Source organism: Amblyomma americanum, chromosome 1 (assembly GCF_052857255.1).
Source record: "Amblyomma americanum isolate KBUSLIRL-KWMA chromosome 1, ASM5285725v1, whole genome shotgun sequence".
In the NCBI taxonomy this organism is placed as follows: Eukaryota; Metazoa; Arthropoda; class Arachnida; order Ixodida; family Ixodidae; genus Amblyomma; species Amblyomma americanum.
The window spans coordinates 301,425,464-301,496,953 of record NC_135497.1 but is presented as its reverse complement, the minus strand read 5'-3'; the positions used below and the strand labels follow the sequence as shown (position 1 = coordinate 301,496,953).

At 49.0% G+C, this 71,490-nt stretch overlaps 2 protein-coding genes across 2 annotated transcripts; both read left to right on the top strand.

The window, feature by feature from the left end:
- Positions 1–30,532: 30,532 nt before the first annotated feature.
- Positions 30,533–33,093, top strand: LOC144119602 (uncharacterized). Its single transcript, XM_077652180.1, has 4 exons — positions 30,533–30,723; positions 31,505–31,563; positions 31,917–32,134; positions 32,408–33,093. The coding sequence occupies exons 1-4, from the start codon at positions 30,533–30,535 to the stop codon at positions 32,528–32,530; spliced, it is 591 nt and encodes a 196-aa protein (XP_077508306.1). The 3' UTR covers positions 32,531–33,093.
- A 6,251-nt stretch (positions 33,094–39,344) lies between these two features.
- LOC144098303 (sodium-dependent multivitamin transporter-like) lies at positions 39,345–70,477 on the top strand. Its single transcript, XM_077630848.1, has 8 exons — positions 39,345–39,453; positions 41,747–41,856; positions 43,374–43,441; positions 51,406–51,492; positions 52,493–52,650; positions 66,276–66,376; positions 67,781–67,875; positions 69,821–70,477. The coding sequence occupies exons 1-8, from the start codon at positions 39,410–39,412 to the stop codon at positions 69,905–69,907; spliced, it is 750 nt and encodes a 249-aa protein (XP_077486974.1). The 5' UTR covers positions 39,345–39,409; the 3' UTR covers positions 69,908–70,477.
- The last annotated feature ends 1,013 nt before the right edge of the window (positions 70,478–71,490 follow it).

Below are 71,490 nucleotides of genomic sequence, written 5' to 3'. Positions count from 1 at the left end.
CTCCATAGGCTATGGGAAGCATGAAAGGGGCTCATCAAGCGATGGAAAAGCAAAGATACAATAGGAAGCCAAAACTGAAAATTGCGGAAGTAACAAAGAGAGCAGAGGAGTACACAGAACAACTAACGAGAACGAATTGGCAGCAATTCAGCAACTTGCTATGCGGCACTCTAAATATATCCAGAACGTGGCAAATAGTCAGAGCTCTCCTCGATCCAACTAAAATTAAAAACGAAAGCAATCAGGCGATCCACAGACTGGTCCATCAATTCCAAGGACCAGATTCGGAATTAATAGAGAAAGTTAGGCAGAAAAGCTTTGGCAACAGCGACCCAGCAGTGTACACCGAGCACTTTCGAGAACAGAAAAACCAAGAATTACATAAACCCATAACTAGGGAGGAATTCTACGCAGCAATTAAAAGCACAACAAGAAATACAGCCGCAGGGCGGGACAAAATTACAAACGCACTCATCCGTAACCTAAGCGACGGAATGATTGAAAACCTAGCCGAATACTTTAATAAGCTATGGGAATCAGAGACTATTCAAAAAAGAGTGGAAGCATGCGGAAATAGTAATGATTCCCAAACGAGGTAAACCACTGCAGTTAGAAAACCTCGGGCCGATATTTTAACCTCGTGCCTAGAGAAATTATACGAAATAATTATAACCAGACGGGTGCAAGATTACATGAAGGAAAGCGAGCTATACCCCATAGTATGTCTGGCTTTCGGGCAAAACTGTCTACGCAAGACGTCCTGCTGCAGATAAAGGACGAAATATTAACCAACGTACCCAGACACTGGTAACGCATAATTAATGCCCTGGACATAAAGGGATCTTTTTATAACGTTAGATACGAAGTCGTACTAATAGGCCTTAGCGATTTTAACTGCCGGAAAAGATTCTACGGATACGTAAGAGCTTTTCTCACAATTAGAACGGCTACAATAGGGTTCGGCGAAATCAGGTCCAATAGCTTTCAAAAACCCAATATGGGAACGCCGCAAGGGTCAGTGATTTCACCCATTCTCTTTAACATAGCAATGGTTAAGCTGGCTAGACAGCTAGAAACCATACAAGGCATGTAATGTACGCGGACATCACTGTGTGGGTCACGGAGGGATCACTCAGCGAAAAGGAAGCGAAACTGCAGACTGCCTTAACGTGCGTAGAGAGAAAGACAAACTGAAAAGCAGGGAGGCTAGTACACAGCGCCCGGTATGCTACCCTACACGGGGGAAGAGGAACGGAGGGAGAGATAGAAAGGGGAGAGAACAAAGGGAGATGATCACTTTTCCACATTTCCGTTCGCCATTACTTGCAGGGTACACAGGGCACACACTGATAGTTCACAACCTTGCACTCAGTCCTGAGTCCTTCAAGAACTTGAAAAGTGCCTTAAAAGCTGTCCTCTGCGATGAAGGCTTACTCCATGGACCCAGAGTCTGGGCTTCAGTAAGGGGCCGAGGATCTAAACGGCGGAGTGTTGCAGCGAGGAGTGCACGCTCACATTGAAACCGAGGACAGTTACAAAAAAGGTGTTCTGTAGTTTCGTCGCACCCACAGATCTCACACGCAGGAGTGTCTGCCAATGCGATTAAATGGGAGTAGGCATTTGTGAACGCCACTCCCAACCAAAAGCGACACAACAGCGTAGCATTGCAGCGGGAGAGGACGGATGGAGGACTGAGTTGGAGTAAGGGGTCTAGGCGGGGCAGACGGCATGTGGAGTTGCTAGTAGAAGACCATGACGCTAAAAGCTCTCTTCGGCCAAGCATTCTCAGATGTCTTGCTTGCTTGAATTCCGATTTATAACAATTCCTAAAAAACGATGAGATGCACGATATGCAATGGCATGGCCGTCAATAGTTAGGGGATAACGAGTCAAACTTTTGCGTGTAAATGTCACTATAGCGCACTTCTCGGCTGGCACGCTGAGACCTTGCTCACGGAGATAGGAGGAAGTTATGTTGTTGCCCTCTGAAGTCTTGCTCGCACGTGGAGACGCGTCACAGAGGAGGCCCAGATGCAGATGTCATGAGCATACACAGAGATATGGACGGTATTAGGCATGTACTCCTGGAGTCTCATAAGTGTTAAAAAAATAGGACTGTACACTCCGCCCTGTGGAACGCCCCGGTAGGTGTAATGAACGGGTGTGGAGCCATCTTCACACATAATAAAGATGTCTTTTTGGTCAGATAGCTTTTGGTCCACCTATACATCCGTCCAGCGATTCCAACAGCCTCTAGCGCATTAAGGATGGCCTCATGTGTCACGTTATCATATGCACCTTTGATATCAAGAAAAAGTGCCGCGCACATGCGCTTCTGGCGTTTCTGTTGCTGTACTGTGGACACGAGATCAATGACGTTGTCTATAGAGGAGCAGACCTCGTCGGAAACCCGCCATGGCATTAGGATACACGTTTTTGTGCTCAAGGTGCCACTCAAGACGCGCCAGAAGCATTCTTTCCATGACTTTTCCCACACAACTGGCCAAAGCTATTGGCCTGTATGATGACAGGTCAAGTGAGGATTTTCCTGGTTTTAGTAATGGTATCATGCGACATGATTTCCACTGGGGAGGAACAACTCCGTTTTGCCACGAGTGGTTGTAAAGGCTGACTAGCTCTCTACACACGTCGTGGCCAAGGTGGTTCAGCGCAGCATATGAAATGCCGTCTGGTTCTGGTGCAGACGAAAGCTTACATTCTGCAAGGGCAGCATCAGGTTCCTCACGTGCAAAGACAACACCTATCGCTGAACCGCGTGATTCAGGAGGAACACGGTGGGAACTCGAGGAAGTCACTGCACTCGCGATTTTCCTGCAGAAGTCAGTTGTAACTTCAATCTGATGATGATTTTGATGTAGAGCCAATGCATAGAAAGGCTGTCTTTGCTGTGGAAGGGTTCGAAGCACCGGTACTGTCCGCCTTATGAGGGACGTGGGATTTTGAGGAAATAAGAGATTGACAGAAGGACATCCCGCGCTGTTCTGCCAGCGTGTTCATCGTCGCTTGATTTTCCTCTGCACACGACGCGCCTCTCAGAGGTCCCCTACGCATTCGGTCCGTCTGTGACGTCTTTCTGCACGCCGACGAATAGCACGTAGGTGGTCTATAATTCGACATCAAATTCGATGCGCATTCTAGTTGACGTGAGGAAGCCTCTAGCAGCCTTCATTGCTGTTGCTATAATGACCTCCAAACTGGAAGTGAGGGCCTGTTTGCACGCCTCTTTCATTTGAGTTTTAAATGCCATCCAATCGATGTGCGCGTGTTTAGCTGGGCCGCACACCCCAAGACCTGGAATCTTGTGGTAGGTGGGTATGTGGTCAATCCCGGGGGTCTCCATACTACAAAACCACTGGACACGGCGGCGCAGAGACCTCGAAACTAGCGTCAGGTCTAGGCAAGTGTTGTATGAACTGCATCGCAGGTATGTCGGGCGGCCGTCATTAATTACGCAAAGTTCATTTTCTGAAGCAAATAAGGCCAGATTCCTCCCCCTGGCGTGGACTATAGGACTTACCCACAATTGGTGGTGGGCGTTTAAATCTCCGCTAAGAATTCAGGGAGCCCGGGATTCCTTCATAATTGTCTTCAACCTCTCGCAGTCCAATTGAGAGGAGGGGGAGACATACGCCGCAATCAGGGTCAACACACGTACTGATTGTCATTGTGGAGTTGAACTGGGCAGCAAACGTACGTTATGTCGGTGCAGATGTAGACCGGAACTTTTCTGCGCTCGCCTCAGGTCGGAGCAAAGAAGAGCTCGTACCAGGAAAGCCTGATTGCTTGGGATAAGTTAAGTTCAGAGATGACTAATATCGGGAAGTAGTTGTTGAAAACATATTGCCGAAAACTCGCGATTCGTGACTTTAGGCTTCTTGAGTTCCACTGTAAGACCGCAGCGCCTCTGACTTGCTCACAAAACGTGGGAAGCTGGCCAGCCGTTCTGTTTTAAATGTCTTGTAGTGCTGTAACCAGAGAGTCCAGCACCAGTAAGACGCTTCGGGCGGTTGACGATTGCAGGGCCTGTATAAGAGGGAGAATGGCGTTGACAACCGTCCGGAGGATCACGACGGCTTGACGATCTTGCTCTGGGAGCCCTTCTCTCACGACAGGTGAGCTCGCGCGATGGGAGCTTGCGCTGAGGAGGCTCAGCAGGACTTAACGGCGGAAGCGCTAACACGAAGACATCTGATTATCCTTGGCGATATTTCGCGGACTGGACACACTTGTACGCGACGGCACGGGAGGAGGTTAAGAAGGAGGTGCCGTGGGCGCGTCGATGTGGTTGCTTTTTGCAATAGAGTTTCTTGAGTTCTTCTTGCGGCGTGAACGCCTTTTCCGTACAGTCGCGGCAGCTTCACTGTGCGTAAAATTGTCCTGAACCATTTGCTTTAGAACGGCACGCTCGCTTTTTAAGCGCGGACAATTCTTAGAGGAGGCGTCTTGGGGCCCGTTGCAGTTGGAACACTTAAGGACTTGTGCATTACAAGACTCAGTGCTGTGAGCTCCAGCACAACGAGAGCACACTCTCGTGTTGCCGCAGATTCCGCTCACATGACCTACTTTCAAACATTTGTGGTTTTGCAGGGGTTTCGGAATAAATGGCCGCACGGCGTGACGGAAATGGTCCACCTTCACGTGTGATGGAAGGCCGTAGCCTTGGAACAAAATCTTTACACAACGGGAATTGGCCAGAGCGAAGGCACTCCATCGAGTGTACGGCTTCGAGCCGGATGCCGTATGGGTGGACGCCGCCTGCACGGGTGACGAATCAACCGCAGCCCCTCACGGAAGCCCAGTAGATTTTAACAGACTCTAAAACTGCAATTCTAAATTTTGCGCGAGGCCGAGTCAACGTCCCTGCTTTTGGCACACTGGGCTCGCCCGATGCACCCCCACCCCGCCACGTATAGCTTATATGGGTGCCTGCGCACTCCGGGAATCCCGGAAACGAGGCCGCCAACCTTTTAGCCCGAGGTTCTTTGAACCGGGTTCAGGTGGCCTCGGATCGGGGATTCGAGAGGGAGCGAATGCACTCGTTCAGTGAGATGACGCAGGCCTACAGAGCCTCGCGCCAGCTCTACCGCCCACCCCACCCCTTCCTAGAAAACAAACATGCAACACTTTGGCGCAAACTACAGACACACACCTCCCCTCACCCCTGACCCTAGCCAATTATCATCCCTCCTTCCCCACTCCTGCCTGCACCTTGTGCCCAGAACCATTCGCCTCTTCCCTCCACACCCTCTTCCTTTGCCCAGCTGACCCTCCCTCGCGCGGCCTAGAGGACCTCAAGACCTTGAAGGACTGGGAGACCCTGCTGCGCTTCGGAGGACCCGGCCGTGCAGCAATCGCCACCGGCCGGGCTGCCAGTGTTATGGACCTTAGGGACATAAACACTTGAGCGCAGTGGGGTTGTGTGGAGACCCAGGGGCGTGTCGCGACTTCCTCTCCAACAATAAAGTTTCTCTCTCTCTCTCTCCCAGACGTGGCACCCGTAGAACTACGGTGCCTTCATTTGCCGTCTTCACGAGTATGGGCAAACCATCTGGCGTGATAGCCTCGTCGACACCATAGATTACGCCGGAAGAGGACTCATCCCGCCGAGCGGGATAACAGTACGTACTGATAAACCGCCGATCTCAGTTATGGCCCGCATAGGTTCCAGCGTAGCCGCATGGTAGACATCAACGGCTACAGTGTTCTTCCGCGCATTCACTCGAACTTCTTTGATTTTGTTAGGCACGAGGGATTCGAGTTCTACAGAGACCACCTGCCTGTTAAGCCGCCTCATGTTGTCGGTTGGCTGCACAGGAAGGACGAGGATGGTGTGTGCAGGTGTGTAGCCACTTTTTTTAGAGTGGACTCACTGGATGACGATCTGGCTCTTAGAAGACTTCTCTTGGTCTTCCGGCTGAGGTAAGTCTCAAAGCCACCCTCACTGCTGGCCTCGCTGAGGTACTCGATGGTGTCATCGCTGTCGGGGTCGCTCGGACGGCTTTACCGCTTCCTCGACAAGCTCGAGGTTGAGGCCGCAAGGCGTCCCCGCAGTATGCACGCGAAAACAGTTAAAAAGCTAGAGGCTGACTGAAAGCGTTCCACAAGGATGCACTTTGTCGTCTTATACGTGCGTACAAAATTTTGGTAGAGACAGGGAATGAGTTTGCTGGACAGAAAAATCAAAACTACTAAGGATCTGGCGAGGTAAACTCAACCGATCAGTACCGGAACAGAAGAACTAAAACTAAATATTCATCTAGAAGGGAAATCTATACCGGAAAGAACTACCATCAGAATATTAGGTATGTGGATTCAATCCGACCAAAGGTGGTCGCAGGCGCTCAGATTAATACATAACTCGGCGATACAGGTCGCCCGCATGATAACCAGCGTCTCTAGGAAAACACACAGCATGCGGGTGAGCGACACGAGTAAGCTCGTAAAGAGCCTAGTTGTTTGCTGAATTACATACAGCATACCATACTCCGACATAGGCCGGCACCCAGGTCAGCCTGATGAGGGTTCCCCTGGAGCTAATTACGCGAAGCTGCCAAGGCAGCCTGCGGACGACGGGGGGTGGGGGGGCATCTAGGGCCTCTGGAGGAGCTGGAGGGCTGCCTCCATGACTCCAGGACGCTCGCTCAAGATGTCAGCAGCCAAATGAATGGCGGCCAGCTCGGTGGTCGTCCACAACCACCGAGCTGGCCGCCGTTCATGTGGCTGCTGACATATTGAGCGATGGACAGCCAGCCCACCGGGCGTCCACCCGGTGCCAGCTCGTCGGTCGTCCCGGCGCCAGCTCGTCGGACGACCGTCGAGCTGGCACCGTGTGTACGCCCGACGAGCGGGCTGCCCACCGTGCAATCCCCTTAAGCCACTAGCAAATGCCTTCCTATCGAACGCTAAGGGTTGTAAAGGGCGAATTTTTAAGTATATAGAATCTGCATTTGTAAAAGCAAAACGAAGAGCTTTGGCCACTGATATATATGCTGCGCTCTTTATACTGCATCAAACTTTCAGTTGACTTGCGATACTGGTTAGTCGTCACAGGCCATTACAGCTTTGCACTTGAAGTTCAGCCACTGCCATGACAACATCAATTTTCGCCTAGTTATCGAGATCACTCATAGAGGGCGCAAAGCGATAAACGCGGTCAGAGTCGCGAATAAAGTCTCCGGATCCCTGAATGTACTGCAGCTGTTTTCTCTTTGCCGCCGCGCCGCCTCTCTGCGAGTGGCGATCACGTCATTTTTAGGCGCCGCCATGGATGGTCCACTCACTCTCATAGCCGACGGGGCGCTGTGCTTTCGAGGTGGTTGGCTGGCGTGTTTTACGAAGTAGATCGTTCAGTATCTCGTTTATGTGAGTTTATGCTTGCGCGTGCGAGTGCGCGTGTGTCTGTGCGTGTGTATGTCTGTGCACGGGCGCTTGTGTGTCTGTGTGTGTTTGTGACAGCTGTATGTTTTCGGAGAGGTTGCTTTACGAGGTTTTTTTTTCTCTGCTGCTCATCGATATTGTGTAATGAGGCTTAAATAAAAGAAATGTGGAATTTTGACATCCCGAAGCGACACGTTAGCAATGAGAGGCGCCGATGTGGAGACCATTGGGCGAATTTATACCGCCTGGGGTTATTTAACGCGCACTTACGTCGCACTGCACATGGGCGTTTTTGTACTTCGCCTGCATCGAAATACGACCTCAATGCGTCCGCACTCTAAGACGCAAGCTGCGCCCGACCGCAGGGCGCCGACAACCTGTTTTTACAGGAAACTAACCTACGTTACCCACGCGAGGTCTCCGATTTTAAGTCCAGGTTTTGTGTTCATGCTTTTTTTTCGTTAACTACTTCTGTTTCGGGCGGTGTTGGTGTGGTTTTTGTTAACAGCCCTTTTCGCTCTGGCGCGCACTGCATTTACGGCATAGACGGTCGCACACTTGCGGTGGATTTTTATTTGAGTAGCAGGCGTGTCAGGGCGGTAGTGGTCTACGCACCAGCCCGCCGTTCTGATTCGTCTAGTTTCTTTAAATTGTTAGATTCTTTTTTCTTGGACTGTTATCCTTGTTTTCTAGTCGGCGATTTCAATTGTGTTTAGGATCCCGTTCGTGATGTTCGCGGTCCAGGCCAGGGGCTACCCTACGCCGGGGCACGATCACTGCGGGATATTTGTATTCAATTTTCTTTCACTGACGCGTGGGTAAAACTACATGGTGACAGTTTTGGTGCTACTTGGGAGAGGGGCAGGTCGGCTAATCGTCTCGACAAATTGCTGTTTCCACGCCAGTTGGATTGTTGTGTGGTATCGTGTGACGTGCTCGCGTTTCCCCCGGGCACCCCACGTATTAGCGACCATCGACCTCTGTCAGCAGTACTGGACATGGGCGGTGACGCCCCCCGTGTCGGCGCGTGGCGCATGGATCCATGTCTGCTGACAGATTGGCGGAGCGTGACTTCTATTGAACAGGCGTTGGAAGGCCCGGTTGGAGGCGTTGCAAGTGCCAACACTTGGGATGACCTCAAATCGACATGGCGGGCGCTTTACTTAGCGAAGGGCGCCAGCGCAGGAGGCGTATCTCGGAGGACATAAACACCACCCTTGCCCGTATTCGCATCGTGCAGCGCGGCGCGCCGCTTACCTTTGCCATGCGCGATTACCTCGCTCTTTTAAAAGCGCGCTACCACATGCTACTACGCCAGTCCTCGCGAGCCGCAAGTCAGGCACTAGTGCAGGGTAGACCTGTGTCTGATCCAACAGTGCTGCGGCAGGTGCGCGCAGGTAGTCTTGATGAGACACGACAGGTTCGCGTGGAGGAGGTCGTTTTGCCGGACGGTTCCAGGAGCAGCAGCGCGGCTGTCATCTCTGTCATTTTTAAGCGTCACTTCTCACAGCTGTTTGTTTCTGAGGCCGGACGGTGGGACGCTGCCTCCTTCGCGGACGCTATACGCAGTTTTTTTCGGCCAGCTGCCGCAAGTGCCGAGCGATGTCTGCACACAGCTCAGCGCTCCGGTGAGCTCAGAGGAACTCTTTGCCACAGTTAAAGGCATGAACGCTGCCTCAGCTCCAGTCCCTGACGGCATTCCCATTAGCTTTTATGCGCTGTTTTACACCGTTCTGGAGAAACACCTTCTCCAGATAGTGAACGCCTTCGTCAGGGACGGTGAGAGGCCGGAGTCCTTCAGAAAGAGCCGATTGTGCTCATCCTTAAGCCTGGCGGGAGCCTATCTGACCCGCAGGCGTGGCGCCCGATCACACTGCTTAATGCAGATTACAAGATTGGGGCGTCACTGCTGGCTAAAAGGTTGAGTACGGTTTTAGCGGAGCTCATAAGCCCTGCACAGACATGCAGTGTGCCCGGACGATCGGTGTTCTCGTCTCTCGCACTAACGCGTGACTTGTTCACGATCACCTCGAGAACAGGAATACCGGGTTGTTTCGTCTCACTTGATCAGGCTAAAGCCTTCGACCGAGTCGAGCACCGCTACCTTTTTGGAGTTCTCGGGGCTTTCGGCTTTCCGCCCGAGTTCGTGGCGCCGTTAGCACGGCTGTATTCCGGCCTTACAGCTCGGTTGCTTTTTAACGGCTCGTTGAGCGACCGCATCAATATCGAGCGCGGCATACGACAGGGTTGTCCCATGTCGCCTTTGCTATTCGTGTTGTCTTTAGACCCCCTCCAGCGCCGCGTAGCGGAGTGTCCATAGGTGCGTGGGTTCCCTTTGCCTGGCCAAGGTCAGGTGAAGTTGTCCGCATAGGCTGACGACGTGTCTCTGTTTTTTCGGGACGAGGACAACTACGCAGCGTTCTTACGGCTTTTTGCGTGTTACAGCGAGCTGTCCGGCGCCCTGCTTAACAGGGGAAAGAGTAAAGCTCTGCGCTTTGGCGCTTTTACGTCAGACCTGCTGGGCAACGTAGAGTGGGTCTCGGCGGTTAAGGTTCTTGGCGTCGTGTTCCTCTCCTCAGGAGAGGTAGCTCGCGAGTCGTGGTCGCAGTTAAGAACGGCCGCAGAGCGACGTCTCGCAGTGGCAGCGCGTTTTCGCTTGTCGCTGTCTGAGCGCGCTTTTATTATTAGATCATCTGTGTGCGCGCCACTCTTCTACGCAGCTCGCGTCGCCTGTCCGCCGCGCACATTCACGCGTCGTTTGGCCACACTTTGTGGCGCTTTTTTCTGGGCGGGAAAGACGGAGACCGTCGCTCGCGCACTCCTCCCCTGCCCACGCGCATGGGCGGGTTCAGCTTGCCCGATTTATGCACAATGTGCAGTGTTCTAGCTGTCCGAGGCGTCCGCGACCTGGTCAACGTCACCGACTACCCGGGGAGGGGACTTCTCGCCTACCTTCTTGGGACGTCGCGGCGCCTCTTTTTTGGTTAAGTAACAGGTCCTTCAGCCGAACAGCAGCCGAAGTTCTTTAGGTATGTCTGTCGCACGGCCGAGTCTCTCACAGCCGCTCTGCCCGAGGTCGACGTCACTAAGACGCAGGCCTCCCGTGTTTGCGAGCTCCTCGCTATCCAGGAGGCTACACCAGAACAGCTCGAACGGAGCAGGCGGGTGCGGTGGCGAGATTTGACGTCTAGCACTCATCCACCAGACGTTCGTGACTTCGGCTAGCTGCGAGGCTGGAGGGTCTTGCCCACGGGAGTCCGTGTCGCAGCGTGGGCATCGCCCCTTCTTCGCGGTGTCCTCAGAGTGGCAACACTGAAACCCTACAGCATGCCATGGTTGAGTGCGTGGTTGCTAGAACGTTTTGGCGGCTCATGTCGCGTATGTTTTTTGTCTCCATGAACTACCGCACCAGGCCACGCGAGTCGTTTGTGCGGCTTCTGCTCTGCGTGGATGCGTTTGTTTTGTGGCGGCAGAGAGGTGTGGCTTCAAGCAGGGTCGACCTCAGCGGGCCATGTTCCCATTGTTGCCGTGGGTGAGAACGCGCCTGTTCGAACAGGCGTGCTTAGACTGGGTCACCCTCGATGAGGAAGAATTCCTGCGCCGGTGGAGCACCCGGTTCATCAACACAAGCAGGCGCCGCGTCACCGTGCAGCTCCTGCCATACTGAGTGTGCCGTGCGCTCTTTGTGTGCGGCGATTGTGAGCGGTGTGTTGTGCGTGCATGCCCCGCGTGCTTCCCCCCGCGCGTATGGACCCTCTTTTGAACTCTTTTCGACTTTTATGGCTTATGTATTTGTTCTTTTTATGCCAACGTGCATTTTTGCATAAGTAGGTTGACGCTAGTCGCCAAAGCATGTCATTACTTTAGGTTGGGAGACATAAGTCGCCGTTCTGTGCCTTTGCTTTTGCGAGGGATACCAGTCCCTTTCAGGCCCGTGGTAAACAAACTTCTCTTCAACGCTCTTCTCTACTTTGCGTTTCTTTTGCGGACAGGCTGCATCCCTCACCATCTCCTCCACCGCCTGTAAGCGCTAGCGAAAGGATCTCATAGGGGGGCCATTCTGGCCGCAGAGTTAGAGCGTTGGCCCGCCCGACGACATTGGGGTCGCTCAACTACCTTCCACAAACATCCGACAGGCGACTTCATTCTTCATTCATACATTCCCGTGGCAGGAGGGGGGGAGGGGGCAAGAACCCGCCTTGACGACCGGGCTTCCCTCAAGTACCCCCCTCCTCCCCTGCGTAGACCGCGTAGCCCGGTTCTCCCTGCCCGACTCGGGAGAGAAACGGTGGTCGATGGTACGTGGGGGGAGGCACAGGATTTGAGTGGGCGGCCCGCGTATGGGCCCTCCAGATTGCGGACCGTGCAGATTTGACCTTCAGCTGAGTTCTAGGTCAAATCATGAAAAAGAGAAAAAAAAATGGATCAGTATTCATGACTGGGAGTCGAGCACGCGAAAATGCATCCAGATCTCCTTTTAGGGCCTCTCAGCGAGACCACTATGCTATCGCCGCAACTTTTTTTTCTTTATTGCATCGAAATAGTACCGAAAAGAAAAGTCTAAGCATTCTTACGCCACAAAATACCAGGCCACCATACCCCTGCATGAGCCCTCCTTTAAAAGCATCAAAAGTCTGGGGGGAGCACACATGCACCCAGACCGTAGAGGGCAGCATACACTCTCCGCACCAAAGCGCATTTTTCACGAAACAAAGATTTCGACTACCGTGGTGATTCGGCGTGGTGGTCCATCATGCCGCTCTTCCAGAGAGTAAATAGTGTCAGCAACGTAAATAGATCATATGGCACAGCACAGTTTTTCTCCACAGGCAAAAAACGGATACTGTAGGTTGTGATGTCAATGTCTTTCTTAATTGTTCGTTTTAATATATTTCATAAGAACACAGCATCAATGCACAGAATGAAACAGCGGTCAATTGTCTGTGGTGTACTGCACAGGCGGCATTTCAGCGACTATGGCGCAAGCATCTCCTTAGCATGAAGCCATGCCTTCACAGGCAGCGTGGAAGTGTGCATTTGAAAGAAGAATGTTTTTGCGGCAGAACAAATGCACATTGGTCTAACACGTTTTAAAACACTGGTGCCAAGGGACTCCAGCCATGCCAGTTACTGTGTTGAGCGGTGAAGAGGCGTTGAAACAAAACGCAACTTTTGGGGCGAGAGCTCAATTTAAAAAATACTTTTCTCGCTTTTAACAAAAAGTACCTCGAAAAAATTCTACAATGAAAGGCATTAAATTTTTCTGCATAACCCGCTTCTTTTTGTATTTTCACTTGGAACACTTCAAGGTGAAATTAACAAGCGTTTTTGGCTGAAAACGCGCTTTTGCAAAATTTTTATTTTTTTACTTCCTTGTAACCAGTTTCATCACCTATAACTTTTTTATAGGCACTAGACATCTAGAGAAAGAAAAGAGTTTTTTCAAAATTTCTGAGAGCAAGCTGATATTTGAAACAAAAAACGACAAAAATGGCGCGTTTTCGTTCTTTTCTGCGATATAAAAAATACTTATACTATGCATTGTATCGAAAGCCAGAATCTGCGAAAATGGCAATGAAAAAATTGTGAAATGTTTTCAGAACATTTTAAATTGTTATTAATAACTGAGCAGTGCCTGTTTTCTAGTCTTTTCTAAATTTTCAAACTGCGCTCACCTAACGAATAATTCTTTTTCGGCAAAAATCTTTAATGCTTTAATTGCGCACATTAGGATAAGTTTCCAGGTATTTTTTTGAACAAATTGGAGACGGTCGTGCGCGATGTCTGGGACGTTTGGCGTGAAATGCCCCTGAAATGACGCCGGTCTCACATATCTCTTTGAACGCCCGAACCGCGCCGTAAGAGAAAATTCGTTTTGGGGAAGGAAATTGCGCAATATCTGTCTGACATATCGGCGGACACCTGAACCGCGCCGTAAGGGAAGGGATAAAGAGGGGTTAAGAGAAGAAAGCAAGAAAGTGGTGCCGTAGTGGAGGCCTCTGGAAGAAAAAAAAATTGGTTTCGGGGGAAAGGAAATGGCGCAGTATCTGTCTCACTTCTCGGCGGTCACCTGAACGGCGCCGTAACGGAAGGCATCAAGGAGGGAGTGAAAGAATAGAGAAAGAAAGAGGTGCCGTAGTGGAGGGCTCCGGAATAATTTCGACCACTTGGGCATCTTTAACGTGCACTGACATCTCACAGCACACGGGTGCGTTTGTGTTTCGCCTTCATCAAAACGTGGCCGCCGCGGTCGGGTTTCAACCCGGATAGTCCGGATCAGTAGCCAAACGCGCTAACCACTGAGCCAGCGCGGCGTATAAGGGAAGAAAAATGAAATGACAATTTGTTTTAAAGAAAGAAAATTTCGCCTGTCTCACATATATCGTTGGACACCCGAATCGCGCCCTAAGCGAAGGAAAATGAAAGTTGGTTTTTTGAAAAGGAAATGACGCCTGTCTCACATTGCGCCATTTCCTTTCCTAAAAAAATCTTTTTTTGTTAAATTCGATTTCCTGATATTACCTGCAAGGTTTGCAGGTCGTTTGCAAGCGGATTCGGTTCCATATCTCCGAATACAACGACCAATAACACTTTTGTAAATATCACCAAAGCAATCTTAAATATTAGCTTTCGGGTGTGAGCGCCTTTAATGTCTCGAAGAAAGCAAAATGTATAACTAATAAAAAAAATGCCTACTACTGTGTGTGTGTGTGTGTGTGTGTGTGTGTGCGTGCGTGCGTGCGTGCGCGTGCGCGCGTGTGTGTGTGTGTGCGTGCGTGCGTGCGCGTGCGCGCGTGTGTGTGTGTGTGTGTGCGTTCGTGCGTGCGTGCGTGCGTGTGTGTGTGTGTGTGTGTGTGTGTGTGTGTGTGTGTGTGTGTGTGTGTGTGTGTGTGTGTGTGTGTGTGTGTGTGTGTGTGTGTGTGTGTGTGTGTGTGTGTGTGTGTGTGTGTGTGTGTGTGTGTGTGTGTGTGTGTGTGTGTGTGTGTGTGTGTGTGTGTGTGTGTGTGTGTGTGTGTGTGTGTGTGTGTGTGTGTGTGTGTGTGTGTGTGTGTGTGTGTGTGTGTGTGTGTGTGTGTGTGTGTGTGTGTGAATATATATATATGGAAACCGCCAGCAGCTCGGCCAAAAACGTAGCCACGGAGATGCAGCCTTTCGCTGCCGACCTGCGTTAACCAGAGCTAAACCACCAGCAAATCTTTTCTAAGCGCCCATGCGGCCGGGCGCGGTTCGCATGCATAGGGTACAAGTTTTGACGAATGCCATTCGTTTGCAGTTGTTGACTTTGTTGTAAAAATATTGTGTTGTATAATTTGTGAAAATATTGCAAATAGCCGCAACTTTTCATACAAGCGTTTTTTTTTTGGGGGGGGGAGAAATTAAATGTTCTTTACGAATATAATCCTCAGAGTTCTGTGTGCGCTGGAATTTTTACCTAGATATTACAGTGAGGGAAACAACCCTTAGGCTTTATGAAAGCAGAACAATGACTAAGGTATTGTTTGGGCGCCATTGATCACACTCAATACGAAATATAACTCATCAGGTGTGACAACACATTATCGCTTGGCAGAGAGCCATAGTACATATTAATGCCACATAAATAGACGGAGGGACGTGCTATTGCACTCAATACAGCTTGCAACGCGTCCAATGGGAACCAAATGAGCTTTCCACTTTACGTTATTAATGCTCGATGCCAAACCACTTCACTTAACCTAACATTCAGTGTGCTTTGTTGTTTGCATCGACAGCTAACTCTCACGATTTCTAACCCCATTGTGCTTGCACTGTTTCACGGACTCACCCCAAACCTCACCCCAACTACAGACCCTACCGAGGGGGTCCCCCTTTTTCCCATCCTCCGCTCCAACCTCAACGTACCCCTCGTTCCCAAGAACATGCACCCTGAGCGGGACAGGGACCACAGAGTAGCAAGGCTCAAGCCCTCCACAAACAGTATGGCGATGACCATGACGTGGTCTACGTGGACGCTGTGGAGTACACGTCAGGCTCCCGTATGGCCCTGGCGGTAGCCGACAATCAAGCAAAGCTTCTGACCTCCAGCTCAATCATCACAAATTCTACCACATACGCAGAAGAGGCAGCCATCGCGCTTGCTTTCATTTCTACATCTGCCACAAAAATTATCTCTGACTCTAAATCTGCCATTCTCAACTATGTCAATGACTGCATATCCCGCACTGCTGCTCGTTTACTACGCTTCTGGCAGCCCCGGCGCCCTATAACTCTCATCTGGACGGCAGCACATGCCGGCCTCCCTGCCAACGAGGAGACTCATTCATTAGCACGAGGTCTCACATTCCGGGCGGGAGTCGAGCCCCATGTGCGTGCCAAGGAGCGCCTGGTCTCCTGTGATATTCTCTCTTACTACCGGGAACAACGAAGGGAGTACGCACACCCAGCCACATCGCTCACCATAGCGCAGGCCGCACACTGACGACTACACGGACTGCTGCATACCCCATACTACTACATGCCCGATACCCAGACCAATCCCCTTCGTCATGCATACTTTTCGGCAAACCAGGAGACTTTCTACACACCCTGCTCACATGCCCCACCTTCCCTCATCCCCCATCACCGACCATGGCTTAGTCTTACTGGGCGACTCTTATGACCGAAAATTCTCCTCAAGATCAGCGCCGGAACATCTCCAGCGTTCGGAGAAGAATTGCTTTCCAAGGGCTGTCCTTTGTTTTGTAGGGGTGCCTCCTCACAGTGAGAGAGCAGCCAAGTGCCGTGAAGAGGCCTTTGCCCCCACTATTACATTGTTGGCAATGAAGTTTTCCACCACCGCCACCTGATCTACAGTGCAGACAGTTAGGCAATATTTACCGATCGATGAGGCTGACTGCGGACTCCAACTTCCTTTTTCTCGCGTCAAACTAAATTTACTCGAATGAAAATTTCTATAGATTGCAAGCATCGAAGTTCGTGTGTACAATGATACCTCTCACGTAGTTTTATCTAGAGGGCCTTGATTCTTCATTCAGGCGTGAATCTGAAGAAAAAGTGACTTTTTGAGAAATTGTCAAGTGACTATTTTAAAAAGTACCTTGGGTATCAATTTAGATTTATTTTTAGCATAATATGCAGGAATTGGTGAAATCAGCAAGGACTTAAATTAAAATTCCCCCAAGTTTTAATTCACTGGGGGGGGTAAATATTTTTAAAACAATTTTTTTCCCTTTCTTCTACGAACTGCTTGCTCGTCTGACAACTTCTGATCGCTGATGTCAGAGGGGCATACCCGCCCCGCGTCGTCTGCTGCGCGCTGTTGAGGTGCTCGCATGCACACCGTAAACGGCGGTCGCTCGAAAAGTTTTCTTTTTTTAGGAATGCGACGATCACGACAACTGCAGCCCCACACTGGGGTTGTTTACATAGTTGTGCGCAAACAGTACTGCTCGTTTGCTTGGCATAAAACGCAAGGTGGGCTCTTCTTATGTTAAATATTGCGTACTCTTGCTCACAAATTGTAGTTTTACTCATTCACACTATGGTAACACTGCAAACAGCGCCGCTGATGCTATATCGCCTGCTTGGGAAACGATTCGTGTAGGACCGGAGCTTCCCGCTAATTGCATCTGCTTCCTCTTATGTCATCAGTGTTTCATTTTAAAGCGCTCTAGCTAAAAATACGTTCGGACGTTACTTGAATTAATGAAAACAACCTGATTTGTTGTCCACAGTCGACGCCGACGGCTGCTACCGGCTGCCTTCATCACATGCTCTGCAGACCGGGTCACATATCGGCACTTCCCCCTTATAGTACTCTATAGCTCGCGCCCTGCGACGTACGCAGTCGTCGCTTTGAGGTAACTGTGGCCAAAACTACGCTCGACAGCTGTTTTCACGCGCTAACGCTTGAGAATTCGCTCTCCGCAATCGCCGAAATCGCACACACGAATCCTGCGTACTCGGAAGTCCTCGTCACGAAAGGGGCTGGCGGTCCACCAACGGCCAAAATTCAAGCAGGAGTTTTCCGCTGATTAGTAAGAGAGTGTGAAGATATTAAATGCAGCAACTCGTTTCGTTTTATGGTAGCTATAAGGTTCACAAGGGCATATTTTCGGGCCCTCTATTCACCGGACGTGAAGCTTTCGTTCGGCTGCACAAGCCCAGGCGACGGCGGCGAGCGACGAGCGGCACCGTCGTGCGGCGTTTTATGCCCGTATTGCTCAATCGCCTCGCCGATAGGTTCTATGGGCAGGCACCGAATGAAAGCATCTTCGCTGGCGCACGCACATCGCGTATGTCGCCATGGCTAGCATGGTCAAGTCCAATGAGTTTAGAGTTCTTAAGTTTATATAATGTCACACGAGCTAGTCTCCTACCACACTATGCCAGTTCCCACTAAGTTCCCTCTTTACACTATACTGCGATACGGGGTTGTTGGTCGTGCTGGCGTCGTCGTCGGTCTAGCTTGATAGACCACAGCGTCAGCGATGGCATTTGCATGCCGACCAGCCAACCGACCGCCGATCGCCGTCCCGTCGGCCTAGTGTAGCCGGACCCTATACCTATGCCGAAGAATAACTGTGCAAATATTATTAAAGCTTTTGCGGCACCAGTCACTCATATATTGGGAACCACTGCTACTTCGGTCGCCCGCGGAAGTACAGGGGACAAAAGACCTCGTTGCGCACATTGCAGCAACGAGTGCAGACGACGCTGCTCCCTGTATGCCCTGGTGACGTCACGATAACATTCAATATGGCGGTCGCTGCCGATTGGAGTTCATCGTTCTGAATTTCGATGGCATTTTTTGGAACATAAAGCGCGTCCAGGGCTGCCAAATTTCGAAATTTGAATCATAAGCTCTTGTATTAGTTACTGAGGCTCAAAACTGCAATATGAAGAACGACCATATCATGGCCCCTTTAAGGCGGATCTCGTGTTCCCTCCAATTATTCTTGGCAAGGAATGCATAAAATCCGCGATTATTTAAACTTCCAAAAAGTGGCCCCAGGCTAATCTGATCATATACATAACAGGAGAATGTCTTTCGATGTAGTTGTGCGCAGCCTACGTGTGCATGCCTGATGTTATTCGGGTGTTCGCCCTAATATTTTGTTACCGCTTTAGTTGGCGATGTTCCCGGCGCGGCAAGCTGTGTTCTAAGCACGCAAGCTGGCAATTTGAATCAGTGGCATAACTCTATGCTTGCACGTTTTGTTTCAGGTCTTCAGCAGCAGGGCAGACCGGTCGCACCCTTTTTTTCTTTTTTGTGCGCAGTGACATTCAGGGGTATTTTATGCATTTTCTTGTTTTTCTTGTACTTTGAAATAAAGGAACTTGTGCTTATTGCATCATTGCGTTGTTTTTTTTTACAATTGGCGCACAGTAAATGAAATGACTCCATTTCCTGTGAGCAATAGGGGCAGGGAGTAACAGTAAGTAAATATGGGAGTAATTATTCAGCCTATATGGCTGCTCTTGTGTGGATACAAATAGGCAAACTGTCTAGTCAGTTCCTGTGCTGATCTTTTTGTTTAACATTACTTCTATGATATAATGGTCATTCCCGTAGACTTCCCTAGTACATCTCCATTTGGCATCTTCTACCGAGTCGGATAGGGTTAGATCAGTTAGTGCCCGCCTGATTACTTCCTTCTTTTCTTGTTTTAATGCCTTCTGGGTTCAGCAACTTTGATTCCAGTTCTTCTCTGTCATTTAACATTTTTCTTTTGGCGTCAATCTTTTCATACCCGCCTCTGGTGTGGCTGGCGTTGAAAACTCTAATGACAATTAGGGGTTTCCTGTTTGCTATTCTCATGGCTATATTTAAGCAAGTCGCAAATATTGTCTTTGTTTGCTGAGGCTTGCTGTATATATTTAGGATGAAGACGCTCCCTCTGTTCTTTTTCCAGCTGATGCACTCGACCGGAACTGCGATTACTTCCTTGTTTTTAACCTCAGGCTGTATGGCCGCTGTATTACTTTTGACCAGTATGACAACTCTGCTTTTCCTTCCCAGACCGTCATCGAAGGTCTTGTACCAGGAGAGTTTTGCAGATCCACTTGTTTCTTGCAGAGCTATTGCCATCGGTGCCTGATTTCTGTTTCTCATGAATTGCTGTACTATTTATGGCCTTCTTATTCTCAAAGCTTCTACAGTTTACTGCCATATCACGGATTCCTTACTGCTCCTGTCCATGATTATCTACAGGGGGTCCTAGCCTTGCTCTGATATACTCCTCGAAAGCTTGGAGTTTGGCCGTGTGCTTTGTTAGTCTGAAGTCCACGATCTTTGCGAACTTCTGCTCCATCTTGGAGAACATTTCTGTGATCTTTTCCATAAATCTTTCTTGATCATCTATGGTTACGTTTCCAGCTTCTCCCTCCTCTTTCGTTGCCTTTCTCTTTGGAGGCCTGGCTTGTTCCACCACCATGCCATCCTCCCTGGGGGTCAAAGGTACTTGAACAGTGGGTGGTTTCACTTTTCTTTCTCCACCTTCTTTCAAGGTCTTCGCCTCGATTCTCAGCTTGTTGTTTTCCTCTCTGAGGGTCCTTAGGTCTTGTTTCAATATCCTCATTTCTTCCTTCATTACGCTGACCACGTCTTGCACGGCAGCGGTGGTGCCTCCCGGCTTGCTTGCGTTCTGGTTTTTTACGATAAAAGCGAAGGTCACGCCATTGTTTCCATGAAGCATGCTTTCATATGCTATCCACCTCATGAAATCGTTTTAGTTTTTCATGCTGGTGTTATATGTGCTACATTTCACTACACACAGCATCTTTTTTTTTCTGTTATATAATAAACATTGATCTGCGCTTTTTGAATGACCCCTCGTTTATTCAAGGAATATCACCAAGTGATGTTGACCCTACCGACGAACAAATGCACTGAGAATAAGACAGAGCACTCATGTATCAAGGAATAAGAAATGCAAACTACCTGCTGGGAATAGGAAGTTATATCGTGGGGACGCAAATTTTCTGGCGCTTTTATTTTTTGTTCACTGATTTCAAGTACTGAAATTCACGAAGCTCATTCGAAGCTTTCGTCCCTGGATTAAAACTAGCAGAGATTTCCGGGCGCATAAGAATGCACGCCCGCAACTGGTTCTCGTCGCCGTAATTCGTGGTACGACATAGTATGCAATAGGCATTCCTCGCTACTTTCTGCACGTTTCTCTGAGTGGAAATCGGCCGTATTTCGAAGGAGGCGAAATGCAAAGAAGTCCGGGTAGTGTGCGATGTCAGTGCGCGTTGTAGAACCCCATGTGGCCTAAATTAATCCGGCGCACTACTCTACGGCGCCTCTAGTAATTCACGTATCGCTTCTGTAGTAAACACCACAATTTACATCTTTCTTTACTGCCCTCCCCACCGTCACCACCTGAGGGACTCTGCTTCAAATATTCCTGTACACTGTTATTTTACGCTCGTGATCTGCACATTATATTATCATTTAGAACGCGGCTTTATGATTTTTTTATTTCGAACATCAAAGCTATGTTTAGGGATATAACATAAACGTTAAAAATATCCCGAATGCTTTGCATCTGGACATTGTAGCGTGGCTCATTTTGAAATGTCAGCGTTTCAGATCTCTCGTAGGCGAGAGGAACTCTCGTCTTCATCCCTCTGAAGATCTGGGCCCAAAGGGGTGCTAGAGAGCCCCACTACACAATCCAGAAGCAAGCCCCTCAGCCTGCATATTTTCGACAAAGGCTGTATGCACACCTTCGATATTAAATAAGACTGCGGGCGCACTTTAGTTTGCGGCGCCGGCGTGTTCGCTGTAAAACTGAGAGGGAGAGAAATACTTCATTACAGGTAAAATAAAGGCGCTGTATGCACTTTGCCGCCAAGTGGAAAAGAGCTTACTGCTCGGCGTGAGCCACCGCAGCCCCGCCCACCAGTGGGAAAAGGGACGATTGGGGGCAGGCACATGCCCCAACCGTCCCATCGCAAGCCTACCTTCATTAGGAAGTGTCGTCTCGCGGAGGCTGTAGCTGGCCATGTCCAGAGCAAGCGTTTTGCGTCACACAGCTCAGGCGCAGCACCACAATGGGGACAGTCGTAAGTTAGTTTTAAGCGTTTGTCACGCCACCGATGACGCACAGAGGGAGTCAGGGGCGCTCCTTCCCGAATCTTGCGCACGGGTACCTCCTCCTCCTCCCGACTGAGACTACTGGGGAGAGGGTACGAACACGGAGGAATTAGAGCGCGTGTTCACTGACGCAAAGCTTGTTTCTCGGAAACATGGGACAGGAACGGATCTGGGGGAAGAGGGGAAAGTGCCAGATGTCTGATGTGTCAAGGTGTGTGTTTGTATCCGCATGAATATTATGCGCATCGTGATTATGGCCGCGAATCCAGTGTATACGCACAGGACAGGAGTATTATTTGTAGAGTTGTTGTATGGATTGTATAATTTGGAATGTGCGCCGGACAGCTTTGAGCGGCTATACGCGGGCAAGGGAATCAGTGTAAATGTGGACAATATCGAAAGTGGGTACGAGCGGAAGGGAAGCCATTGCACTGTGTATCGCTTGAAGCTCTAAGGCAAGGCGAGCGCAAGTATCCGCTCTATATGTAGCGCGGGAGTTCAGATGAGGATGGGAGGGACTGTAAAGCTGCGGTAACTCCCTGCAGTGCTATATGTTTTGCATCGGTGTATATTGCACCCTGGAAATATATGCGCGGCTAATATCGGCGGCGAAGCAGAGAGGCGATTGTCTGTGAGTTGACAGGTTGACCAACGAGGAAGAGTCTGTAAACGATGAAGCTGAAGCGACATCTTGTGCGCTCTATTCGCCTCACGCTGGTCGATGGTTCCGCTTAATGTAAATTGTGTTAAATTGAGCGTAGTCTTGCACAATGGTTATGGGTGTAATACGATGGAGATAAGTTAAGGAGCGCATAGCCTCCCGATTGATTGCTTCAAGGGAACCTTGCTGTCGACGTATGAGGCGATGAAATTTGGCCTGGTACACTATTTGCAGCTTGAGAATAGAGCGCACAAGCTGACGAGCAGTAATAGAACGTGTTCCGCCAAAGCGTATAGCTATGCATCCAATCTGACCGAGAGTAGCGGGAGGCGATTTACGTGTCGTGTTTAGCCACGGATCCCCAGTCCCGGATGTATAAAGTATAAGACCTAGAACACACACACTTTCTACTTAGCGGTTCATACAGGGAGGACGTTAAGGTTTCTCCCAACCGATTGTCCATCTGAAGGAAGTGTATAAACCGACCGACTTTCAATCGCAGTGGCACTCCCTCTCGGTGATGTGCTCAGCCTTACCTTTCGTCTATAGTGTTCTGTCGCTCTGTCTTTTTGCGATTTGTTTCGTGGCGTTTCCTAAAAGCTTTGTAAATATTTAGTTCATCTAAACAGAATATATTTTCAACGTAATAAACACCATGAAAATATGTGGCGATGGCGTAGTGGTCTGAAGCAGCGGCCAGCGGAACTGAGTTTAGTGCCGCCGCTCGTTAGGATCCCTTTCCCCCAGACATGAAGTTTTCCTTCGCTAGTGTCTTACAAATGTTCGATGCCGGCTTTCCGCGGCAGTAAGGCTCTTATGCTGTCTCTTAAGATAAAAAAAATATTAAGGTTACTTGAAGACTAAACGGTTCACAAAATACCGCATTTGGACTGAATAATGCACGGTTACGTCACTAACTCCTTGACTCTGGACTGAACGACTCCCATGGATTTGTGAATGTAGAGAATTGACCAAATCTACCGCAGTAGAAGTCTAATATGATGCATTGGTACCCAAACTTACATCACATGATATATCAACCGAAGTAAGCTAGTTCAGGTCAAGGAAAAGCAATGAAAGTCAAGATACACCATGCAAAATCAGGACTAATGGGGCTAGCGCACGATAATTCGTGGTTAACCCCAAGGTAAACCACCCGTAACTTTTTGCTCGCATGTATACGCATTACCCGAACGCAGAATGTCAATTCCCTACTATGACTGCAAGTAATTTGGTTCATAAAATAGGCGCGCGATTAGCTGGTCACACGTCTATCCTCAAAAATTAAACCAAGAGATGTTCCCGTTCAGGTGTCCAACGATATACGAGAGAGATACTGCGCCATTTCGCTTCCCCAAAAAGCAATTATTATTATTATTATTATTATTATTATTATTATTATTATTATTATTATTATTATTATTATTATTATTATTATTATTATTATTATTATTATTATTATCTTCCCGTTATTTGCAGAGCAGCTCAACTTTTCCTTTTGTAGCACCTTGTACAAGGCCGAGCCAGAGATTATTCAGACCAAGGTGGTTAAGCTGCTGCATTATTTCCATAGTAAAACTACAATGTTTGGCTTTTCCCACCCCATTACGGCACCACCTTCCTATACCGCAATCCAGCGAAAATAGAAAGATACGACTCTACTGAACTCTTCAACGTATGAATGGAAAAATCCAACACTGGTGCCGCCAAAAGGCTTTGATTGGACAGTGGAAATTCGCAGAAGCATTTTTTTGCGCTGCAGCCAGTTCTTTGAAACCTCAATGAGCTGAAATCGAACTTCAGTTCGGGAAGCAATGCTTAGAATTTGGCAGTTCAGCAGCCTTAAATGTATAATTTCTACATGTTTTACTATACACTCTGATGTTCAGGCAGTCTCGGAGCTGATAATGCAAATTCTGACCGTGATACCACGGTTCCCGTTGGACCGGCGGCCACCCGCACGGCCCGACCAGACCAGCGCCTCAATGTTAGCACATTATACAGGTCTCCGGGCCGGAGCTCTGTAGTAAGGCCTCCCATTGGTCTTTGGTAGTAAGGCCTCCCATGTGTCGTCCCTCCAGGGGCCATGAAGACATTCCCCTAGTATATGGTCCAAGGTGGCCCAAAGTTCGAAGTTTGCGCATTTTTCTGAAAATTGACCTCGGCACATAAGACTCAATAGGGCCGGGTTTGGAGATGTGCAAGTTTGTAACTGGAGGCAGCGATGGCTTGGTATCTGATTAAGGATCTATCCGCTGGAGGAAGTTTAGCTAATGGCCTACCACCACACCCACTTCCATCTGTTGGCCTGGACTGCAAGGAGCGCAGCCTCCTCCTGAGAGACAGGGTGCCAGGGTTGGCTTTCAACAACACCGGCTCCCGCCTCTTTCACCTTGGTTTCACCGCCTCCCTTTGGTGCACACTCTGCAGTGACCCAGCGGAGACAGCCCAGCATTTCCTATGTGAGTGCCCTGCCTTCGTGCCTGCCAGCACCATCATGGAGGCGGGTTATCGCTCCTTGGTCCTCCCCAGCTGTTCAGTGGAACAAGTTCTGTTCCCCAGCGGCCACGATCCCGCCAAGGCCTTCCGGCACCTCCTGTCCTTCGAGAAGGCCACAGGCCTCTCTGGACGCCTCTAGGCCTGAGGGGGAAGCACATGCCAACTGGCTTAATAATTGCGGCTGCGCGCCTACCTTCTCCTTTCAATTTTCTCCCCCTCCCACACCTCCTTCTATGACACGCTGGCAGCGGGCATGGAGGCTAGCCCTCCAGTACACATGCCCGTATCCTCGCACTTTTCATCCCTCCATCATCCACAGAAGAAGGGATTGAATGTTCCAACACTGAAGCTGTATGTCGCCATTGTATCGAATAATTGTGCCCCCGATGCTTCTTGCAAGTGCAGCAGTTTCCCATGAATTAGAATAAAACGAATTGAGGTCATTTGGTCGATTTCCTTATTCCCGCTGGGGATGACCTGTTTTGCGCGGCCATATATCAAGGCAACCTAGTTTTGAGCAGTTGCTGCGGTGACCTCGAGTAACTGCACTCACGGGGCAGTCCGCGTGGCACCAACGAAAGAAAATTTATTTAAAAAACTGTGGCTCATCCACGCTGTGAAGGTGATTAGACTGCGAGGCTATGCTGTTTTCATTCAATTTTTAGCCTGACGTTTTTTGCTTACGACCAGCAAGGGAAAACGCAACCATAATCCTATCCGGGAAACACATGCGGAGAGAAGAAACTTGCTTCCTGTGGTTTGCAAGCGCCGTTATGGTACATTTTGCGGTGTGCACTTCATACAAGGGCTTTTAATTACGTCAACCCCTTTCGAAGCAGCCGCCAACCTAATGTTTACCGGAATGCATAGTTGTAATTGTCGACACCGCCTGCCGGAATTATTCGTTGAATTACGGGGCGGTTTCGGTGTCCACTGAGTTATGTGAGTCATAAAGGGGTGACTTCCCCTCCTTAAAACTGATTTTCATTCAAGATCCCCAGGTAGTCGAAATTATTCCGGAGTGCTCCGCAACGGCACCTCTCTCTTGCTTTCTTCTTTCACTCCCTCCTTTATACCTTCCCTTACTGCGCGATTCAGGAGCCTAACGATATGAGACAGATACGGCGTCATTTACATTCCGCAAAAACCAATTATTAATAATAATTCATTTTCCTTGCCTTACGGCGCGGTTTGGGTGTCTACCAAGATATGTGCGTAGGGGTCACTTCCTTTCCTTAAATTTTCCTACGCGTCTGGCATCGCGCCGAACGGACGATTGCATTCCGTTCGTGGACCCCTTGACAACGCTGCAACGCGCTGTCGCGTCGCGCTCTCAAAACCGGAGCTGTTCTTTTAAGTTTTTTGGCTGTTTTAGTTACTCGATTTTGTTTATTTGCTTTTTACTTTATTTATTTGTATTTTTACATTTTTCATGATTATACAAAGCAATGGGTATAACGGTGATGGGATAGCTAAGATGGAACTGCGCACAACAAACGATTGGCCTCATACAGCGAATTGTGTACAGAGTACACGGCATGAGAGGGCCGTGTGAAAGAACCCAGAGACTGCAAACGAAGCTTCCATAGCACTGGTTTTTGTACGCAGAAAAGCATGGTGTATCATCAGTGATTCCAAAGTTGCCATACTAAATTTCAGCAGGAATCGGGTCTCGCCCCAGACGAATACAATTCTAACCCGTCACGTAACAGACCGATCTGGACACCTGCAGCACATGCATCCCTACCTGGTAATGAGACGGCCCATGGCTTCGCCTGAGTCTTTCACTTTCGGGCGGACCCGAGCGAGGTGGTCTTCACCGACAGGGATCGCATGCTGGAATGCAGAGAAATTGCACAGCACTATCTTTTGTAACTACCGACACACACACTCCCCTCACCCCTGACAATAGCCCACTATCATCCCTCCTTCCCCACTCCTGCCTGCACCTTGTGCCCAGAACCATTCGCCTCTTCTCTCCACAAACTTTCCCTCTGCCCGGCTGACCCTCCCCAGCGCGGCCTAGAGGACCTCAAGACCTGGGAGGATTGCGATACCCTGCTTCGCTCGGAGTGCTCGGCCGTGCAGACAATCGCGACCGGCCGGGCTGCCAGTGTTATAGACCTTAGGGACATAAACAATTGAGTGAAGTGCGGTCGTGCGGAGACCAAGGGGCGTGCCCCGACTTCCTCTCCAACAATAAAGTTTTCTCTCTCTCTCTCTCTTGGCCATTAGCCACCCTGCGATCGTGGTGGTCAAGACAGAGAGAGAGAGAATGAAAAGGAAACGCACGGAGGTTAACCAGATGTGAGTCTCCGGTTTGCTACACTACACTGGGGATGGGGGATATGGGTTAGAAAGATGGCAGAGAGGAAAACGCGAAAAAAGGAACGTGCACACGTGGAGACACACACACACACAAGGCGTTCCAGTTAAAGTGTTTCGCACAGGCCGGTAGGTTGTAAGAAGCGCAAAAGCGCTTGCACGACCATCTTCTGCGACGGTAGGTCCTTTCGATGTTGTAGAATTCTTTTTTCGGATAGCGGTTGGTCGTCCAGTTGGTCAAGTTGTGGCTAAGGCATGCCCTCTGTGGACTGTACTGCGGGCAGGAGCACAATATATGGCCAATTGATTCTTCATGGCCGCAGTGGTCAGAGGTTGGGGTGTCGGTCATCCCTATGCGGAAGGCATAGGCTTTAGTAAAGGCAACACCCAACCAAAGTCGATATAAAAGCGCGGCGTCTCTACGGCGAAGCTGTGATGGCGCTCGAAGACAATGTTGGATCAAGTGAGTACAGTCGCGTATTTCTTAAATGTGGCTCATTCCATTGCGACTCGGTGCACTGCCGAGCAAGTAGGCGGAGCTTCCGGGCCGCGTCAGTTCTAGAAAGAGGAATTGGGACGTGGCGCTCCTCAGTATGGGCTGAGCGATAATCCCGCAGTGACTTGGAAGCCACTGGAACGTTATTTCATGGCCGGCATCACTTATATGGTGTAACGTCTCTGTAATATGGAAGATTAGTTGTCAAAAAAGTGTCGATACACTATGCTCCTGGCCAGGTTGAAGGGGCAAAAGCCCTTGGAGTCAGGAGTTCCAGGGGGGTGTGCTGCTTTGGCCAGGGAGTCAGCATCCTCGTTGCCATGGGCTCCGACATGGGCGGCCCCATGGTAAGCCGGATGCGGGTTCCCCTGGAGCAAATTACGTCAAAGCCCGCCAAGACAGCCTGCGGACGATGGGGAGGAGCTGGAGGGCTCCCTTCATGACCCCTGGGCGCTCGCTCCAGATGTCAGCAGCCAAAGGAATGGCGGCCAGCTCGGCGGAATGAATGGCGGCCAGATCGGCGGTCGTCCACAACCGCCTAGCTGGCCGCCATTCATTTGGCTGCTGAAATATTTAGTGATGAACTGCCAGCTCGTCGGTCGTCCTCACACACAGCTAGTCGGAAACAACCAACGAACCGTGCATGGGAAAGCCCGATGAGCCAGCGGTTCACCTCCGCAATTCCTTAAGCCACAAGTGAATGCCTTCCTATCGAACGCTCAAAGTTGTGAAGACGAAGTTTTAAGTATATAGAATCTGCCTTCATAAAAGCTATACGAAGCGGTTTTGCTGCTGATATTTCCGCTGCGCTCTCTATACTGCATGAACTTTCAAATGACTTGCGTTACTGGTAAGTCGACACAAGTCATTTGTTTTGCTTTGCACTTGAAGTTCCGCCACTACCGTGGCAACATCAATTTTTGCCTAGTTGTCGAGATCCCTCAGAGAGGGCGCGAGGCGATAAGCGCGGTTACATAGTCGCGAATAAATTCAGCGGAGCAATGAATGTACGACAGATGTTTTCTTTGTGCCGCCGCCCCGCCTATTTCCGAGTTGCGATCATGTGATTTTTAGGCGCCACCATGGATGATCCACTCACTTCAGAGCCGACGGGGCGCTGTGTTTTCGAGGTGGTTGGATGGCGTGTTTTACGAAGTAGTTCATTCAGTATCGCGTTATGTGAGTGTGCGCGTGCGTGCGAGTTCGCGTGTGTCTGTGCCTGCGAATGTCTGTGTACGCCCGCGTGTGTGTCTGTGTGTGCGTGCGTGTGTTTGTGACAGCTGTATATTTTCGGAGAGCTTGCCTTACGAGGTTTTATTTCTGTGCTGTTTATCCATTATTTTGTAATGAGCCTTAAATAAAAGAAATGTGGATTTTAACGTCCCGAAGCGACACGTTAGCAATTAGAGACGCTGATGTGGAGACTATTGGGCGAATTTAGACCGCCTGGGGTTATTTAACGCGTACTTACGTCGCACTGCACACGGGCGTTTTTGTACTTCGCCTGCATGGAAATACGACCTCAACGTGTCCGCACTCTAAGACCCACGCTTATTCCCCAAGCGCTCTTCTCTACTTTGCGTTTCTTTTGCGGACAGGCTGCATTCCTCACCATCTCCTCCACCGCCTGTAAGCGGTAGCGAAAGGGATCTCATCAGGGGGGACATTCTGGCCACACAGTTAGAGCGTTGGTCCGCCCGTAGACATTGGGGTCGCTCAACTACCTTCCACAATCCTCCGGCATGCGACTAACAACACGGAGGCAAGAACAGGCGGCAGAAAAGCGTTATAACGAGCCTACATCATGCGTTGCCGGCGCAAACTTGGGGACTCAAGAAAACGAGAGGCTGCTCAGCTGACGTGCGAAGCTATCAAGGCTTTTGTAAACCCTCCTCTCATCTAAACTCTCAATCATGAATACTTTTTTTGGTTACTTTTTGCACAAAAGCGATGAACAAGGCGGCCGCAAGCGGGACTTTCTGCGCCTAGCAGACGACGCACTCGCCACGCTGGACCATTTCTGGCAACAACAGCCCAATGCTGCCCGCACGCCGCCCTCTGATTGCGGTACTTTCAGAGTTCCCGCGACTTTATGTGCGGTTCGAGATATTGAAGCGAAAGCTTCACTACGGGACCTGGGGCTTCAAATTGTGGGCGATTCCTCTGCGCACAGACTGGGAGAGAACGCACAGACAGGGAGACTCGGGCCAGCCAGTAAGAACAAAGGTTTATTCTCACATCGTCGACGGCGGGGGACCAGGTGACGTCGGGGCAGGAGGTCAAGACTGTGCCCGTGGCAGAGAGGGGGGTAAGAGCCCACCTCGACGAACGGGCCTCCATAACCCCCCCCCCCCCATGCTTAGACCGCGTAGCCCGGTTCTCCCTGCCCGACTCGGGAGAGAAACGGTGGTCGAGGGTACGCGGGGGGAGGCACGTGATTTGAGTGGGCGGCCCGCGAGTGGGCCCTACAAATTGCGGACCGTCCGAATTTGACCTTCAGCTGGGTTCTAGGTCAAAGCACGAAAAAGAGAAAAAGAATTGGATCAATATCCATTATCGGGAGTCGAGCACGCGGCAAATTATCCAGATCTTCTTTAAAGGCCGCTCAGCGAGACCACTATGCCATCGACGCAACTTTGTTTTCATTTATTGCATCGAAATGGTATCGAAAAGACATGTCTAAGCATTCTTACGCCACAAAACACCAGGGCCCGAATTACGGAACTCGCTCTAAAGTTGTAGAGCGTTACGTCAAAATGACGACAGCATGACGACAAGGCGTGACGTCAACGCGTGACGGAACGCGGAATAAATCTATGGCTAGTAGGGTGCCGCCCCGGAAGAGTTTATTTGCAGGACAAGAGGCCTATTTGCACGGCAAGGGGCCGTATGCTAACTTTTTTATAAGAACACGCAGTGAATAAAATAAACATTCTTTTATTCTTTCATAAAAGTGTATTTCACTCTCACAGCCATGAAGCAAAACAAGGACATTCAGTTTTGCAAATAACTGCTTTCGTGGGTAAGTTTTGTTGTCATGAGGGCGCGCTGGCAGATGTAAACAGTGAACATGGCGGCCTTCAAGAAAACAGCTGATCCCACGGCTAGTTCCTGCTTTTTTACGCGTCGTCTGAAATCAGGGTTCTATTTGGTTGTCCAGAGTGCGCGGATAACAATTATCGAAGTCAGTGAAGGTCACGGGCCTCCAGAAAGGAACCTGCACGCAACGTCGGGCCCGAAAATCGACGAAGACAATTTGAGGTAAACCTGTGTTATTGGTTTAAAGATGCCACATGCCAAGCATAAGATTGGGGTTCTGTTTCTTTTGCTTTAGCAAATACAAGACGTCCACGAAGCACGGCTTGTTGGATACAATCAACTTTTTTGGATTCATAAACGTCTGGCACAAATGATTCAGTTGGGAAGGAGCAAGAACCAAGCAAGGCGGTTGGGCGCACGCTAACAACCTTGCTTGTTTTCGGTCATTCTTGGCTGTGCTATAAGTTGCTGCAGCGCAGCACACGCATATGTTCCTGTAAAAACATATTAGCCCCAACTCAGAGCAAAGGTGTTTTCCTGCTTTCGAAAAGCGGAACAGAAACTATTGCCTGTTTGTTTTGCCCGCTGTGTTCGCTGCTGCAATTCTCTAAGCGGGAATTATAGTCTCGAAATGGCGCCAACACGAAGAATGCCGAGCGAGCAAGAGCTAATCATAATAGAGTTTATCGAGAGCCATCCGCTCTTGGCTCGGGCTTCTGCCGACCTAACAAACTCATACAGAGCTGTTGAAAAGGTGAGGTGTGGAACCAGCTTGCGTCGATTCTCAACAACAAGGGATCGGCCGTTTGAAAACATGATGTCTGTGCCTTGCGCCTTGCTAGCACTGTTTATTCCATTTGTGGTGTTTTTTAGTCTCGGAGGAGGTGCAGGAATGCATAGACAAGTGGTTGAGCATTATTGAGTGCTTCTCTTTTGCTAGTGCTCTTTTAGTTTCATGGTTTGCCAGTACCAATCAGCCGCGCCTTTTACCCTGTTACAACAGAGGAGATGAACGGGGAGCCTCAGCAAGTTGTCGACAAGACACACTGAGCCCCACAGACCGTGAGTTGGCTTGCCGTTATTCAAGCTCCATACTACCCTTTCTGGCAGCTGCTTGAAAGTAATAGCACTATACTCTCTGGCAGCATTTGCAGCAGTAGCCAAAATACTGCAGTGATTCTACAGTATACACAAAACTATCTCTCTCTGGCTTTGCCACGCAGTGCAGAATGTTTATTTCCCTTGCAGCGAGGCTGTGATATCTCCTAGCAGTCTAGCAAATGTGCACATGAAATATGCTATAACAATGCTGCCCAAGATTGCTGTCCTGTATATTTATGGCAAGTCCTCTAACACATTGTACCAAATGTTTTGCGTATTCCACCACGTGATGAGCACATTTTCTTTCCCGACAGCTACACCGGTGCCCTCGCCGCATCCCTCACAGCAGCACACACCAGAGCCCCCACTGCAGCCCTCATCGTGCGCCACGCCTAGCCTTCTTGGGAAGCGACGGCGAGACGATGGGGCCAATGAGGTGCTGCACCAGACGCTGTATGAATCGCATCATTTGGATTCCCTTACTGAGGCCCGGAACCGCCAGGACGCTGCTTTTCAGCAGAGCATGCTGGAGGTGTGTACTCGCTGCGCACACTGCACTTTGCAGAGTCGAAGCCGTCACCTGAAGCATAAATATCAGTACTCTCTTTTGAGCACCTCTACTTCTGTTTTGACGCCTCTTGTGGGAGGTGGTTGGGACAGCTGAGTTTATGAAACTGACACGAGTCTTCTACAACCATACTTTGTCAAAAATATCTCAGCCCCTGAAATTTTGCATAAAGCTTAAGCGAGATCTCAAAATTGGTTGTCAGTAATAATTTGTAATTGGATGTATTTTTATATGCAGGCCATACGGGAGGTGGCAGATGCTGTGCAGGCGTCAAATGGGCAGCAAGAGCTGCTCATCCGGAACGTGAACCTACCGACGCTAATCTTACAAAAGCAGCTTGAGCCACCTGCACCACATTGAATTGTTCATATTTATTTGCATTATTTGCGTGTTTTTATATTTATGAAAGAACAGCTTCATATGTTTATATTTATTCAAGAACATTATTTACTTCTCTGCCATGTGCAGACTCCTTGAACTATTTTTAGTTTGCTTGTTAAAATTTCCGTTTTATGTGTTTATATTTATTTACATTGTTTGCTTCTCTGTCAGGTTTCTGTATTTATTCAAGATCATCTCTGCCATGTGCCATACCATCATTTTTTTATTTCTTGTAAGCTCTGCAGCTAGGATGCTTCACACTGTTTATTTTCTTCCAGTTATGTAATTTAAGTTCTGCCAGGTGTGAAAGCCTCCTATACTCTTTTATTTTCCATTCCTTTCAAATGTTTACCTGCAGCTGTGGCAGGTGCACAAGGTGCAATTTCTAGTGCTTGTTTTCTTTCATTGCAATATGTGGGCAAGTGCAATATGTGGGGCAAAGTTGTTCCGAAGTGACTGTAGTTATGAAGGGCATCATAATATGGGGATTCTGGATACATTTTGAACACTTCGATTTTGTGCCTGTTAAGTTTGTTCGCATGTTCCTGAGTTGTTTTTTTTCGCATTACTTTTCCTGCTTTTCCGTATAGTGTCCATTGTGTGCATTGTAACATGTTCTATCCTCAATAGACCCGAGGAAAAATGAGGCTTGCCAGCATTCGTCCAAAGTCACTTCTGAACTAGTGTTGAATGCAGGCAAAAAAAAAAAAATTGGGTGACGCTTGAGCTCCACCTTTAAATGTGTGATGCAACAATGTTAATGGCTCTCGTTTGTGGGTCCCTTTACAACTTAAAATGCAGCCATGTTGGCATCATCGTCTGTGATACTCGTGTGTCTTGTATACGTAACATGGTTTTTTGGTCCAGTAAAATCTACGAAGAGCAATGTCTTGTCTAGCACTTGCTGTGCATTCCACCAGTTATGTAATGTGTTTCAGCAAAGTGCAAACCAGGGCTACATCGGGCCTACAAGTATGCACAACATGCCAAACCTGTGATTATTAGCATTCAAGCTGGCAGTCAAGATGAAGTTTTTTTTAAGGGCAAACAGCGCGTAAGACTTAGACGGAAAGCAAAGAAAACATAGGACGAGCGCTCATCCTGTGTTTCCTCTGCTTTCCGGCTGTGTCTTTCGCACTGTTCGCCTTAAAAATGTACAGCCAACTCGACCGTTTGGCCACAGTGTAAGATACAACTGTTCTTGTGCAATCTCTGCGCAGCACTCGACAAGGCATATGCAAATCACTGTTGATGCTGCATGCATTTGTTTCCCTGCTGTGTGTTACAGTTGGGAAACTAGTATGAACAGCTGTGGCGAAAAAAATCATTTTGACCAATGAATAAACGTGGTGCAAAAAAAACGCTTTACTGGTGCCTAGCAGTCTCCACAGCACACTTTTCCCTCGTGCACATTCATCAAACACATAGTTACCGCAAGCAACTGTTTGCCTAAATGGGCAGGTCGACGTAAGCAACGGCGAAAAACGCTGTACAAGGATGCATTTCACTTGTTGGACGAGCTGTTTCGGAGTGTATTTCGACTTGAGAAGGAGAAAGTGCAGTAGCTGTGCGACAAGCTTGCTGATGCACTGAAAGGCATACTGGTGACCACTGTCGGCGGAGCAGCAGTTGGTGTGTGCACTTCATATCTTGCCACTGGAGGCTTTCAAGCACATGTAAGAAAAAGTAATTTACAAATGCTGGAATGTGGCTACCAGTGGCCAAGGGCATCATATCACACAGGGGCTCACGCACTAATACAGGGCAATGGCACTGCCCCGTAGCAAGAGTGGCTGCGACAACTCGCCATGCCAGCACGGTGAGTCATTGCAGCCAGAGCTGCCAGATGGTGTAGGGCTTACTGCCGGTGGTGCTGCTGTTGCCGCTGCTGCTGTCGCCGCACCATCTGCAGGTGTGCTTGCCTCTGCGAACGGGTTGTGCCAAAGAGGCCAATAATACGGTCTCGCATGGCTCTACCACGCAGGTAGGTCATGCGGGATCCTGTCCCCGCCAAGTACCCGGCAAGCAGAAGTGGCCCATTGTTGTCAGGGTCATCAGTAGTGTCGTCTTCGTCTGCTGCCAGGGCTTCTTCAAGACAGATGTTGTGCAACGCAGCACATGCTGCAAATATGACCACCGCCCGCTCCGGCTCGTAGTGGAGTGTCCGGTACCTTTGAAGGCACCGGAAGAGGCTTTTCAAAACACCCATGCAGCGTTCCACAGCACATCGCATTGAGGCATGTGCTGCGTTGTACTGCCCTTCTGCAGTATTTGCACCAGGATGCCCTGACACTGGTGTGAGCAGCCACGGCTCCAGTGGATATCCACTGTCTCCTGCACGACCAAAATTTGCAGTGAAGTGTGTTGTTGCCTATGTAATAAATGATTCATACCAAGCAGCTCAAAACCAGTATACTGAACCAGAATTCATAGGCATGCAGAAGATCCATGACTAAGGGGTACCTCTGTAAGCACAGCCTTCTAGGTTAATGATGTACTGTGATATCCTACACGACAATAACGATGTGCACACATATTTGGCCTTGGTGTTTTACGCTTGAAATACGATTCACTTTATAACAATGTTTCTTGTGCCCCTGAACCAGCAGTAACAATAAATACACAAAAATAAATACGATACATCATACTGTTGCATGTCATCCATGTTATAACCCGCCTCATTTAGGTATGAGCCACTGCTGCAGCTTAATACGTGCTGTCGAAGTGGCCCGATGATCAATAGGCTGCTTACCCAGAAGAAACTCTCCATCCTCCAGCAGCCCGTGCTCCACCTTCCGACGCAGCCGTGAGTAGCGCCAAGAGAAGGCATCGTGACAAGACCCCGGGCAGCGAGGGTCGACCGCAAGGATCTTCATGTTTGCGTCGCAGATCTGCGAGAAATTTCACAGGCAGACAATCTTGGACGTGAACTTCCATTGTCGAGGTCGCGGCTTTCGAACACATGCGGTCAGAAAACCAGACTACTCACGATCATGGTGTTCATCGCGTAGTATCCTTTGCGGCTCCAGAATGCTGCCCGGTTTGCTGGGTCACCCCGCGGCGCTTTTATGGCAATCAGCGTGCCGTCGACGCAGCCGACGACGCCGGGGATGGTGCCGCGGGGAAGGAAGGTCGCCTTCGCTGCCGCTTTTTCCTCGGGGTGCGCCGGGAAACGCACCCATCCCTTCTGTGCGCCGACTTTGCAGATGGCCTCAGCCACACGCCGCACGCACTTGCTCACCGTCGGTTGTGCGAGGCCGACACACACTTGAAAGCCCCGGAGGCAAAAAAACGGAGAGCGCACAGCACCTGCCGCCGCACCGACAAAGCGCTCGTCCGTACGCCTCGCAGTTCGTCTGCAAGTTCTCCTTATCGAGTCGAAATAACCGACGGAACAGCTCGTCCGGCAAGTCATACGCGTCCTCGTACACCGTCCTTCGTCGTTGCTGGCGCCGACGTTGCCGCCTCCGCCACAAATAAATAGCAGACGCCGCCGCCGCCGCCATTTTCCCTCTAAAACACTTTAGACCGACTCTAAGCGGTCGCAAAAAACAGTCTAAAACCGCGGGCATAGTTAGGTGTGCAACGTCATGCGTTTTTTCTTGTCCGTGACGCCATTGCAGCTTCCCGTGACGCAACTTTTCAAAATGGCGCCGGTGACCAATAGGAGCGGGAATTTTAGAGCGCTCTCAATTGTAGAGCGGTCGGAGCTAGTTCCGTAATCCGGGCCCTGGCAGATAGTCACAATTGTATGCGCCGACGGGGTCGCATGCTGTGGCGGCTCCATACGGCGCTTCGTAGAAGCCACTGCGAAAAAAAAAATGCAGCGCAAGCAGACGACAAGCAGACGACACGGGTGTTTGGTTCAGCGGGCACGCCGTGACGTTGTATTTCAGTGTGTTTCTTTCCAGGCCGTCAGGCGCCGCCAGCATTGATAGTGGCTCCGCGGGCTTGTGACCTTTTCTGGTCGCTGCAGACAGCGGAGTTTCCACTTCTATATAGAGTTCCTTCGTGGCCCGGAGCAAGAAGCCATTTTTTTGTTCAATTTAGCGCTTGGTACAGTATTGATGAAAATATGTGCTGTTAGCGAACCAGAACACGTTCATTGGCGTCGGCAGCACGCTTGCCACTCTTTGTCTAGAAATACTCTTGGCGTACAGTGTGGCGTACAGAGGGTGCGCCCTTGGAGCCATCTTCCTGCTGGTGGTGGGAGTCATGGCGATGTCCATCATCTACTGGTACAGAGACTGCGACCCACGTTTGGCCGGAGCCATCCCGAGGTACGACCAGGTGAGTAGTCTTATGACTTCTAGAATGCCGGAAATGACGTCAGTCACGCAGTTTAAATTCCGTTAGTTTCGCGCATGGTCACTCATTGCGTCTAGTATTTGAAGAACAAACTTGAATGTTAGCACCTGAATTATTGTGTAGTGACGGTAGTCAATACTGCACAATGGAATTTTACCAACGTTAAAAATTTCGAAAATATTATTACTTTTCAGGACCTTTTTCAATTTAAAGTGTGGAAAGTTTTAAAGGAGCACAGTGCACAGATGAAAAATGCAGCGCTGATTGTGGACCAGCGAGCAAAAGCTGGCGGTCGCAAAAAAAAATCTGATTTCAAAGCGCTCTAAGCATATAGCCTGAGGCACGTAGCATGTAGTAAGCGCCTCTTCTTAGAAGTGTTTTTCAGCGCAAAAACACATAAGGCTGGCGTACCCTTAAGGGTAATCATTTCCGAACAGGACATTTCGGAGAAATCTATCGCTGTGTTTCTGATGATGGATTTTTATGGCGCAAGGGCATCTGCGGCGAAAGACCGCCATGGCACAAGGTTGTTTCTTCTACTCAAGGTGCACCGAGGTGTGTTTCTAAAAGAAACACCAAATTTCTTGACGATAAATGACCCATTTCTAGTACGCAGTTCAGAAGTGTTAACTGCTGTGAAATCGCTTTCTGACAAGAGCCTTCTTGGTCTCTCCATCGCTGTGAAGGATCTTCATTACCCCTTGCCCCATCATAACCTGCTTACCATAGTCGAAGATTCCATTCATCATTTCGGCGCTGTCATTTCAGAATGAATCCGGTTTGTCGATCAGCAATTTTTCGGAATTGTTGCACTTTATCTCCGCTCCACCTTCATAAATTGGCAAGGCGCTGCGCACATTCAGAAACAGGGAATATGCATTGGTTCCTGTTTGGCCCTTGTACTTAGTGACCTGCATGTGGCACACCTTGACAGGAGCCTCCAAAAGCGGCTTACCAGCCCACTTGTGGTGAGAGTCTTTCGTGCTGTTGAGGATTTCCTTTTTCTGGTTGAGCGTACGCCATCGTGCTTAGAGCACGTTGAATCCAGTATTTTAGCTAATGTACAAAAGTGTTTTTTCACCGCTGCTATTGACTAACGAAATGCCTACTGACAACGAGATCCGCTTGCGTCATATCCGTTTTAAATTCATGGACAACCACTTGTGTTGGAGCTATTCACCTCGCGCTAACAAACTTCTACTGCCCTACACATCTGCACATTCGAAACTCGTAAAGCGAGGGATTATTAATTTATGCTTGAAAAATGCCCAAGAAAAGCCATGCCCTCACCTCATCAGCCTGAGCTTTCACGGACAACCTGCAAGGTTTTATGAAGCAGGCTACCCAGCTGATATCTGTGTTTCTGTCGCTGCCGGCTTACTGAAGAAGAAGCGCCAGGAAGATCAACTACCGTCTTTGCCTTCAGAAAGAAAGACATAATTGCCGTCATTCCATACATTCATTACCTGTCCCACAATCTCAAGAAAATTGGGACGACAGCGAATGTTCGCGTGGTTTTTTTCAGCCTCTGAAAAACTAAGTGCGCTAGCCAAAAAAAAAAAAAATTTTGCCCACGCAGATAAACGCCCCCAAAAGCTGCAGTGCACCATCACTCACAGGAAAAAATTCGTGAAATGTACTGAAGGCATTGTTTATGACATCCCATTTTCTTGGGGCAAGTGGTATGTCGGTCAATCTGGTCGTTGATTGAATGAGAGGCTTCGTGAACAGAAAAACAACTTGAGAACTATAACTGGTAGTAATCTGACTTTGCAGTTTAAGGAGTGTGGTCGTCTGCCATTTTTGGATAAGTGCTCGACCGCGGCCAGACACCGGGATCAGTTAACACGTGGAATTATTGAAGCAGCGCGTATCGCTTATTGGAAGATAACTGTGCCAGCAAGCCGTCTATCTCCCTGTTTAAAAGACAGCTGGCCTTCTCAAACAATCGCTGATTCGTACATGTCTGTAGTTCCTCGTTCTACTGATTTTCATTCTTTTTTTCCGGGCGCATGAGTCTGTTTGCTTTCACGGGTCACATTCGTCTTGGTCGCCTCAGGTTTCTGTCAGTCGGAAGTTAGCGCCTGTGTTGTGTGCGTCTTTCTTTGTCCCTTGTCCCGTTTTGCGCTACACTCCCATACCATGGATCACTGCTACCGACACGCCCAAGTAGCTACCCTTGTGAATTGAGCATCGCTGATTGTAAGGCTTCCGTGCGCATTGAGGTGCGCCCTTAAATTTCAGGCTGCGCGCCAAGGTCATCACTAAACCCAGCTATTTTAATCGCTATCGCAATATGGGGACATTTATTTGCCAGTGTGTACACAATGTCAATACTGGATGCTAACCTTGTGAAGATAAAAAAAATGTGCTCGCCGTAATCTCGTCTCACCTGGCTGAAGCATGCATGCAGCGATAGCAGCGTGTGAAAAAAAAACGCGCTAAACGAGTGCTTCTGCAAGTACTTCTGCTGGCATGAGCCTCTTTTGTGGTGCGTTTCTCTAGATTGTGCCCTACTACATCAACGAGAATCTTTCTATATTGCCAGGAATGCGCGGTGTCTTCCTTGCTGGCGTCGTCGGCGCCTCCATGAGGTATGTGCTGCCATTGCTTTTCGAGTATATATAGTGAGCGTGGGCGTTTGGTGTGGGGTGTGAGGTTTAACATCCCGAAGCTGCAGTGGAGTTACGAAGGGACAGCCTGGTTCATGAGAAACGGGTATGTTTCGGAGGGCTCATGGTACTCATCCAGCGTCTATGCCGCATCACCACACAACGAACCTTACCGGCAGACGTGTATCAAAACGAAGCGACGTAGAGTGCAACAACTGCAGCTTCGGCGCTGCCCTTCATGGTCCCAATTAAGCCTTGTTGCGTTGGTATAAATTGCTGTTTTTCTTGAACTACACTTCGCGGGAAAAAAAGTTGCGCGAGAATTTTTCGCTAATATTCCCGCCATGTTATGCATCTGTGGGCACAGACCACTAGTATCATTGTAGAAAAAAGACTGCTTCCTTTGTTTTTTCGCGCTCGGCTTAGAGGAATAGATAACATGAGTTTATTTACTGATCACTTGTAAAAACCTAAAAATAAAAACAGATCAATGCGTTTCAACTGTAGTCGGATACAACTCAAGAACGAAGCGGCAGAGGCCCCTCAAGGAGGCCCTGCCGGCCAATGGCGTCGAGCGTTTGTCATGACGTAGCGGTTGATCCCTTAGCGTGACACCGCACATGAACGACAGGTGCCTCCGTGAAATGGGATCAATCGCGACGCATTACAATCGGGACGCCATTGACTGGAGGGCCTCCTTTGATGTGCAGCTGTACTGCGTATTTTTTAGGCGTCGCTTGGTCAAGTTCACCAGCAGCTCCGGACACTGGATTCCGGGTTGCTTTCACAGTAAATTGCAAGTTAAACTTCAGCTCAACTTTGGCGTATGTTTTCCACTACGTTCCGACGAGGGTTTCTACTTCGAAGTAGCCGCAGTGTTCCGAACAATCACAACGGCTAACGATGCACAAAGGGCGAAGGAAAACGAAAATACAGCGCCTATCCTGACGCTTCTCCACACTTTAATTCGTCCCTTGTAACGCATTCGAATCCACAAGGAAGTATTCCTCGTTCGATATACGAAGGGGAGGATCGTACAGTTCATAAAATACGCAAGGCACAATGAGAAACACTCTGACTGCGAGAGAGTTACAAACGTTGCAATGGCTCATGTGCCTTCCGCAAGAGGGAATTACATTCCAGTTCAGCTGTGACATGAATTACGCAGCTACATGCCATCCCCTACCTCGACGTATATTTACGCAGGAATTCTATTTTAAAAGACTGTCCCCGAATGCATTGCGGTCACCATCTGCTTCTCAGTTACCTGAAATGTCGCGCATGTGCAGGCCAGAGGTCGAGCCGCCGCGGTCACGATCAGCGTGCGTTAGGCACCGCCCCTGCGGGGAAAGGTAGTCGGCGAGCGCACTGAGGCGCTGAAAACAAGAACGCGAGTTCGGTCCCCAATTCCGCATACCGTGTTTGTCACGAAGGCGAGATGCAAATTTGCTTGTCCACAGAATTTCTACACTTATTAACGAACTCCAAATGGCTCGCATTTTCAGCTATCAACACTGTCTGTGCGCGCGCATTCACCATGCAAGCATTGGCGGGTGCACGAATACGCATCCATAAACTCCAATAGTCAATCGCACAAATGCGAGATCTTCGTTTTACGGCTTGGAAGTGACATCTGGACACCGGAGTCGGGATACTGAGCTTTTACCGTTTACCGCGCGAAGCGCATGTACCAATAATTGGCGACTGATTGAGACGCGAACTCAAGCTCTAACCTATAAGCTGCCGTGCACTCTTCTTCTTTCGTCCATGCGCATGTTATTAAAAACATTCACTTAAGTCGCACTGGCACCGAACATAGATTTTAACGCCCCTAAGCTATGAGGGATGCTTTAGTGGAGGGCTCCTTCTGATCTAGACCATCTGGCGTTGCTTAGCGTGCACTGACATCGCACATCACACGGGCGCTTTGGAATATCGCTGCCTCCGAATTGGGGCCACCGCGGTTGAGGTTCGATCCTCCGAACTTAGGCTCAGCAGCCAATCGACACAGCCAATGAGCTACCTCAATTGGCGGGTGCATGCACTTACGTAATGAAGTGGCTATGCGCATCTCGCCATGCGTCGAAACGTGGCCTTTCCCCATCGCGCACTCCCTTCGAGTAATATTCGAGTTTTCGAGCACGGCAGTTAAAAATCTGCTATAACCAATGCCAGTCTGTGAGCAGAATATATGCTTAACTGCTGAGTTCAAAGAGACATGAGTGCGAAACCCATCTCTTTTGCTTCGCGATTAATGACTTCCTTTATTTTCCAGCACCGTGTCCTCCATCATAAACTCCCACTCTGCTGTATTCTACGTCGATGTGGTGACGCCTTACTTCTCCAAAGCAAAAAAACGACCGAGTTACGTCATCTCCATCATAGGTACGTGCGCACGGAAGCCTGCATTTGCACGTCCGGCGAAAGAGCACGACCCACTGGCCCCATAGACCGACATGACATGATATGCTTCTTCCTATGCAAGGCAGACCTTCAAGGGACGTGAACGTGTGCGGTCTCGCAAAGGGAACTTGCGACCTGTAGCCGACGTAACAGAGTCTGTTGCTTGGCGTCCTGTTACAGAGCTTGTTTTAGTTCAAAGGTTACTGCAGGAGCTCCGGCGTAGCGATCTATCAGTCACAAGTCCAAATCATGTCGGGCGGGCATTTGTCATATCCATCATTATTATCAGCTCTCGTAACTTCCACTGTGGCGCAAGGGCATCTCCCATTTCACTCCGTTAAATGTGCCCTGTACCAGCTCCGACCACCCAATACCTCCTCAAACTTCCCAATCTCATCCACCAACTTGACTTTCTGCTCCCCCTGCTGTGTTTACCTCCTCATGGAATCCACTCTGTTATTCTATTTTCCTAAGTGACCATCGGTTACCTACTCTCTGCATTACATGCCGTACACATGTCTATTCTTTGCTCTAGATTTCAACTAGGGTATCGTCACGTCACGTCTGATCGCTGACCCATTGTGCTCTCATGTCTCTTAACGTTTCCCTGGTAAATTTCTTTTCTGCAGCTTGCTGCGCTGTCCACAATTTAGTTTTTAACCTTTTCCTGAGGCTCCAAGTTTCTGCTTCATATAGAAGTAATGTCAAGACACAGGTGTCAAATGTTGAGATACTGGTAAGCTGCTGTTCACCTGAGAATACCTGCCTCCAAAATGCGTTCCACCCCATTCTTCTCCTTTCAGCTATTCCACTCTCGGGGTCCGGATGTGCGGTCACCATTTGCTCTATAGTAGATGTAGCTTCTTACCACTACAATACCTCGCTGCCTATCGTAAACTGTTGGTCACTTACCATAACTATTTAGCATGAGTTCGGGAGGAGGATGTGATGTGGGAAGGATGGTGGGATGGGGAATGTAAACTTGAAGATCTGTTCTCCAGGCAGGATGGTTGAAAGAGGATTAGACCGGTAGACCTGCAAAACTATGACAAAGAAATACACCAACTCAGCAAAACGAAATCCGGGTAGCTGGGGAGGGGGTAACTACAAGTTGGGTTGACTTAGATAAAATGAAGAACTAGAACCTTAACTGAACTCTGCAATAAAGTGGTGACTGCCCTGACTGCGAAAACAAAAGGAGAACAGAGACTTCACCGTCCATCTTCCTGTCTTGCGGTAAGGCTATACAGTGTACACTCTTCGTAAAAAAATATTCAGTCGAAAGGGTTTCCTTCAAAGCCGTGTAGGGGAGCTCTCTGTTGCCGCTGGAAGTTCCAAGGTTGGCAGGGGTGAGTACCAGAGTTCATCTCACCTGAACGAAACGAGATTTGGAGCGCTGAATACGCAAAATGACCACACTTCAAGACCAAGAAGCAAGCACGGTAGGCTGCATGTTTTTGACAACGGCTGTACAACAAAATACTTCATTCTACTTCCAGCCATTGCGAGCGGCGTGATGATGACCGGGTTTGCAACTCTACTGCCGTACATGGGAACAGCTGCAAGGGTAAGCGCGATGTATGTGATAATCTTAAACATGTTGTAAAAATAATTCTCATGAATTTCAGCGACTTCTCTAGGCTTTGGGTGCACTTAAAGATATATAGTTGGTTAAAAAGGAGAAACCACGAAACATGACGCCTAGATTACCTGCGCCTGTTTGTTTTTTTTTCGGAAGAAGTGCGCCCATTGTCAGGAAGACATCGCCTTCTGCAGCCACTTCATTTCTTGAATGATGTGGTGGTGTAGCTCTAGCGTTGCTGAGAATATGGCGGCATGTGTGACCAGCGGCGCAGTTATTCAAAACGATAAGTTCAGCTTAATCCGTTTGCAGCGTGTACTGCTGCTGGAAAGAAATTATCAATGTTGAAACTTTGTGCGCATTCTTTGGCGCTGCCATTTGAACGGCATTAACTTTTTCCCTCGAGCCGCCGAGGTGGCTCAGTGGAGGAGGAGGAGGAGGTACACTTTGTTAAAGAAGAGGTCTTAGGCGCGGGTTGGGGTGACGTTCCCCTCCCCGCGGTGGGCTCCTGTTCTAGGCCGGACGCCAGGTGGCCGAACGACTTCTTCGGCCGGTACCGTGACACGGAGTTGAACCCACGGTTCCGAGTTGAGCAGCGCGGCCTCCCACTGCGATTGCGAAGAGAGCGGCAGACTGTTCAACGGCTTGTCTTGATTACATGAGTATAGGATGTGTGGTGTGTCTGCCTTATGGTGTCCACAGAGAGAGCAGACCTGGCTAAACTGCTCTGGGAACCATATAGAGAACGGATTAAAGAAAGTGTCTGCTTGGAGCTGCCGCCAGCTGACTTGTGTTTTACTTAGAGATCTATGTGGTTCTGGGAAGATTTGTCTTTCTTGAAGTGGATAGTAATTTCTTTGTAGGTCGTAACTCGCTCCTTGGCCGACCTGAGCTCGGGGTAGCGCACCTCCCGGTTAACTACGAATACTCGGGGAAATTGGTGCGCCGCCTCGTTTCTAGGATGGCCCGAATGGGCGGGGACTCAGATCATTGTGATCTGGCGGGCATTGGATATTTTTTGTAATATTTTGATGGCTGCGGAATGGGCCCTTCCTTTGGCAAAATTTCGAATTGCGGCTTTACAGTGGCTGATGATGTATTTGGCAGTGGTGAAGGCAACGGCTAAAGCTATGGCAGCTTCCTCGGCCTCCACCAGAAATTTTGTTTTATCGATTGTCGCCGATGCAAGGGGAAAACCTCGATGATCGACAACTGCCAGAGAAAAGGCGTCTCTGTCAGCATGTTCTGCCAAGTCCACATGCGCCCTGTCTTTCTGAACAGTAAATCTTTCGTGAAGTTTTTCTGCCATAGCCTTTCTTCCGTCCGTATCGTAGTGTGGATGCATGTGTTTGGGCAGAGGATGGACTATTAAGTATTCGTGCACATATCCTGGAATCGGCAAGGTGTGTGCACGCACTCCTTCATATTGTATTCCTGCCTTCTGTAGGATGAAACGTCCCGTTTCAGTGCCTGATAGTCTTTTTTATTGAGCGGTGAGGTGTGTTTCCATCATTTCCGCTAAGATGTTATGAATTCCTAACTGTAGTAGTGTTTCATTTGGCGTATGACGGGGGAGGTTGAGCGCAATTTTGTATGATTGTCTAGTTAGAGCATCCAGGTCATCTCTTTCTCTGACAGCGAGGGTGACGTATGGTGTAGAGTAGATGACTCTGCTAAGAACGAAGGCTTGGATTAGTTTCCTGGTCACGGCTTCTTTAACTCCTCCTCGCCTATTCGCGATGCGTGTGATGAGGAGGGAAAGTTGGTTGATGGTGTTTCTCAGTTTCTTCATTAGTGTCTCGCTTTTTTTGGTTTGACTGTATCAGCATTCCTAATATTCTTAGTGTTTCGACTTCTACGATGGCTGCCCCTTCCGCATATATTTGGATCTCAGGCGCTTTATTCTTTCTTTGACGCTTTGGGTGTAGGATGAGGACTTCAGATTTTGGGGGTAACACTCACGTCCCGCGGTTTGTGCCTCCTGTACTACTACATCTGCCGCTTGTTGTAGCGTATCTTGTATCGAGCCGATACTCCCTTTGGTGGTCCAAAAGGTGATATCGTCCGCGTACAAAGAGTTCTAGGTCTGGGATTTTGGCGAGTTCGTGTGCCATTTTGATGAGGGTTATATTGAATAAGAAGGGGGACAGGACAGATCCTTGTGGAGTTCCTCTGTTTCCTAAACTTAAGGTGTGAGATTTGATTGTGCCAATTTGAATTTTAGCCATTCTATCAGAGAGAAAGCCCTTGATGCAGTTAAACGTTATTTCGCCTACATTCAATGGTGAAAGAGAACCTAGGATTGCTTTGCGTTTGACGTTATCAAATGCTTTGGTTAAATCTAGAGCTGGAAGTGCCCTTGTGTTCCTTTCTTGCTCCTGAGATAGAACTTCGTTTGCTAGTCTGAGTATTCTATCCTATGTTGATAAATGTGGTCTAAAGCCTACCATAGTGTTTGGATATAAATTCTCTCTGTGCTTGTGGGACTGCAGTCTGTCTAGTATGACGTGCTCTACAGTTTTCCTATGCAAGAAGAAAGGGAAATAGGTCTGAGGTTTTCGAGCGCGAGCTTTTTGCCCGGTTTTGGGATGAATTTAACGATGGCATGTTTCCAAGACGCTGGGAATTTTCCCTCCCTCTAACACTCGTTCGCAAAGTCCGTGAGGGCTGTGATAGAAGCGTCGTCTAGGTTTCTGAGGGTCTTATTGTTAATGCCGTCCTCTCCCGGAGCGGATGTCCTGCGTATCTTAAGGAGGGCTGCTTTGATTTCCGCCATTGTTATGTCAGCGTCCAGAAGGGGGTTAGGTTGTCCTTTATAATCGGGGAGGGACTTCGCCTCTCGGGTTGTGCAGAAGTATTTCTGCTTTAGCGTGTTTATAATATCTTGATCCGTGCCTGGGCCTATGTTTAAAAATTTGGTGATTTCCTTTTGAGTCGTAGCTTTGTTCGATTCCGGATCAAGGAGATGCCGCAGAAGATTCTAGGTCTCTTTCGTGCCTAGATTGCCATTTACAATTCGCAGATATGGTTCCACTGCTGTCTCGTGAGTTCTACAAAGTGTTGGTGAATTTCTTTCGTGAGTATGACTATCCAGTTTCTAAGTTTTTGTTGCATTTTTGCTCAAGTCATCTTTTTTCCAGTCTTTGCCTTGCCTCCCACGTGTGCGTAAGTCAGCTGTCAATCGTATTTACGCCTAGGTCAAGTACTAGTTCTTTAGCGGCCTTTCCCACATCCGATAGGAGGGTTTGTATCCACCGTTTTAGGTCTGTAATCGGTTCCTGATTTTGGTCGCGGATCATCCTATATTTGTCCCAGTCGATGATTCTGTTTTTTCTGGGTTTGGGTTTGAGATTGCCAATGGCGATTTTAAACGTCATGATATAATGGCCCCTTCCTATATTTTGTCTGGTGTTGCTCCAGCTTATGTCTGGGAAATTTTTGCCTATCGTGAGGTCTGGGCACGTGTCCCTGTTCTCGCTGTTGCCTATCCTGATAGGTAGCATGGGGTCCGTGTTTTGGGTTAGCCTTCTTTGCTTCATAAAATCCATCAGGGCCGTGTCTTTCCTGCATGGATGTTGTTGCGTGTCCCCATTGCACGTGTTGAGCGTTGAAGTCTCCCACAATTAGGGTTGGGCTTTGGCCTGCGATTTCTAAGGCTTTGAGTATAGCGGTTTTCGCTGGTGCAGCCTGTGCCCTGGGGTGGCTGTATGCGTTCAGTGTGAACAAAGAGGAGTTTCTTTCACTAGGCAGAATTTCGATAAATATACAGTCGAGCTTTACGTATTCAATCTCGTGGTTAACCACGGTAAGGTTTCTATGTACCATCGTAGTGGTTGAAGGCTGTCCTACGATGTGACATGGCAGAACTGCCTGGTACCCTGGCAGTCTTAGTCGAGACATTCTGGTTTCTTGGATCGCTATTGCGTCAGGTTTTTCGGATCGCGATTGAATATGCAACTGCAGATCTGTTTTTTTGTTGCGCATAGACCTGCAGTTCCACTGCCAAATTTTTATTGTTTTAGGATTGGCCAATTAGCTGGGATAGATCGATTGGCGCCCCTTGAGCTGACGGGGGAAGCCGACGTAAATTTTCCTGTAAAACGGTGTCGATTACTCCGAAGTTGTGATCTACATCCTGTATGCGTTTTTCGAGTCCTTGTGTTAAATTGTCAACTCCTTGTGGTAGGTTATCGAGTTTCTGGCTGTGCTCTTCCACTTTTTGTTCGAATTTTGGTACTCTATCCTCCAATGAGGGATTTCTTATGTCAGCTACTGCTCGTTTTTTGCGAGGTGTTTCTTCCTTCCTTACTACGCTTACTGGTGTTTCGACTGATGCGCTCACAGTAGTTTCCACTTCTGTGACTTCCGGCATTGGGAGCAGTTTTGGAGGAGAGTCCTTAGACTTTGCAGGTGCTTTTAGTTTACTATTTTCTTGTTCCAAGTGTTTGATTCGGTCTGTGAGCGTTTGAATGTGGTGGAGTGCCAGATCGAGTTTAGACTAATGACTGCAGCTCCGTCCCCTTTCCGTGAGAGGCCACTCCCGCCCAGCACACCTGTTGACAGAAATGATGACAGAATTCCGTAAAAGAAACCCTGAGATCATACAAGCAAGAACCATGGGAAGAACATCAAAGTCCCTTCTGCTCCACATCGATGCAGACGAACTTCCAGATAGCATCGTATACTTCGGAGTACTGTACCCAGTCTACCCCTTCATTCTAAAAGTAGAGGCGTGCAAGAACTGCAGAAGAGTCGGACACAAAAGTGACGTAAGTCCGGAGCCACCGCTACAACGGTGCCCGTACTGCGGCAACCAGCACCTAAAATAAGAAATATGCGACCCAATTTGCATTGTCTGCGGAGGAGGGCACCGCACAGGCGATAACAGCTGCAAGAAACGATTTCAACGGCCCCAAGCGAAAACATCGAAGCACCAGTCAAGATATAAATCCCGGACCTGCGACGACCCAGCATGCACCCAAAGGAAGGACCACTCGAGCTCCTTCCCGTCCCTGGACCGCGGATCCAGCAGCAGCCGCAGCGGAAGTAGCAGCCGCAGTGGAGGTGGCAGCAGCACCAGCACCCGGAGTCAGAGCCCCGGGCTCAGTGGTTATGGTGCTCGGCTGCTGACTCGAAAGACGAGGGGGTCAATCATGGCCGCGGCGGTCGCATTTCAATGGAGGCGAAATACTAGAGGCCTGTGTACTGTGCCACGTCAGTGCACGCTAAAGAACCCCAGGTGGTCAAAATTATCCCCAAGGATACATTGCAAGCCACACGCCCAGAAGCAAGCCCCCTGGGCTCTAAGCTATTGAAAATGGGGGTACTTGCAGCATGCCCTCTGTGTGCGCACCAAAGACTAGCGTCGGGCGCTTCCTTGGCGCGTTTCGAGAGAAGGCCATTCTCGGAGGGCTTTCTACTGGATGTTTGGCCGCAGATTTTGAAATCTCTTCATTCAACACGATCACTCCTGCTTTTCTTGTACAACAGTGGTCTCGACTCACACTTCTGAAGCGCGTTCTTGATGTGCTTGCATATATTCACATATCTCTTTTGTCCAATTCGTCACCCATCTTAACCTCCTTTCTTCGCTTCAGGGTAGCAGGCCAGATGACGATCCTTCAGGCCGACCTCTCTACATTGCTCTCAAATAAACCACTCCCTCTGAAAAATGCTGCTTTTAGCGAAAGCTGTCTATGGACTGCATGCCATAATCTCGTGGTTTCATTGCTTCGCCAAAACTTGTTCGATCCAGTCTGGATAGCACTCGAGCAAGTCAGTGGAGACTTCAGGTGACAAGTGCAATCAGTCATCAGCGTTGTTTGACTCAACGAATGCTTTTTCGTCGTACAAGGTACTTCCCCCAGGAGCTTACAGGTGCGCCATGCAAGGCGGTATTAATATACGTATAGTCTTCGAAGCAGGCGGTTGTTGCGTTCTCATATTCTAAATAAGTAAATTAAAGGCCCATACCCTTCACCTGCACTCCTCGCAACTTGGATTTTCATTGCCGCAAATCGAGTTCTGAATATGCGACATTTTTTTTGGAGCACGCGTAATCGTGTGTTACATTGGCGACTGCATATGCCTGTCTCCAATGGTCATAGTTAAGTTCTCGAGCTGTTGCTCAGGGACCGATCGCGCGCGCACCCCGAAGCCGGTGGCTTGGCCCCCTTGGTTGATGTGTGTTAGCTGTTTTTGGGGCTCCTCGAGAAGCCGCCATCCAGGCGCCGCCGAAATGGGTTTGTTTTGAGACAAACGCGGCAGATGGCGGCAACGACGGTTAACCGGCAGTGAGGAGGCCCGTCCTGGTAAAGTCGCACTCGGGCCGCAAGACGCGGCCGACGCGCGGACCCCTGGGGTTTCGAGAGGGGGTCGCGTGTAAATTTATTGCTTTCAACGGCGAACCGGCCGCGGGACGGGCCGGACGCCTCGGAGCAGGCAGCAGAATTGGGGAGCGCGACCAGGGCAGTGTGCGTGGTTCGGACTGGGTGTTCGGTTTCCCTGAGCTTCCGCTGGCGTTTTTAGTGATTTTGTGTCTCTGTGCTGTAACCAAGCGGAGATGCGCAACGTCTTCGCGGAATTCGCGCGGTGCCCGCGCGACAACAACAACGTGAGCATCGGCGTGCTATTTGCTCCTTCAGTTTGAACGAAATTCTCCTGATTGGCTCCGAGAAGCGCATTTCCTATTGGTTACAAAAAAGGTCCCCAGAATGCTGGGCGAAGGGATTTAAGGGCGAGTTTTTGGCGCGAACGGGAGATTGGAGATCGGAGGGCAGGTCGCCTGTGAGCGCCCGTACAGTAAAGAGCTGGTGTCCCGAAGAAGTTGTCCAGTCTGTTCCGCAACGTGTCGCCGGATCACCGAACCATCAGAAGACTTCAAGATCAACACCATCGATCTGTCGGTCACCAACATCGATCGATCAGTCACTCATCCTCAAAAATTAACTGTCATGTTAAAGAATTGTTATTGTTGCTGTTGGTGTGGTTGCTGCTGCAGCTGTTGCTGCCGTCATTGGTGTTGGTGTTGTTGGCAAACACCTATTTTCTTATTTTCTGCCTTCTGGGGGAGCAGTTTATAGTATACTTTCATATCACAAACTCACAGTCTGCTTGCTGCGAGTCATGGTCAGAGCTTCACTTGAACCCTTCTACACCAGCGGTTCCAAACTCATTGCGCCACGCGGGCCACATTGACGAACTATTGACCCCCAAGAGCCAGTAGCTTCCAAGGGGAGAGGAGAAAGAAGGAGCGGTTAAAGCGAGTCACAAGTAAAAGTAAAAAAAGTAGGAAAATTTAAATTCAAGTAGAAAATGAAAAACGAAGCATTTTTAGCAAGTCATTTTCTGTGCAGTGGAAGATAACGCAGCTGACTGAAGCTAAGTGCACCCATGAAAAAAGTTTACATAATGAAATCAACAAAACATTCAAAGAAATCTAATGACGGCGGCAGGAATCCACGGGAAATGCTGAATAACCGCATGCATATAGCACCTACGTGAATGCTCCACGTGCTACTGTGCGCATAAGAAAGCTGTGCTTTATGTCGAAGGCAATCGAATTTAAAGAAGTCAACATTAAACCTAAAAACTGTTACATCACTTACATTTCACTAAACACCTCTTGTGTTCAAGAAGGCTCGTATAAGGAGTGGCCATAGGCTTGGGCGCACGGAAAGAACTAAAGGCCGACAGGCAGGTTGTTTTGAAACCCGCTCGAGCATGGACGGAGGCTACTGCCAGGGAGCTCAAGGTGTGCTTCTTAAACGACCCATTCTGGAGGTGATTTGTACGCCATGACTGATAAACTGTGATGATGTTCCCACATGAGCAAGGTACACTAGAGTGGTGGTTATGGCTTTCTTTGACGCCTCGGGGTTCCTGGTGAAAATTTCATGCATTATAGAACCACCATTAACGACGAGGCTTTCCGGCATTTTTTTTTACAGGTGACCATGGTCATATGTAACAGCATATCAGGTCCATTGTGCGGACTTTTCCTCCTGGCACTTTTGTTTCCGTGGTCTAACACAAAGGTACGTGCTCAAAGGTAGCTAAAAGGGAAAGCAGTTGAGAGTCCTGCGATGAAACTAAACGATTGTTGTTGATCGGTGACAGTTTGTAAAAGTGTCTGGTACGTTGGGCTTCTCTAAATGCGTGCTAACACGGTCCTGCCTACAAGAGCGCTTCATTTTAAGTAAGAAACTTACAGAATGGTTTGTTTTTTCGATGTATTGATTACAATTCTTGCTATTAATCACGCGAGCGCCTAAAACTCACGCAAACGCGCAAATGACTCTTCAGGTGTTGTTGTGGTTTCTATAAGGCAACTTCTGAGAGATGGCGACGCGTTTTCCTTGAGTATGAAAACGAAAACAAGCTTGAATAGCCTCCCATTCATCTCTAAACAGGTTTTCATGAAATTTTTTAATGCGCATTTATTCCTAACGTTTGTTTAGTTGATGCTTAATAACTGAAGTTAGAGAGGTTATCTTCCTGAGCTGAGCTTGTTATCTGAGTCACCATACTGTTGAAATCATCTGGCGCTTCAGCGTTGCGGAGACGACAACAAGAATCGTTTCCGTCCAAATGTATTCGCACAGCACAGTATATCGCTACTGGCGGTCACTGCAGAAACCGGTCGAGCCTCAGACGTGTTTTGGTAGTTTCAGGGTCTAATAACGTTGCGGCTCTGGTTACAGAATTGTCTGAACAGCACGGGGGGTTTTCAGCGAGTGACTCGACATGCAATACGATTTGGTCAACGTATAAAGGGGAGTCCCGAATGGTGCATGCTAGTGAATAATTACTACCTAACGAAAGCTTTTTTTTAAACGAGATTTATAGCCGCGGGGCATCAATGGGCGCAGGTGTGATGAAAGTTGTAGTACCAGCAATGGTATTTTACTGATCGATTGCGGGCTCCCCTCTAAACTAGCCGAAACCGCATGCGTGCAACATCAACAGTTCAACGTATGTGGATCCTGCTTCAACGTTTATCCCTCAGTGATGATCCTGCTTGCGCGCTGCCTCCAGGGTGCTGCTAGTTCGACACTGGTGTCACTGGCGCTGCTGCTGTGGCACTCCGTGGGCCGGAGCTTTTCCGGCATCGAGCCGCCCAGGATGGATGTGAGCATCGACGGCTGTCTGGCCAACGTCACGGCAGTATCCACCAGCGCATTGCGCCACGTCAGGTGCGTATACGTCGCATGCTCCCTTAGTCAGGACGTTGAAGATGCGGACAGGGGGGGGGGCGCATCCATAAGCGACCGGCGCTACTCCGAAGAGCAGGCGCGCGTGAAGTGCTCACAGTCCGTTTTGAGTTGGTGGGAGCCAAAGAAATTCCTGTCGTCGCAGCTGATGAAACCGGCCCAATGACTTTCATACCGTTAGAAGTCAGCGGCGGAAGGAAAAGTATGCAGTGTGCTCCTGCTTTTTCTCTTTATAGCAGCAAGGTGGAACGTATGAAGACTGAAAATTTTGCACAGGGAAAGTGCGCGTTGCTATTTAAGTTTTTTTAGTCGACGACGGTTACACTCCGCAGCACGCACACCTATTTGACTATCGAACATCCGCGCGCATCTCTGGCAGCTTTGAAGGCCATATATGTATATTGAACAAGACGGCTCCCACGCCGCCCACCTTGTTCGGTCACTTAATCACAAGACGATCCACGTCCGCCGCGATGGTCGGCAGAAGGGCTGTCAAGGTTAATAGGCAAGCGAATCAAAATTCACCCAAAAGCAGCACAGACAGCCGCCGTTGGTCATTTGGGAGAACGCTACACGCCTAATGCAGAGGTCTTCGGTTCGGCTCCCATCGGCGGCGTGTAGTTGTCTTTTCTTCTGCCCTGTGTTAAATTATCTTCTAAGATAATTACATAGCTAATTTTCCCCACTGAGGAAACATAAGAATAATGGAATTCCCCTCTACTTCCCTTGGTTTCGATGACTGCCGGCTTCTTTAATGCGTATGCCCCCACGAGCCTCTCAATTTGCTACCTTTAATTGTCTACGAGTTTGCTGCGCCGTACATGTCATTATTCAGCTCTCTATGAATGTCGGCGTTCAGACACTTTTCGTCAGAAGCTGCGTTTTCACACGCTGCGTTGCCGCAGTTGCAAAATGGTTAATCAAAAGAGCGCTGTTTGAGTCGCACCAAAAACGTATACAGAAAAAAACGGTGTAATGCTTCCGCTAATTACTGGAAGATGGGTTATTCTGGTTTAAATTTTTAAGCAGCACGTTCAGCCTTCCGCCAGTAAAACTGCTGCGACTGGGATTACTAAACAGTATAATCAACTTCCGATAATTCTGCTCAGTCGACACGTGTAACGTAAACTCGAATAACCAGTCGTTTGCACTAAAGCATGCATCATAGATCTCCAGCGTATTAAGCATTTTATGATGGCGGTTATTCCGCGCTCGAAAGTAGGTGCTGTTCAACTGACCCTGAAATGCTCGCATGAGCTCAATGTAACCCTTTCACTCACCAGATATTACCCAGTAGGTAGAAAGCTTGCACATCTTCAGGTTTATTTTTAGAAACACGCCATGATTGCACGAAAAAGAAATCAACCTTTACCAATTGGTTTTTGGTTTTAAAATTGGTTTCTGAGGAAGCGAAATGGCGCAGTAATTGTCTCACATCTCGGTGGACACCCGAACCGCGCCGTAAGGAAAGGGAGGAATGTGGGAGGGAAAGAAGATAGAGAGAAAGCAGAGCCTTGTGGAGGGCTCCGGAATAATTTCGACCACCTGGAGATCTTTAACGTGCATTGGCATCACACAGCACATGGACGCCTTAGCTTTTCGCCTCTGTGAAAGCGCGGCCGCCGCGGTCGGGTTGGAACCCGGGAACTCCGGCTCAGTAGCCGAGCACCCTAACCACAGAGCCACGACGGCGGGTCTGATGACAATTTCTGCCGCTTCTTCTTACGCCCACAACGTGACTCCACATAATTTTTGGTGAAACAGTTAAGCTAGCTTTAAGCAGTTTAAAGCGCTGAAGCATTCCTAACAAAAACAAACAAACAAAAACAGGCACTATCCGTAACCATATCAGCGCTTACGTAAAACGCAGAGGCCTCCATATGAAAGAAGTTTTGTGCGCCCATTTCACATGCCTGGCTTAATATGATACCACGGGGTTTGTAAAAGGTTCCAAATGCATTCATCGCAGCCTGTTATTACCCAACACCAACCGAAACTCACACAAAGCAAGTTATGTAAACACATGGTGACACCGTGACCGAAGGGATTAACCATGGTCGACATTGCCTTCGCTCCCGATTAACCATTGGGCGGCTTTAACTTCCGCTGTGGTCTTGGCCGGCTTCGTGACTGCGGTTTAAGAATAGCTTCGCCCAGGAGCGCACACACCTAAAAAGAGATGTCTGCAATTAACCATGCAGCTGACCGTGTTTACCTCAGGCGGCGTGCTTGGAGCACGCCCAGCTCGAAAGAACGGAGCATATCCTCCGACATACGCCCCACTTCGGATACAAGTTAGACAAGCATTTAAAAGCTGATTTCATTTCCTGTCATGACTAGGAAGCGGAGCAATCCATGACCGGGCAAGCCATGGCTCATGGTTAGCAACTGCTGTTTTTTTAGGAGCGTTAGCCCGTACTCATCACGTTTTGAGATTTAGTGGGGTCTGCTACCACACTGAGATCACAGTGCCATCTGCGGCAGCAACTAGACAACAGCACATCTCGCATTGAGGCTTCTAGCGCCATCTGCAATTGCATTGTAGAAACAACCACCTACCACGTGCCAATGACGACGTCACGGTCCAATATGGTGGATAGAGGTGGAACTATGTGATTATGTCGTCAGGGGACGAAATGTTGGCATAGTTTGGGTTTCTCGAATCCAAGATGGCGGCCATGAAAATTGGTTGTGCCCTCCCATCGATTTCCCCCTTCACCAACAAATACCCTATAACGGGTAGCAAAACTGTCCCATTACGGGCTATATATATATATATATATATATATATATATATATATATATATATATATATATATATATATATATATATATATATATATATATATATATATATATATATATATATATATATATATATATATATATATATATATATGCGCTCCGACAACAAGGCGCACCCATCTGGGGACATTTGTGAACCGAATTTGTAGGCAAATAGAACCCTATGAATTGTGGTATAAAAATAAAAATAAAACCACAATTAATTAATAGGTATAAATTGTATACATGCAATTACTAATTGAAGCCTTACCATATCGCAACACAAGCCGAATTCTAGGCCCACCTTGACCCCCAAGCGAAGCAAATTCCGTTTGGGACATATCTTGAGGAGGTGTAATGATCAACAGGTAGACGTGCATCGTAATTTCTCTCACAGATGGCGCTAGGCGGCGTGCGTGGACGCCTAACCAAGCACGGTGGCAGTCCACCCCGTTTCAAAGGGTGCTAAATTCCGTTTCTCGATACGAGCTGCGGGTTCTTTTTCCCTTCTTCGTCTAGTAAACCAAACAGCTAACGCTCGTTACTTCGACGTCGTCCAGACGGTGCCGGCCTTTTTTTTGTTGTGTATAGATAGGCTTTGTTTTTCAAAAGGCTATCAAGGACTATAATTCCCTCTGCCTTAATAATCTCCAGCATCTCCACCACGCTCGAGTGTTCCTAACGTGGCCCCTCGCTAGCAGCACTGATTAATGCTATAGTAAAATGATCGCTTTGTCACATATAATAGAGAGAAATAGGAGTATGAAAGAGAGAGGTTTGATGAAGACGACGAGGATGGCTATAAGGATGACGTGGGATAACCGAAGAATCAAGAAGATTAAGTATTCGGTGAGGTGGGAAGAGATGATTGGTGGAGAAGAGAAGAAGAGGACGACGACAAAGATTATGCCGACTGACGTTACTTCAGCCTCAGGACATCATCATCGTCATCACCATCACATGGACTAACGCCAATGCTATAAAAGCGCGAGGGAGAGCGAGGCACGGGGGAAAAACGGAGAAGCGGAGGCTCTAGCTGGTCAGGGACGCTTTGGCTGGAAGAGAGCAACGCCGGCTACTGCTCCGGTGAGCTCGAGTTCTACGGGTTCACACCGTGCACTTCCAGCCGTTCCTGAGCCCGTTCCGGGGAGTCAACGGAGGACGCTACCACCTGCTACGGCCAGGTGTGTCTCCAGCACTGTTGCCAGCCATCCGGGTGGTGCCCCCAATGCCAACAACACCGGCATCACCTCCACTGGCGCTTGGGCCAAGAGCTTGTACGGCGCAGCCAACGACACCGCCAGCAACGACGCCAGCGGCGCCAGCCTGAGCACGTCGAACGCCACCTCGACGCCGGCTACTGGACCCATGCAACGCCACATCCGCACCGAACCAACCATGAGCACGAACGCCGACTTAGTAGTAGACGCTAGTAGCAGTGTTCCCGGGTCGTGTGTATTGATAGTCTTTGTGTTTTGTGTAAGTTTTGTTAGTTTTGTGTGTTAGTGTTTGTGTCACGTAGGGTGTATTAAATGTGCGTCTGTGTGGTTACACCTGTCGCCTAGTTCATTCTTTCGGTCCGAGTGATCTCCGGGGAGATCCGTGACAAACATGGGTGGCGAGCCTATGCCAGGATTCATTTCCTTGTTTCTTTTCTTGTTTTGTCTCGGATTTTTCCGATCTCTCGACGGCAGAAAGTATGGATTTGGTAAAAACGTTAGAACAGGCGCTCAAGCTAGGGTTAAGCAAGGAAAAGGCGATGCGTCTCTATGAGGAAGGCAAAGAGGCAGAAAGAGGAGGCAGAAAGAGGAGGCAGATAGGGCGAGAGAGAGGATGTGCTCACACGAGAGAGAGAGAAAAACTTTTTTCTTCTCGCCCGCATGGTGCCCGCGCACCCACGCACCCGCGCGTCACCGCCGCCGCAGAAGCCGCGACGCTCGCCAGCGCCATCTCTCGCTCACTGCAAGTAAACCGTGGGTCACGTGAGGCGAGCTCGCGCTGTGACTTGCGCGTTCTCCGTGGGGCGGGGCTCTGTCGCCCCCGCTCGACGGAAACGTAGAGCAGGGCCCAGCGGCGCCGGCCGCCCGATTTCGGGGAGTAGCCGTTTCCCAAACGCCCCCCTCCGTCAGCTGCCGGCGCGACGTAGCAAGGAAAAAACAGGCTGTGTGAATGAGGCCTGCCGTATGGTGGCGGCATACTATGCAAGCTCTCTTCGTGTAGAAAAACTCTTGTTTATTCCCAAACAAATGTTTAAACTCTTAAGCCTTGGTCGCCATTTTCCCACCTGAAGCCCGACCCTCTCGCTCACTTCTCCGATAACTGCCTCTGCACGTCCTTCCTGAACTCACTGGCATCCACGAACAGCGCACTGTACTAATGTTTTTTCGAACTTTGCGTGCACCTTTCGTAGTGAAGGAGTACTCATTAAACAAGGTTGCTGAACAGAGTGCTTAATTAACCGATAGCGCTGCGTTTTCTCCTCAGTATAAAGAACGTCCGAAAATGCAGAAACACTGGTACTATAAAGCATCTCCTTCCATGCGACATGAGTGACACCGCTCAATGACCACTCCTCTTCCTTCTCTTAGTGTAACTTTCGGCAAAAGGGCCAGAATCATGGGCCATGACGACCGAAAAGGTCCAGGATAACCGCCACTTCATTGTTCTTGACGAATGCAATGCTCCTGTTCTTCTGGCTGACGCCATGCAGTCCGAAGCAGCTTCGTGAGAGGACCGTCCAGCATCTGCAGGACACGGCCACGAAGCAGCTATAGGGCAGCGCTTCGAAGCAGCTGAACGACTGGGACACGGGTCAGCTACAGGAGGAGAGGGTTCCAGAGTAGCTGCAGGAGGCAATCTCTGGGCACGGCCGCATCAAGGTTCGCTGGGTTGATGCCGCAATACGTGCTTGCAACAGGCTTTTTGGGGAGCTTATCGTTGACGGCACGAGCCAGTCCACCGGTTCCCGAAGCACAGGTCGCCATGGAAGCAGCGGAAGCGAGCGAAGACCCGGTGGCTTCCTTCGTTGTAGCCAGTGAAGCTTCCCTGCCATTAGCCAAAGAATTTAAGGCTGTAGAGTTTACGGGATCGTTTCGGAAAGTCTTTTCACGCTCCTTACACCACTGCTCCCAGGATTCCTGCACGAGCTTCGAATACTTCGAATTCCGGCTGCGCTGGCATTGTTTTCTCACAATGGTGACAATAGCTTTGTGAGCCTGTGCATCGAGGCTTGTCGAACACTCGGACGTGGAGCAGCTCGGCATGCTAGAAGCGAGAAGGGTGACCCTGAAAGTGCTCGATGGCTGTGAACAGTCTTCGTGTTTCTCGGTATCCTTGCGCACCGCCAAAGGCTTCTGAGCAGAAGGTTGACTTGTCCCAGACCGAGGTTTGTCAACCACACCCGGCAGAACGGAAGAATTATTTTGAGATTTCCCAGTAAGCCGTTAGTGGTCGGTCCGTAAGGTGGTTGTCTGAGTTTTCTTCAAACGCGTTGGTCAGAACGCCTCCGCGGTACTGCCTCGGACGCAGGTCCCGGTTTGTTGGCCTCGGTTGTTTTGGCGCCCGGCACTGTCCGTTGTGATCCCGTGCCACGTGTGGTCTTTGCTTCTACGCTTCGTGAGTTACTGCTTGGCAAATTCGCCGTATCGCGGCTCACCCAATGGTATCCGCTAGCCTGTGACCCATCCCGTCGTTTTGGGTGCCTTCGACGCAGCGGTTTTTCACTCCTAGTGCTCGGCTCATTTACGGAACCGTCGTCATCACTGGACTCGCATGATTTCTGTACGTTGAGGTATGGGGGTCTGGACCTAGTGTTTGCTTTCTTGTTTTGGTTGCTAGCCCGTCTTCCTGAATATCCGGCCCTCGACGATTTAGCTGGTGGAGGAGGCGATTCCAGAAGGCACTCACACCTTGAAGAACGCTGTCGTTTTTCCACCAGCATAAAGCCGGGACGACTCTGCTGTTCAGAAGACCGGCGCAGTACGGGCTTTCTTTCGGAATGAGTATTTGGTACTCGGTCGTTCTTCCTTTCCACTTTCCTACTGCTTCTTCGTGGCAACTTAGTGTTTAGTTTTGAAGTGCCTGAGCTCGAAGTAGGCGTTTTCACTGAAGCGACTGGCCTCCGTGCTTGCGTTTCAGCACTTAACACTGAGACCTTACCATCGACAGGTCTCGGCTTTAGTCCCGCGCGGCTCCTGCGACGGGAAGACGCCTTTGGTTCCTTAAGCTTGGTTGGACCACTGGACGGACACCTATTGGTTCGTGACTCAAGTGACGTCGCCTTGCGAGCAACACACGCCGCCTCCGCTTGCGGTCCAGACGGCTTCTCGACTTTTGGCGGCAGTGAAGCATCTCTCCTCTTGCACACCTGATCCGCTTGGAATGGGAGCAAAGTTCCTTAGTCTCGATGAAGCTCAGTAGGAGTTTTTCGTGCAGTCGCGCTTGGTCGCATAGTCACTGACGTCCCCGCCTTCGGAAGGACCGGCGTAAGACGTGTCTGTTGTTAGCCGTTTTATCGGACCACCGGATTCCTTGGGGAGATCCGTGCCTCTCTCTAGCGGTCTGGCTGACGAGAAGTGGTGTCGCCGTGTATTCCTGGCCTCGTTGACTGCTAGGCACTCATCCGGGCTTTCGCGCACCGTTCCACACCTGTCCTCGCGTTCGACTGGGGTCCTCACCTTGATGTAGTAGTTCTTCCAGACGGCCAGCTCGCTGTGCTGTTGTGCGGCGGGCCCCAAAGTCCTGTCCCGGGGCCCCAGGTCGTTGGCTCGCGGTGTTGACTCATCCTTCGTGGTCATACAGTTGTCTGCCGGCGACGAACGCTCGACTTCTACATCCATCTCTGCGGAAGCTAAGCAGCTGTCCCGCTGGCATAGCGAAAATGCAATACTGGCCTTTATGACGACGCTGATCTTCCAGCAGAGCTTCCACACGAGTCGGAGTAGGGTCTCCATGGCGCAGGACTCCAACAGATGAGCGAGAATGGTGCCGCACATCTGGCAGAACACCGCGGGGCGCAGCGCCCTTGCCATGGCGTGATCTCGTACAAGTGACGTGGCTGAGAAGAGCTGGCGTGAGCACGAATACACACGTCAGTGTTCTCCTCGCGACGATGGCATGCGCCACGCGCTAGAGTGCACGAGCTAGTGAGGAGAGTGGCGATGATTCTCGTCACTCTGTGGCTTGCCTCTACGAAGCTTGGAGTCAAACATATTTTAATCAAAGGCATAATTTTAGTGAACACCTAAAAAAAAACTAGCTGAGGTACCAAGGAACATTACGGGACAAAACCCCTGCACATATACACGGCACTTCAGAACGCTAACCATTCAAGTGTTTTATTCTTATCGAAATGAATTGGTCTGCTCACGAAAGACCTCACATTTCACCTAATCACTACGTGATCACCTGTGAAAGCTGGTTCTGCTCGTTTTTAATGCGTAAGCATTGTATGGCTATGTTTGCGGTTTCGTACCGTCACAAGCTTGTCATCACGGTAAGGTCGAAAGAATTGAGTTATGAGAAAAAGAATGGTTGCATTGATAGAGCATCAAAATATCTCGCAGGGGAAATCATGAGTTGCATGTGGGGTAATTAATTAATTAGAGCCAAAAATGTCCAAAAAGTGGGCGAGGCCGGAGCAAAAGTGGCCCCGAATTTGAAAACACCGGAGGTAGGCGGAGCTAAAACGTGACAAATTTGAAAAGCCGGAAGTGTGGACGGAGCGAAGCGTAGCGCCAAATTTGAAAACGAAGCGTGGCGCCAAGTTTGAAAACTGAAACTGTGCAATGATGGAAATTAATTCGCTCCCAGAATCCACGGAGCTGTGCTGACGTGTCTCGCATGGGCTCCCGCCTCGAAGCCACTTTTCGGCAGAAAGAGTCAGCCTTCGGGCTCGAATATTTTGGACGACATCCGGGCCATTGTCCAGTGCCTGCTGCAGCCGGATTTTGCCAATCTACGGACACCTGGGCATATTGCCGGCTGACTGCCGGCCTAGCCATCGAGCTCGACCTAGCTCGTCACCTCTCCGCCGGGAACTGAGCGCCCAGGGACCCGCACAGATGGAGTACGCCGTGGAAGGCGAGAAAATATCACCGTCGGAGCTCGAGGCCGGAAAATGGGAAACCATTCTTCGCTACCGCGACCGACAACGAGGCCTGAAGAATAAAGGGCCCGCATCAACCGACGACGAGCCTGCGCAGGGGCACGGCCAAGACAAGTCTAATTCCGATTTTCCATCGCGAAAGAACGGGAAGAAGCTACTTGCACTCAGCAAGAAAGCCCTTCTCCCGCGCTTACCGACCGACGACTACAAAATCGTCTGCCGACCACAAGGTTGGAATCTGAGGGACTTTGCGCCCGGACTACTACTCTTCTGCGCCTGCGAGGTGGCCAGGCTGCAATTCCCCCCAAACTGGCACAAATACCAGACCTACATCACACGTTCTATGCAGATGACATCACACTTTGGGTAACCAAAGGATGCGAAGGCTACATAGAAGACACACTCCAAGCAGCAGTGGACATCATCGAGGCATGCGCATGGGATTCCGGCCTCACTTGTTCTGAGCAAAAATCTGAACTCTTCGTGATCCGTCGTAAACAAAGAGGTAGGCGTACCACGACATCCCCCCCGCAAATAAACGTCTATGTTAATGGACGATCTGTCAAAGAGGTACAGACCATGAGAATACTGGGGTTGTATTTACAAACAAATGGAAAAAATACTGACACACTCACTAAGCTAAAACGCACGGTAGAAGCGACGGCGCGATTACTCCGCCGCATAGCTAACCGCAGACAAGGGGTGAGGGAAAGAGATTTATGCCGCCTAGTGCAGGCCTTTGCGCTGAGCAGGATACTCTATGCCACCCCTTATCTGAAATTTTCGAAAGCAGAAAAGGACAAATTGGATAGCATGATACGGCAGGCCTATAAGGCTGCGTTAGGACTCCCACTAAATGCCTCAACCGAAAGGCTTATGAGGTTAGGAATACATAACACCTACAATGAACTGAAAGAAGCCCATTTAATGGCTCAAACAGCGCGATTAGCCAATTCCAGAACTGGCAGGAGTATTCTTACCAGGCTCGGAATTAACTTTCAACCTACGAATAACGATGCTAAAGTAGACTTACCCCGCGCCTATAGGACGGCCCTACTAATCAAACCACTCCCCAAAAACATGCACCCCTTACAAAATGAGGGTAGAAGACAAGCACGAGCCAAAGCCTTACATAAGAAATACAGACAGTGCGCTGCAACACTTTATGTAGATGCGGCAGAATACAAAAATACCAATGCCTTTGCAGTTGTGGTTGTGAACGAGAATGGTGACCACATCGTCTCGGCGACAATCAAAACGAAATCCTCTGAAACGGCAGAGGAGGCGGCTATAGCCCTCGCCCTAGCACATACCCAAGGGAGCATCATCCTCAGCGATTCCAAAATGGGTATCAATAATTTCGCTAAAGGGCGAATTACAAACACCTCCCTTAGAATCCTTAACGCAACCAAATTCTCACCAAATTATTCCGAATTGATATGGGTCCCAGCCCATTCGGGGAATCCGGGGAACGAGGCAGCCCACAATAAAGCCCGAGGTTTCGTCGACCGGGCAGTGGATGAGTCTGGCTCCCTGAATTTCACGAAGTACTCAATGATCACATATCATGATCTCACCAATCATTTTAAACTAGAGAGGAGAATTTTCCCCCCTCCAGACAAAAGACTTACTAAAGAACAAGAGGTTACGTGGCGTCGTCTACAGACGAGATCGATACGCACCCCATCACTCCTCGCGCACATTTATCCAGATCTTTACAACCCAAACTGCAAACACTGTGGCCAACGTGCTACCTACGATCACATCCTGTGGGACTGCAAAATAGAGCCACCTCCGGGTGATCTAGTTACAGCTCCTTCTCTCGAGCGGTGGGAGACCGTGCTGGCTAGCTCTGACCCCAGAACGCAAGTTTTGGCGGTGGAGTGGGCTGACAAAGTCGTCGAGGGCTATGTACTCTCGACCACTTAACGCGACCTCTTGCCAAGCTCTTCCCGGCGAATAAAATGTTTTACAATCAAAAGGAAATTAATTCAGGCAAAGAGGGTCGAGGAGGCGTCAGTGCTGACGCATTCCTCCAATGCGGGTGCCGCAGTTATCCCATATTATTATTATTATTATTATTATTATTATTATTATTATTATTATTATTATTATTATTATTATTATTATTATTATTATTATTATGCGGTGGCCATCTTCCTGCTTCGGACATTTCGCGCAGCCACGCCGATCGTGCAGTCATGGCCGAAGTTTGTGGGATACAGATTCGCGGGGAAAAAAAAGACCGCGGTGCCTCGCTAGTCAGTCAGCTGGTATGCATCCGGAGGACGGAGCACACATGTACATGTCCCCTTGTGCTTCAATGCTTTTTACTGAACTCATCTGCCCGACCGCATAGAAATACATTTTTGCGTACCGATGGAAGAAAAAAACTGCATGTTGTTTGCGTGTTTTAGTGTAGCTTTGTTGATGAATGGTGAAAGGTAGCGCGAAAAGAACACGCGCACACTATAGTATGGGCAGGGTCACTGACTGCTGAACATGCCCCTGACCTCGCCCGCTTAAAGCGCGCATAATCTGCCTGTAGCTCTTTTTCTTGCTTGAGCAGCATCTGCCATCAGACGCTGTTCGTAACTGAACAGTGTGTTCTGCTGGCTTCGCTTCTTTTGGAGCTTTGAATGCCGCCGCGTTCAGTCGCTTCTGCTTTTCGTGATGGGTAACGCCCTCAACTCAGCGTCCCTCACTCCTTTCACTGTTTGGCGCGCAATAGTGCTCGCCCTCTCTTCATCGGCATCAGCGGCACGTTTGGCCGCCCTGGCCTTTTTCTCACCTTAATGTGCGGCTACAAAAAGCTGCCATTGGTGACGTTGTGCAACCTTTCGATCTCTTGACGCAGCACGCTCAATGGCGCAGCCACGCACGGCAGCACTACATCCCCTCCCAGCACGAACGGATGAAAGAAGAGGAAGACGACGATTTACAACATGCAGCGCGGATGACTATCACTTAGTACACAGAGGCCAACAACAACATGCGAGAGGCTCCGGCGATAGCCGACGAGGACATCGGAAAACAGAGCTTCTCTGTTGGCGCAGGCGCTGGTTCGCATCCTGTTCAGTTACGAAGTTTTTTCTACTGGCTACCGTTCTGACGGAAGAGTACGGAAGTTTTCGGATAAGTTCGGAAAGTTCGGCTTAGGGTTCGCTGCGGTTTACGGACGATGTTCGCCTTAATTTGCCGAGAATGGGAGCTAAAAGCATTTCATGCTTCAAAAAAAAAAACAATAACACATACATTTGTTAAAACCGGTAAAACGCGGTTAAAAGTACAGTAATTGACAATATATTTTTAAATCTTTCAATTTCACTCGGTCAGAACTTTGCCATCATTAGCCATAGCAACTTGCGCCTTTATTCAGTCTGTTCATAGCACGCATTTTGTGTCATTATTTGTGCATGAATGCTGCTTTTAAGGTGCCTTCCCTGCTAAACTTTCCTTCGCGCGTATTCACCGATACTGTAAATTACCCCATTAAGAATTTGAGCTTAACTATAGGCTATGAAGTGCGGCTTCTGTACAACCGCAAAAAGAAATTGATAGGTTTTGTTCTTGACAGTTTACCTAATGCTTATACTACGGACGTTTCAACGCATGTCCATGCGTGTGAAGTAATGTTTTAAACTCTTTCAGATATGCATTTCCTCTGCTACAGCATGATGAGAGGATAAATAATTACATCAGTCGCGTGTTTCTAACGACGTGTACAAATGAACAAAACCTATTTTCTAACATATTTTATGGAAGGTCATAAAATGCGCATTTTGTATTGCAGTGGTAGTGACAAATTTAGTTCTTGATTGTGGCATATTGCTTAGTTTTTATTCTATTTTATGGCGAAGAAAAATATCCAGATAATGTAATAGCGTACACCAGCATTGAGAAGTAAACCCTTCATGTCACGTATTTAAGGCATGCCTAAGCAGTAGACGGCGTTTCAGCGAACGTTAACTCATTGTGCAAGGAACACTCACCACCAGGAGTTATATCGAAGCGCGCTAACAGAAACAAAAATAAATGCTAGAATTGAAAGGGACAGCAATGCCAATCGCTCATTCAGTTGTGTCGGCTGACAGAGGCGTTACGTTGACGTCGGCACAGCTGCCTCGCAGCTGCCCCGCGCAATCGAGGACTCCGCCGTCATAATTAAATGTCCACCCACGCTGTAAAATGGCAACTAAGACGCGCTGTGTTGCAGAGCGACCTTGTGTTTGCCAAGTCGACTGCCAAGGACATTCAGTGAGAGCCAGTCTCGGCGCACTTTAACAATCACAAAGCACTAGAGGCATAAGTCACCACCTGTAGGTTAGGACACCAACAGAAAGTACTCCGAACTTTCAACGGCGTCTCTCTTTAGCCGTTTCTTGTGTGTGGGCGATCGTCGACTGAGCGTCATTCTCAATGCCTTATCTGCATGATGTGTGCTCACCTAGTCTGCTACACAACGTCTGTGCACGATGCCATATAACAGCTGTCGTCTGCATATCGTACGTGGTGGTGAAAGCGTTGCGTAACCTTCTTTGTCGAAGCCTGGCGTCACTTTCCGTAATGACCACGTATGCCACGCAGTGCGGTTCTGCACTGGACGTTGGTGCACGTCGCCATTTTATCTGTCACGGACACAATGAGCTCGAACGCGCCCTACTGTGTGCAGTCTTCAATCCTTACTTCAGTTTTATAAAAGGTGTTCTGTTCGCAGGCTGGATGTATTCCCCTTCTACCGCATCAGCGCCAACTGGATGAGCGTGTTCAGCGTCCTATTTACCATTGCTACTGGGCTGGTCGTCAGCTTGGCCACAGGTACGGACCACTGCCACTCCTGCATCATGCAGCTCTTTTCGCGGTGCGCACTGAGCCAACAGCAGAGTTCACTGCTGCCAGACAACGTTTTTTGTATAAATGCAGTGTTACCCAGAGCTGAGCTTTCTCCGAAGTTCAATAGACTTGTGTAAATTGCGAATATCCTCGCATAATTGTTTGTGTTTAATCCCAGAAGTCTTTATAACAACCGCGACAAATACATTGATAATTTTTACAAGGGTACAGATATGCACAGGGCTCCATGGTCAAGAGCCCTCAGACCACAGCCCCCAGTGTCCACTTTTCTGCCTTGTAGGGAGCCGTTTACGACACCCCCAAATCCCCAACTATCTGGAGGGAGTGGTGAAGTTTCATCCTCACTCCTGTGAACCTTGGTGAGGAGGTTCACAGACGCCCCAAATTCCCGACTCTTCTGTTAAAATGCAGACCGTGTGGCCTGGGGACTTTTGACAAACCCTTAACATACCACAAGACAATACGCAGCACAGCCTTTATAACGTCATAATAACTTCCGTCGGATTACTACCAGTAATACAGCAGCCTTATCTGAAATATTTATAGAATTATAACTTCAAAAATATAGGTATTGCGATCACTGAAATATTTGCCGTCAAATGTGTGAAACGTTATAATTAACGCGCACATTCTGATTCAGTTCATAAGGAGTCTTCACCACCCATGACGAATGGATGGCGTCCATATATATTCCTTTTGCCTCCCTAAATCCTAATTTGTATATTATGCGTGAACGAACTGATCAGAAGCGCCTCTCTCCTTGCTGAGCATTTTAATGTACAAAGCTTCATGAAAAGCTTCGCCTCATGAATTCAGACACAAACGACTTTTTTCACTATGTATCCTCACTAACAAAAAAACTGTCTACCTCGTCGTCGAGAGTGTAAGTGCAAGCAGGCAGTGCATTGCAGGAAAGCTGTAGCACATTCTGCGACGACTCATAGAGACAGCTGCACTTGGGTATTGCCAAGGTCCTTTGGCTGTTGGACATGCCACCGGCTTCGGTCGCTTCTGCCCTCCAAGTTGGGCAGCGCGCTAGGCGTCCCTTGCGGCTATACAAATACTTCAAAGGAGCCTTTCTGCATAGCGTTACCAGACACCGCTACCATCAGCTGCCATTTGCGCATGCTCTTTTGGCGGCTGGCGCTAGAGGTGTATACCCTGCAGCTATGACAAAACGCTCTGTTGGAATTGTGCTATTACGCACACCTGAATAATAGCAGTTTCTTTGTATAAATGACCTACTGCTTCGCCTAGTGCGGATGTGTTTTTGCTTTCTTCTCGTATGAGCGCAATGCAATTGAAAGCGCGCAAGATATAATGAAAAGAACGTCTATATCCTCAGATGAGTATTTGCTAAATTTCCAGGAGGGCGAAGAGAGGTCGACAAAAGCCTTCAGCTGTCCAGCAAACAAGTCCTTTGTGTCTGGGCGCAAGTTGGGCTTCTTTCTAGAAAGACGCTGGTAAGCATCTCTTAACCTAGACCTTAATCCTTTGTCGAAATGCAAAAATGGAGATGTGCTTTGTGATGTCGCTGCACGTTAAATAACCCCCAATGGTAGATATGAGTCCGGAACCCTCCAATACGGCAATTCTTTCACCATTTCATCACTTCCTTCACTATTTTTATCACGGCGTGGTTCAAGTATCCTCCTCGGTACAGTTCTTGCGTCTCTCCTTTCCTCATGCTCATCACCACCACACCCAATATGGTGCGGTACTGAGTTTGGAATGCGGTCATATTATAGCAGGCTTTGCTCCGAGTCCGGGTTGTAAGCTGTGAAGTACGGTTGAGTGAAATACTGAGATTCATGCAAATATACTCACGAAATTCGTTTGTGCAGCTTGTCTATAGGTCCGTCTGACTGTTGTGTAAATTTTGGATGTTTTCGAGTACGAGAGATACAAAGTTCATACGAGAGAAAATTTGCTGGGGTTATAGTAGTATTTACTGCCATTGCTCATATCTTGACTAGTCACACCAGGTCACAGCAGAGCCTGAGCGAGCTTTTTTTTATCGTAACAATCCAGTAAACGGAGACGCCGAAGTGAGAAGCCGAAAGCGAGCTGCTTTTGTTTGGTTTACGGTCTGTGGCGTACGGCGTTTAACGTCCCAGAGCGACTCAGGCTATGAGAGCCACCGTAGTAAAGGGCTCTCGATAATTTCAACTATGCACCTGCGGTTCTTTAACATGCACTGACATCGCACAGTGCACGGGCCTCTACGATGTCGCCTCCATCGAAATGCAACTGCCACGGCTAGAATTGAACCCGTGTTTGGCTAAAAAAAACAATGTGAAGTACGACAGAACTTGCGTGCTGATTAACACGCATCATCTTCGCGTACCTCCCATGCGAGATACCTCGACAAAATCGCAAGTGCCTACTTAGACTCACTCACAAAAGTTTGCTCAACCTATGGACACACTCAAACGGAGATTCACACAGGCCCAAGTCAAGAAATCGAGCTCATTTAGGCTCACAACTCATTTGTACTCACTCCAACTCACGATTAATTTAGAGTCAGCCGCTCATTACAATTCACAACTCACTTCGACTCACAACCCATCTGAGCTCACTCATATCAACTCGCGACTCAATTGGGCTCACTCAGTGGTTTCGACTCAAGACACACATGGGCTTAATAGAAGCGCCCAAGTGGCATGCCCCCGAGCCAACCTCTCAAGATTGAACATCTCAAGTTGCTTGTACAGCTTTTTCCTTGGCTTTCTTCGCAACATCTCGTTGCGCAAATAAACCTTCAGTCTGAGACACGCGACAAGGGACCACCCCCACGCAGTGACATGGTGGAACTCAGTCAAAGGTTCCAACACATCCCCACATGGCTAATTACCGCACCTGCACCCGAGTAAACTAGCAAAGGGAGAGGGTCAAAAACGCCGGAAAAGGACAAAAACGCCGTTTTCATTGCTTCCGTAGAATCCTTTTCTTCGGTCGCCCACAGGTGCCTCGCCCTCAAGCCTCCTTGGCCGAGGCAGCAAATTGTTCCTCCCCTCCACTGTCAGCAAACGAGGAGAAAAAAGAATTAAATGCACACCATCGTCGAGAAAACACAGACCATGATCTGAGTCTGAGCCCGGACACATGACTCGGAATGCGAGTTCAGAATCGTTCACAACTCGGACCAATCTCTGAATGAGAGTCCGAACTCACTCATGACTCAGATCACGATCCGCTTGCGAGTTCCAACTCGCTCACCATGATTATGATATCCAAACCTATGCCATTTTCATGCGGTTATTTCTTTGTTGTTTTTCCTTTACAGTCGTAGCTTCTCAGTGGTGTCTCTGCGACATTCTTACCCAAATTATAGTATAATGCGCCTAGTCTATTGAGCTTTCTTTTTTAAGTTCTGCTGAGAATCAGTCAACTTCCTGGATTTTACAGGTTTCAGATGGAAGTCCAGAAATGTCTACTAGTAAGGAAGCAATATCACTCATCCCCAGAAGCGGTGAAGAAGCCGGGGCCTGCTAATGTGTCGTCCACAGCAAAAACTACATGACATCTTTTTGACTGCCGACAGCTGTGAAATGCAGTAGGGCATGCGGAGTTTCAGTACCCTTGGCCATAAGGAATTCATCTATGTAGATTATTGGCGCATTTGTGCACCAAGAGACGACTGCGGTCTATAAGCTTTGCAACTATTTTAGTTACTCCAATCTTCGCCTTCGGCGTTCACATGTGGACTGATCGGGCTAATAGAAACAATCTAAGAAATATGTCGCCCATTTTCACGCCTGCTCAATGCTGACTAGAAGGTGGCACTGATTGAGCGCTTCGCATGCACAACCTTGTAGGAGCAATGGTGCTGGCTGCCGTGCAGAAACGCACGACACCAGTGATTTCTACACCACTCCCAGGCGTTCGTTCGCCAGATGCTGCCTGCCTATAGGCAACATACACATTAGGTAGTTTGGTAAGATCACCGGCATACCTGCCAGCACCTGTGACCGCTGCCCCCCGAGACGAATATATGTGCAAGGTGTTTGTAATATAAATGGGAACTTCCAGGTGCACTCGTCTGAAGTAAAGTGCAAGCACCGATCTCCACTAAGCGTTATTGTATCAAATAAAGCTCGTTTTTCGCAACGTCTTCATTCTTTATGCATACGTATCTGTTGTTTCTGCACGCATGTTAGGACCGAGTGGATGGAAAGTGAGAGGGAAACTGTCACCATCAATCTCCTAGTTATCCAAAATCAATTAATAACCTTTTTTTTCCCTATAGCCTGTATGTTCGTATTGGAAGGTGGTCATAGACATTGACTATTCCATTTGATAGACAGCCCGCAGCGAGCCAGTGGTACTGCAAAAGCGGACAGCAACGCCTTTGCTGTCTGTACTTTGAGTGTAGCGCACTACCGATGTTGAAATTTGTGGTGCACGAAATTGTGCACCCGCACTGCAGGTACTGCAAGGGATTCAAATTTACGCAAATTTCCATTGCATGGATAATGCCTAGCATCATTTGGCCCAGTGCCTGTTCTGAATGACAGGCACTATTACGGGCGCTATGCGTGTTCTGCATAGATTTACTTTTGCCCCTTGACGGTGTACAGAATGTCCGCTTCTGTACACCACCTGTACTGAGATTTCAGTATGACGACAGAATTGTTACACACAAGGAGGAAGATTGTCCAAGTCCGGTCCCCGCCTTTCAAATAAATATTGTGCGCTTTGCTACGTGGGTGCTTCAAAAGAGACTACGAAGGATTGAGTAATTCACAGGTTTATGAGGCCAGAGAAATAGGAAAAGTTATTGACGGTCGCAGATGCAATATCTACACACGTGGTGGTGATAGCTGGTATAGGAACTCTAGTACAGAATAGCAGCCTTAGCCGTTTCCATTTCACAGCTTTAGAGGAGGGGGTCCATTGGTGGTCAGGTGCAAAAATTTATTCTTTGAGGAGCTGCCCGCAAGGGCGGGGGAGTCACTGTCTTTTTCCGCACCCCGGCCAAAAATTTTCCCCATTTTTCGACAAAAAAAAAGAGACCAAGAAATGCATGGCAGCAAACGGGACAGCCTCCTCTAACAGTGACCCATAAATCCGCCCCT

Coding starts and splice junctions, on each gene's coding strand:
- LOC144119602 (XM_077652180.1), top strand. CDS start 30,533: ATGGCGGCCTTCAAGAAAACAGCTGATCCCACGGCTAGTTCCTGCTTT. Junction 30,724..31,504: donor ATCGACGAAGACAATTTGAG/GTAAACCTGTGT, acceptor CTGTTACAACAG/AGGAGATGAACGGGGAGCCT. Junction 31,564..31,916: donor CACACTGAGCCCCACAGACC/GTGAGTTGGCTT, acceptor CTTTCCCGACAG/CTACACCGGTGCCCTCGCCG.
- LOC144098303 (XM_077630848.1), top strand. CDS start 39,410: ATGCGCGGTGTCTTCCTTGCTGGCGTCGTCGGCGCCTCCATGAG. Junction 39,454..41,746: donor GTCGTCGGCGCCTCCATGAG/GTATGTGCTGCC, acceptor TTTATTTTCCAG/CACCGTGTCCTCCATCATAA. Junction 66,377..67,780: donor GGTCGTCAGCTTGGCCACAG/GTACGGACCACT, acceptor CTAAATTTCCAG/GAGGGCGAAGAGAGGTCGAC.